At 40.3% G+C, this 72,089-nt stretch overlaps 1 long non-coding RNA gene across 1 annotated transcript; it reads right to left on the bottom strand.

The window, feature by feature from the left end:
- Window positions 1-28,437: 28,437 nt before the first annotated feature.
- On the bottom strand, window positions 28,438-61,395 carry LOC122460576. Its single transcript, XR_006281974.1, has 3 exons — window positions 58,813-61,395; window positions 32,151-32,349; window positions 28,438-30,347 (listed from the first exon to the last, which is right to left on the bottom strand). It is a non-coding gene; the product is annotated as an uncharacterized LOC122460576 (long non-coding RNA).
- Between the last annotated feature and the right edge of the window lie 10,694 nt (window positions 61,396-72,089).

Raw genomic sequence — 72,089 nt, 5'->3', positions numbered from 1 at the left:
AGGTTTTCCTCCTCCCCCCCCCCCCCCCCGCTGCTGGTGATGGCTCATCTTAAGTGATCACTCTCCTTACAGTGTGTATGATAAAACCCATTTTTTCATGTTCTCTGTATGTGTATATAAATCTCCCCTCTGTATTTTCCACCAAATGCATCCGATGAAGTGAGCTGTAGCTCACGAAAGCTTATGCTCTAATAAATTTGTTAGTCTCTAAGGTGCCACAAGTACTCCTTTTCTTTTTGCAAATACAGACTAACATGGCTGCTACTCTGAAACCTATCTTGTCTCTGAAAGTGGCCAATACCAGATATTCCAGAGGAAGGTGAAAGAAATCCCGTAATAGACAACCGTAGCCATAGTGGAAGTTTCTTCCTAACCCCTATCAACAGCTGTTTGGCTTGTGCCCTGAGTATTGATCGCTTCTAAAAATAACCCCCAAAACAAAAACAAATTATTTCCTTGTTTAAAGTTGCTGTGGATGTTCTCATTATCCAGATATATGCCCAATCATTTAGATGATTAGCTCCTGGAGGCAGGAGCTGTCTTGTTGTTGTTTTGCATAGCATCTAGCACAATCGCATCATGAGCTATCTTTGGGGCTTCTAGGCACTGTCACAATACAAATAGTTAATAATAAATAATAATAATAATAATAATAATAATGCCCACATCCCATATGGAGCTGTACAGTGACTGGGATGCTATCAGAGAAGATAACAGCAGATAGCTTGGAAAGCTGATTGATGAGTAAATTACCTATTCCTCCCTTCCTTTCAGATTCCCACTGTAATGAGTGACTCCATTCACTTGAGAAGAACTTTTGCTGGTATTAAGGATGGAAAGGAGTCAAACAGCATAACCCATCCATGGCAGGTTAGAAAAGCGGTCATGGAGTAAAATACTCCAGCCTACACTCAGAGCTCTTCCTAACTGATTTAGCCTGCCTCGGTCCTATGCATAACAATGTACTTTGTCCTTTATTCACCCAATTTCAAGGTTATACTCAAACACGTACTGAAAGATAAAAGCTTTAAATAATGTACGTTCTCTTGTTGTCCTTTTCATCAGGAGCACAGGTGCATGACCTCGTCCCGCAGCACAAAAAAGCTGTTGTCATGGAAACTGCTCAGGATGCCAACTTAACAACAAGTGACATTCAAACCAATAGGGACACCATTTCTTTCCCCCTCCCCCACCAATTTGACCGGGGCCAAACCTGCTATATTCCTTCCTCCCTGGAAATTGAGTGCACGATATTATGGGGGAATATGGATGCACTGGGGAGGGTTGGTCCTTTTAGGATTCCCTCTGGAAAATTACAGTTGACAATAGATTCTAAATAAATGGTGCTGAGATGAGCATGATTGTTTTTTAATTTTAGAAAAAATGGGGTGAGGGAATAGTCAACCTCTCCTAATGAGTAGAGCAGAGGATAACATGTCAGGTTCCCTGGCTTTTATTCCAGATTACCTCTGAAGCACTGCTTTACTATAGAGAAATCACTTCACCTCTCTGTGTTTCAGTTTCCCCACCTCTAAAATGGGGATAAGCTCATGGAGATCCTCAAATGAAGATCACAAAGACCCTAGTATTGTTAATCATTTCTTTCATGAGTTTCTTGCCAATTGTACCAATACACTGTGGTAATTACCTGAACATCTTTTCCTTCTAATTCTATGTGTCGTACACTACAAAGTCAAGGGAGCAGCAAATACACATATGTTCATATATGTAGGAGCAGCGAATACACATTTTCTATAGAGGAGTAAACTCCAGTATAAAGCTCCCTTATTAATTTTAATGTTATATCTAAGGGACATAGCTGTGAGAAAAATATACGGTTAAAGCACATACATTGGCTAATCCTCCCCACTAGAGGTTTGGAGAACCAGTGAAATGCTGATGATACACAGCTCTACAGGTTAAGAAAAAGTATCATGGGGGGAAATATACACAATGGCATTTGCTTTTCTGTGGACTAGTGTGTATTTTCATGTCTGAATGCTGTCTTGTGATCTCTACATAACCTTTGAAACACAAGTGCATATTTCACCCTTCCAGACTAGCCCTACCATGTTTTTGTCATTCCAATTTCATTTCCAGTGCTATGTGGACTGCGGGCTCAGCAGTCACTGGAGTCTGAAGTGACTCTTGGGACCTCCTCACTGTTCTATATGCAAATGTCCCTGCACCTGGGCAGCAGAGCGGGCTTGCCGACAGTTTAGTTATGCAAATCTGATTGATCGAGAGCATATTGCAGAAGAACACACGCAGGCCTGAGACACTGGCAGCTATATTTCACTGGCTAAATTCCCGAAGAAAAAAAAATTAAATGCCAAGCATTTTGATGCATATTCCTTTCAACCCCTGAAGTGCAATAGTGTTTATTTCAGTATGTTTTCAACACTTTGGTTAAATGTTGTTAATGTAATTTCTTGTGCTATTGCTGAATTAACAGAAGGGCTTGTTTTCTCCGGGGGGGGGGGAAAGAGTTGCTATGATGTCACAGCACAATAGGTCTGTCAGGTTTATTTGAAATAATTCTCCAGGCAAATGGAGTAAATGCAGTGTTAAAATATAATTAGGTCCTACAGTACAGAGGAGTGCAAAGAAACTGATGTACTAGCACAAGTTGCTCAGACTTTATTCTGTCTGTAACAAAAGGTAAAACAAACAGTGGGGATGTAGATTACATACTGTCACCCCACATCTAAAGCACTTCTTTCTATTTACCAAACAAGCTGTATAAAAAGGCAGAGAAGCTAAAAATAAGGGGAAGATAAAGGAATCATCTGGGATCAGCTTAAAATAATAAAAATAAGTGTTATTTTAAAAAAGAGTCACCTACATGTATGCATGTGGAACCCTCTAATGCTGAACAAGCTTCAGGCATCAGGTTACTCTTGGTTTATTTCATGCAACTGATTTATCCTCACTTATAAATGAGTGGTCTGCCCGGTTTCTAGTATTTGCATTCTTGTAGCTGTGCTTATGTATTTTAATGCTTCAGAGAGCCATTTATGGGGTTGAAATAACATGCGATTTTTCAATTCCTGGATAGAGAGGACACAAAGTACTTCAGTGCTTGGATAGAGGAAATATCACTCTGAAAAGACCAGGAGTCACATTTTCAAAAGCACCTAAGGGTATGTCCACACAGCAAAGAAAAATCCCTGGCTGGCCCTGCCAGCTGACCCGGACTTGTGGGGCTGTTTCACTGCTGTGTAGATTTCCAGACTTGGGCTGGAGCCCAGGATCTAGTACCCTGTGAGGTGGGAGGGGTCCAGCCCAAGCCTGAAAATTTACACAGCAGTAAAAGAGCCCCACAGCCTGAGCCCTGGGAGCCAGTCAACCGGCATGGACCAGCCATGGTTTTTTCTTTGCTGTGTAGACATAGGTTCCTAAGGTCACACAGGGTAAGTCCCATTGTCATAAGCAACTTGGGGGTTGATTTTCAAAGGCAGAAACAGCAAGTGGGCACCTTGCTCCTACTGCAAATCTGTCCAAGTTAGGCCCCTAGCTGCCATTTGTGTGTGAAAATATATCCCACACAGACACTTAGGAGCCTGAAACTCATTGAAAGTCAATAGGCTTTAGGATCCTAAGTACATAAGTTGCTTTTGGAAATGAGATTTAGGCACTTTTGAAAATTTTAAGAGAGATCTTAAGTTATTTGAGCTCATAAATGGCTCCCCAAAGCACCGAGACAGATTCTTTCTCTTACTGTGTTTATGTCGAATGCCTAACACAGTGGGATCCTGATCTTGGTTGGAGGTTCTAGGTGCTACCGTACTACAGATAAATAATAAAACCCCAAAAGGCTATGAGAAACAAACTCAAAGACCTATATAGTCTGGTGCCTGCAAATCCTGAATTCACAACCATGCTTTAAATAAACTACACCTCCGATGTAGATCAATACCCCGAAGCATGTATATGGAGACATTTTTAAATAAATAGCAATTAAATATAAAATGATCAGGGTTAACTTGGTAGAGGGAAGCCCACACAGTGTTAGATTGTCATTCTCTAGAGCTCTGTATGTCAAACACAATTTCTTAATAATGTGAAAAATTCCAAAACCATTCAAAAGCAATTAGAAATACAATTAGAATTTGTACAAATAAGCACTCATTATCAGATACTCTTAAAAACAAAAAGCAACCTCCTGGAGTGTTGTTAGAGCATAACGTACTAAACAGGAAACTATTTCCTATTCCTTCAGTTGTGTCACCTAGGCACAGATTCATACTCTGAAAATGTTGTCCAAAAACACATACAATATACACCAGAAAAGTACAAAAGGAAACTGCTTTAGATGGACACTTTACAGCTGACAGGGAGTTGATTCTGAGCATTATCTGCTGTTTTGGGATGGGGGGGAGACGAGAGAGAGAAAAGGCATCTTTGTCTGTCCCTCCAACCTCTGCTTCTCCCTCTTTTAAAAAGAAATGACCATCTGATAAGCAAAGCCTAGCCAGAGGGTCAAAAATGAAGATCCTGGGAAAGGTCAAGTTTAATCTCTACCCACGATGCCCTAGTGCATCCCTCACAACAGCTGACTAACAAAAGGGGCTCAGCACTGTGACTGACAGAATTCTTAATTGTATCCACTCATTCATGACAATTTGATTAAAATATTACGCCAAAGTCTCACCCCCTGTTTGCTTCGATCCTCCAAATCTAATTTTGAATTTTCAGAAAGGAGATTACCTCCACAAGCATGACTGGGATGCTATTAACTTCTACTTAATCTTTATTACTGATGTGAATTTAACATATGTATGGCTTCGTCTCGCTCCTGTTGTTTTCTCTCTAAAGTAACGTCTAGGCAATATACAAGTGGCGGACATTAATTTTCACTTTGATATCCTGTCATACCAAAGCTCATACTTTCATATGAAAACTTAAAAACATACTGTCTTAATACCATAGCCCAATTAGGCTGCATAAAAAAAAATATGTTGAAAAGCCTTCAGGCTTCAAGGTTTTATAACCTTCTGGAGTTATATCTATCTAGATCCTCTTCATTACCGTCTGTTTCAAGGACTGACTAAAACTGGCAAATTCCAGTGAGTGTCAATAGTGCAATCACAAAGAAGTGAAGCAGGCATCTGAAGATTCCAGTCAATTTACATTATTTCCAAATTCATGAAACTGGTATTTGGATATGGTCATTGTTACCCTTGATTTTATTTTAAAAGCTTTGATTTGATTTTCAAAGTAACTTAATTTTCCCCCTTTACAAATAATGCAAAGCAAATCAACATTGCAACTGCATGCACATGTGGGCATATACATATGCATCTTACATGAGACATCACTAATAGGTAGATCTAGTTGGAAAGCTCCATCAATTTTTTTTTCCCAATGAAAAACATTTTTCTACTACATTTTCACAAAGCATTTCCCCCAGTTTCTGACCAGTTCCAGTAGTATGTTATTGTACAATGGGAAGCAATACATTAATCTTTCCAAATTCAGATTCAGTGGCTTTCTTAAAAAGAAAAGGAGTACTTGTGGCACCTTAGAGACTAACAAATTTATTAGAGCATAAGCTTTCGTGAGCTACAGCTCACTTCATCGGATGCATCCAGTCTCTAAGGTGCCACAAGTACTCCTTTTCTTTTTGCGAATACAGACTAACACGGCTGCTACTCTGAAAAGTGGCTTTCTTATTTGCCTGTCCAATTGTTACTACCACCAGGAGGACATTTGAATTTAATCCAAACTTCTATAATAAAAAAAAATATTCACCGACAGGCTCAGCCTCTAACATTAATATCACCTCACATGAAGTTGCCCAACTGATGTGAGCTCTCTGAAATCCCATGTTATTTGGGCACTGGAAAGTGGATTGATTTACAATGCCTTCAGGGGCTCTGGTCATTCTCTTTTTCTCAGGCTCCTCAGCCTTCCTCTCTGTCAGACAATAGGTGAGTTTCATGCTCAACTTTGATCAAAGAAATGTTTTTAAAAGTCTGTATTCTCTGATCAAGGAAACAACCCACACACCTCTTACACCAATCATCCTTGCCCAGCTCCCAGAATAATGTTAGGAATCTAGCTCAGGTACTTCGGTAAATCACTAAATCATTTCACTGCCGTTGCAGGGGCTTCAGGCACCTGTTCACCTTTGTCCCTCCTGGTCTCTAGATGTGGCACACAACAGTTTATTCTTCTGAAAGCTGTAATACTACAGTCTACTCTCTGTTATAGGACTCAGTGCAAGAGTAAATAGGCGGTGGTTAGTGTTCTGTGATAAACAGATCTAGTGGACCTCTCTGGCTTTGAACTCTATGACTCTATTTATGAGGTACCTTTCATCTTAGTATATAGAAATAAATGCACATTTTCTCTAGCCTGTGCTTACTGGTGCCCAGCACTGTGCTGCAGCTGCATTTGTACTAAGAGTAGTTCTAATGCCATTAGAGAAAACTTCTCCATACTGTGATCCCATGTTATGACATTAAAAACAAGTTCCAGGAGCTTCCCTCCCATCTAGCCATAAAAATAAAGTTTCAGGGGGTCATGATCATCCTCCCTGAGCAATGTGAGTCCCAAATTGAGAACCTATGGCATTAGGGCAATTAACTAGAGCTGGCTGCGAAAGCATGGTAAAAATGAAATTGGGACCAAGGATGAAAAAAATTCAAAAATTTTCAGAATGTTTTCACCCCCCCATTCTCTGACTAACTCAGAAATAAACACTGCTATTGTACCAATAGAAGGCACACCCAAATGAGGGTTGGAGGACTACTGCAGAGAATGCTCCTATCAGGAATGTGGCCTAAAGCCCCCACAACCCATCTGGTATCACTGGAGTACTTGGAAACTATCCTTTCCTGGACTGCAGCTAGAGATAGTTGGAAAAACATCTGATTCAGTAATGGCCCAGACGGTCTCTGAAAATACAGTGCGGTCTTATGCACTGCCATTATGATGAATCCGTACTTGATAACAACAGCATATAACTCTCTTTAAACTGTTACAGTTGCTCCCTTGCATGCGCCATAGAAAATTAGAGGGCAAAATTCCTGGGCCAATGCATTTTCTCACCAATTTTGCCTATTTTTAAAGTGGTACAAAGATTAGCATGAAGCACACCACACAGTTGCAAGGATAAGGAACTCTGAGAAGCATGAATCGTGCTTTGCATTGTTATTTTACCTCATCTAATCTGTCTCACTATATTTAATATGGTTGAAAATTGAATCTTACCTAGTTACCTTTAGGCTCAAGCAGAGGCCATCTTTACAATCAGGGACTTGTACATTTATAAAACAAGCCCATTACAATTGTCGTTGGGACATGCACATTAAAAAGGACAACAGTACTGTAAACCTTCTGCCAGGTGGTGTTGGCAGCAATGAGGGCTGGGTTCAATATCTAGGGGTTCTTGGGCGCTTCTATCTGGCAATACTTCACTACTCACAAGCACTGAGTCTGTGTTTAACAGAAGAAAACGTGAATTAAAAGGGAAAGGAACCTAGCATTAATTTGTGAAAATACAACCCCAATTCAAAAACATGCAACCATAACCAGTCACCTCACAGTATGTCAGGCAGTGCTCTTTGCCTCAGTTTCCAGATTGCAGTGTTTCAGAGTAGCAGCCGTGTTAGTCTGTATTCGCAAAAAGAAAAGGAGTACTTGTGTGAAAGTCTGACAAACAAATGTTCTTTTAACATGCCAAAAGAAAAGGAGTACTTGTGGCACCTTAGAGACTAACAAATTTATTTGAGCATAAGCTTTTGTGAGCTACAGCTCACTTCATCGGATGCATCTGATGAAGTGAGCTATAGCTCATGAAAGCTTATGCTCAAATAAATTTGTTAGTCTCTAAGGTGCCATAAGTACTCCTTTTCTTTTTGCGAATACAAACTAACATGGCTACTACTCTGAAACCTGTCAATTTAACATGCCACTTACCTTTTCTTCCACTGCACCCCACTCATAGTCAGCTGACCTTGGTCAGCGAAGACCCAGAATTCAGGGGTGTGTTCATGTGGGTTCACATGAATCTTCGTGATTTCACTGGGTAGTGGGGAATCTCTCTGCTAGCACCGTTTCTGCATTGTCTTTCATTGCAAACAGACCCTACACCAGGTCTAAGGTTTAGCCCCTAAACCTGCTCATCAGTGGTTTCATCTCTAGTAATCACTGAATAGAAACAAGGACTTCCAATTGAGTTCAATCAGCTCTGACTTTAAATACCAGAATGGGGAGGGTCAAATGGTGCCCAGGACTCTTTAAACAGAGTCCACACCATCAAGTGGAAACACCTCTCCCCACCCTCTTCTCTTTCACTTGAATTTGGCATCCCAACCCTTGCTTAGTGAGCGAGTTCAATTTAGGGTAATCCCCTCAGTTAGGGCATGCTAAATACAGTTCTGCTGCCCTTTCTTCATACAGTAAGGTTAAAACATTTCTTTACTCCTGCTTTCAATACTAAAGAGAATTGTAACCCAAAACCAGCCCAAATTGATCACTTTGGCAAAACAATGCTGTCTGCTGAACACTTACGCAGAATAGGTGTGTCTATGCAAATACATTCTGCTCCTGAAGCCTTTCCCCCTTCCTCCTCCCCCCCCCCCCCCACAGTTCATCACTAGATGTCAGGGAAATGCTCATTTAGACCCTGTTTTCAATATGTTAACCACAGGTACAAAGATCAGATCTCAGTCAAAGTTCCGAGCTGGACTTCCTCCAAGTTTGGGTTGGACCTCCCTTGAATCAATCAATATCAGGTACTGTTTACTTAACATCCATTTAATATTTCAAATAAAAACCCAAAGAAAAAGGCTGAGCCTTAGTTATGGTACCAGGTTGAGCTGTACCTTTGATCTCTGTGGGTATCTCTTCCCCATGAGAGGCCCAGGCCTGTTCTTCTCTCCAGGTGGAACCCTGAATTTCATTACACTGTCCCTAGATGGCAGCACCCTGCTCAGCAACTGTGGTTCCTCAGAAGATCCAACTGGGTTTTGGCCTCTGCTGTAGACTTTCATATGGAGGTCTAAGATCAGTGTAAAAATGCAGTGACGCGGAACAATCTCTTCAAAACAAAGATTTATTTATCCATAGGAACATAACAAAGAGAGGAAAAGGCTGAGAACAACAAAAGGCCAATATGTGTATTTTATTATCTAAAACATTAGCCTTTCCTTGCACATTTAGATAGGTCCCATTTGTTCCAGGCACACACCCCTCCCAGCATTGTGGTTGAATGAGACAATCTGCGGCCACTGCATCTGTCACAGGCTGACCCACACTGAATTTTGATGAACTGCTTTGATTATTAAAGTGATATTGCTTGGCTTGTTTGCCTATATAATTACAGGTTTCCTTTCATCTCCCACTAATTTTAACACAATTACTATGAACCACCAGACTCTCTGTTTCTAGCAGAACTCTAGTAAAAAGAAGTTAAGCTGATCTCAACTGTATTTCATCCCCTTCATCCATAGTGAACATAAACACAATTCAGCATAATGGGCAGCCTCCTCAGAGCAGCTTTGGGGACTGATCTATCTGTAGACTGAATTAGCTCCTAGCTTTGGTTAAGGCTGGAGACACCAAGTCAGGGTGATAAGGTGACTGAGAAGATACACAGCAACTCAATTTCCAGCACTGTCATTCTCATACATTTGAAAAAAGTCTATTGGCACAAAAGCAAACGAGTCATCTTCATTTCATCATGTGATATGTGCAGCTGTTGTTGCTCCCTCATCTATTCCCAGACCAAAAAGCCCTTCAATAATAAAGTTAATGCTCCTTTTGGGGCCTGATCCAAAGCTCATTGAAGCCAATAGACTTAAATAGACTTTGGATCAGGTCCATAACTTACAAAACTACATGTATCAAGGAAGTTACTTTAAAAATAAATCCTACATTTTAAATAGTATGGCAAGTCTCCATAGTATGGAGGCACACTGCTCCAAGCCACCCGCCCCCTTGGCTATATGGATGGAGTCGGGAGCCAGAGGCAGGCAGCCTTAGAGAGAGATGCGAGATGCACAGTTTCAGCATGTCTCCTAGAAAGCTCTAGCCAGAGTTTAAAGGAGACATTCAAAGAAGCAAGGTTTGTGCACTTTTTACTTTTTTACACTATAGCAAGATGACCTGATTACCCCCACCCTCATCCCTCCAAAACGAAAAAGAGAATTTTCCTTCCTGTTTTTAATTCTTGTCTTTTCTACCCTGGAAGACTCTATGGAGAACTACAGAACTTGTAGAATTATGACAACAGATACCAAGAAGTAAAACCTGATTAAGGGCTCAATCCTGCAAGGTGTGCTGAAGCCCATACCTGCCATTGTAATAGGTGGCTTGCGCTAACATACCACCACTCAAGCAGACTTTCCACACTAGGGGCCTGCAGTTTATGGAGCAAATATTAAAAAAAGACAGTTATTTCAGTGGGAATTAAGGGGCTTCAGCAGCTTGCAGAATCAAGCCCTAAAAGAGGTGGGAGGAAGGCCAGATCCTCAGCTGTCATAAATCAACACAAATCCATTGACATAAAAGGAGCTACACCGGTATACATCCACTGAGGAGCTGGCCCCTTATTTTTTGTTAACACATATTTGTCTAAAAAAGTTGTGGGAGGAAAGTTCTCTTTGCTAAGCATCCAAAACCTCCTCCTCTTTAAGTGCTGAGAAAGCTCCAAAATCCACATCCTTGAGTCATCTGAAGAGTCCTCCAACAGAAAACAGAAAAGGAGTACTTGTGGCACCTTAGAGACTAACAAATTTATTAGAGCATAAGCTTTCGTGAGCTACAGCTCACTTCATCGGATGCATTTGGTGGAAAAAACAGAGAAGAGATTTATATACACACACACAGAGAACATGAAACAATGGGTTTATCATACACACTGTAAGGAGAGTGATCACTTAAGATAAGCCATCACCAGCAGCAGGGGGGGGAAAGGAGGAAAACCTTTCATGGTGACAAGCAAGGTAGGCTAATTCCAGCAGTTAACAAGAATATCAGAGGAACAGTGGGGGGTGGGGTGGGAGGGAGAAATACCATGGGGAAATAGTTTTACTTTGTGTAATGACTCATCCATTCCCAGTCTCTATTCAAGCCTAAATTAATTGTATCCAGTTTGCAAATTAATTCCAATTCAGCAGTCTCTCGTTGGAGTCTGTTTTTGAAGCTTTTTTGTTGAAGTATAGCCACTCTTAGGTCTGTGATCGAGTGACCAGAGAGATTGAAGTGTTCTCCAACTGGTTTTTGAATGTTATAATTCTTGACGTCTGATTTGTGTCCATTCATTCTTTTACGTAGAGACTGTCCAGTTTGGCCAATGTACATGGCAGAGGGGCATTGCTGGCACATGATGGCATATATCACATTGGTAGATGCGCAGGTGAATGAGCCTCTGATGGTGTGGCTGATGTGATTAGGCCCTATGATGGTATCCCCTGAATAGATATGTGGACAGAGTTGGCAACGGGCTTTGTTGCAAGGATAGGTTCCTGGGTTAGTGGTTCTGTTGTGTGGTGTGTGGTTGCTGGTGAGTATTTGCTTCAGATTGGGGGGCTGTCTGTAAGCAGGGACTGGTCTGTCTCCCAAGATCTGTGAGAGTGATGGGTCGTCCTTCAGGATAGGTTGTAGATCCTTGATGATGCGTTGGAGAGGTTTTAGTTGGGGGCTGAAGGTGATGGCTAGTGGCGTTCTGTTGTTTTCTTTGTTGGGCCTGTCCTGTAGTAGGTGACTTCTGGGTACTCTTCTGGCTCTGTCAATCTGTTTCTTCACTTCAGCAGGTGGGTATTATAGTTGTAGGAATGCATGATAGAGATCTTGTAGGTGTTTGTCTCTGTCTGAGGGGTTGGAGCAAATGCGGTTATATCGTAGCGCTTGGCTGTAGACAATGGATCGAGTAGTATGATCTGGATGAAAGCTAGAGGCATGTAGGTAGGAATAGCGATCAGTAGGTTTCCGATATAGGGTGGTGTTTATGTGACCATCGCTTATTAGCACCGTAGTGTCCAGGAAGTGGATCTCTTGTGTGGACTGGTCCAGGCTGAGGTTGATGGTGGGATGGAAATTGTTGAAATCATGGTGGAATTCCTCAAGAGCTTCTTTTCCATGGGTCCAGATGATGAAGATGTCATCAATGTAGCACAAGTAGAGTAGGGGCATTAGGGGACGAGAGCTGAGGAAGCGTTGTTCTAAGTCAGCCATAAAAATGTTGGCATACTGTGGGGCCATGCGGGTACCCATCGCAGTGCCGCTGATTTGAAGGTATACATTGTCACCAAATGTGAAATAGTTATGGGTGAGGACAAAGTCAACAGAAAACATGAAGATTAGACTCAGTATTCCTGAAATTTCTAAAGTGAAAAATAAAGAGTGTGTGTGTGGGGGGGAGAATTAAGCCCTGCTTCATCTGTCATAAAGAAAGGGAAAAAAAGGCAAAACCCCACTTTTCTTTATTTGCAGGTCACCTTTATTTTATTCTAGCTGGATTTTTTTTTAAAAGATGCCTATACAAGGCTTTAGGCACCCTAACGCATAACTCATAACAAAAACCCCAGAAACATTAAAATCATTCAAACAGGAATTCAGCTAGTCACTTCTAAAAACCCCTTTCCAACTCTTCAGTTTGCAGTTACCACACACTATCAAACAAACCTTTCACAGGCCACGCCGCCTTTGCCTTTCCTATCACAAACACACTCCCTAGTCAGGGGCAAGTGCAACTTTCCTCACATTATACCCACAGGAGTGAATCAAGCCAGTTAACATACATAAAAATATGTAAATAAATGCAAAAAAAATATTACTTAACATGTGACTTTTGTTTTTAAGGAGGCAATTTACTGTTCTGTGAAGCTTATGGGCCATGTTTTTCAACCTTATGGGGAGCATGCAAACAAATGCATTGCATTCATATTTTCATGCATATGTGCATTCAACCTGTGAAAGTGTGCATTCAAATGGGTAGTCAGAATCTTTTGTAGGTGTTCATGTAGGTGAAGAGTGTAGAATAAGACCCTATAAGGAAGTTGTCATTTGCATGTGTAATTCCCCCCATTTTCATGGCTAACTAGCTGAGCCAATGGGTGGTGCACACTGAAACTTACATTTACCTCATAAGTGGACCTTGCCCTGTTGGAAGCATAAACATAAAAATAAAACTGTGGTATGATGTGTTTCAGTGATGTAACAAATTTGAAATCAAATGCAAAAAAAAAAAAAAATTCAAAAGCCCCGGGTCAAATCTGGCAGCCGCTTAAGGATTCAGCCAATGTTTGAATAAAACAACCCTGCTTTCTGCTAGATTTATGCCAAATGGTTTGCTGTTATTTTCAGCAGTGGCAATATTTTATACATTTATTTAATTGTTGCCAGTTCACAACTGCTTTCTATTGTCAACGTCGTGAATAGCCAACAACGATATAAAGTAGTGGGCTCCTATCAGCATTGTTCTCCTGTTCAGAGGCATGGTGAACAAGAATACATCTATGTTTTCCACACAGTGAAGAAAAATGTAATTCTCTGTTTAGTGTCATATCAGGAACTCTTGTTCCAATTCACTGCCATGGGCAATGAATGACAGGCTGAGCTGTCCATTCTGACAATGTGACCATGATGTCTGTGGTCAAGGCCACTATATCATTTTTTCACCCACACACAAAAAATGTCTGAAAAACTCCTATTTTTATGTCTTTGTTTCTTTATCTACATAAAAAACAGAGATAAAATGAAACTGAGTTCATTAAATAATGTCTTGATAGCATAGGAAATGTTACATTCTCTAGCACTGCGGCATGTACACTGAGTAGAATGGGATTTCTTTATAATACTAATAAAAAAATAGCGGTATTCCCCCTTTCCCCACAAAGACAACCTCTTGCCCCCTTCTTCCTTCTCAGGAATCTTGTGCAATTTTTCCCCCCAGTATAAACCAGGGGAATTTCTCCCTCCACAGTTAAGTAGACACATCAGAGCTAACAATATGTATCCAAAGGGTGATTAACTTTGGGTACCAAAGGACTGGAACTAGCAGTAAAGGGGTTGCTTGGAGCCCAGCACAGAAAACAGCATCTATTTAAGGGAACAAAACAAAACTTTGACAATGCTGGAAAATGGTAGGAAGCAATAGGTTGTGGCAGCTACAGTGGAGCAATGATTTACATGCCATTAACGCACACTGGCTGTATGTTGCTTTTTGGCCAGTATTTAAATAAAAGCAACGTTAGCCTTGGCAGCCTGTGTATTATCACACTGAATTTATGTTGCCTCCAAGGTAAAGAGCATCATCTTATTGTAACACACACAGGTAGTATAATGTGTCAAGTGCACTTTTGGCTGCCAGTTCAGGAAAAATGTTCTGCCCGACGCATAGTTTGCTTGGTTTTATTTATTTATTTTCCTCTCCCGTCAGTTTTATGGCTGGCTTAGAATGATTTTCATTTGTTCATAAGAATATTTTTCCTCTTAGATGTTCTTTTTATTGCTTGAAACTTAAAGCATTTCCACCAAAAGGGGTTGGAGGGGAGAAATAAATGAGAGAAATGGTTATTGTACAGGAAAAGAGAGATTTCAGTGCAGTGGACAATGGGTGTATACTTTAACATGTGAGATGCAGCAGCTGTATTTGATGCAGCTGTTGAGCTGCACAAGGTCTTATAACATGATGGTTGGAAATTAACTTCTTGAGGTTTGGGGGTTAGTACGTAGGAGAGCAGCTAGAAGTGTGAGGTCTCTGAGCAGGCCTTCTGACATTTTGCAAGTGTCAGTGCTATGCTAGTGCTGATCTTCCTTGACTTCCTACATGGCCCTCCCAAAGCCATCCAAGCTGCCAAGTAGTGTCGGTCATAGGGGGATCCTAGTAGCTGGCTGTTGTGTGACAAATAGCAACAATAGCATATGTATCAACAATAGCATATGACCTTTACGGATTCTGGCTGTAGCTAGAAATGTGTGAAATATTCACGATAAAATGCAACACCTACTTGAAATTCAAGTTGTTCCTCAGACAATTAATATGGAACCAAAACACCCAACTGCCTTATAATGGTAGGATATTTATATTGCTGCTTCTCTGTCTTGTGCATCACTATACAAAGTAACTGCTAGTCAGAGTTTTTGAAGTACAAGGCCAGTGCTGGATGACTTTCTAAGGTGCAGATGAATGACAGTGAGAAAGAGCAAACCCACTAGAAGCAATATGATCTGGAAGGTACATTGTGGGAGCTGAAGACATGAAACAGTTCAGTCACAGTTAAAATAAGCCATTGCTACTAAAAAATGTCAGGATAAGATTCAACCTTCGGCTCAGAAAATCAATGAAAATTTTTGCTAGAAATATTTAAAACACAGACTGTATCAATAGCCAATGTGAATCACAACATCCTTCCCACCCAGCCAGCTCAAGACGACTAAGGGCTTGTCTCCACTTACTGTGATGCTGCAGTGGTCGATCAACCAGGAGTTGATTTAGTGGGTCTAGTGAAGGCTCATTAAATCAACTGCCAATCGCTCTCCCGTCGACTCTGGTACTCCACTGAAACGAGAAGCATAAGGTAAGTCAACAGGAGAGTTTCTCACATCCACCCAGCACGGTGTAGACACCGCAATAAGTTGACCTAAGGTACGTCGACTCCAGCTACGTTATTCACATAGCTAGAGTTGCGTAACTTAGGTCAACTTAACCCTGTATGTTAGACCTGCCCTACAACTGTTTAGCTGCCAGGCCCACCAACAGAAATTCTGGGCCCCAGATCCAGGGCCGTCCCTAGGGGGGCAGGGCCCAGGGCAGAAATGACGAATATGTCACTTCTGGGACCGCCCATGTTGGCCAATCACGCCGGCACATGGGGCCTGGAGCAGTCTTGTGCACCTAGGAGCCCTACAGCCCGCCTGGGCAATTGGCCCCTTTGCACCCCCCATTTCAGTGGACCAGTTAGCTGCCATTGAATCACCCTTCATCTTTGGAAACCAGAGTAAATGGGTGAACTTGACAGCATGCCCTGAAGATCAACAGACTCACACCAAATGTGAGGAAGCAAACTCCACTGTTGAAGCCAACACTATACTCCACGCCACATTGGGAGACCTTGCCTGCCTACCTACCTCATAGTAAAGTTATAGTGTCTTGTCTGCATTAGGATTTTATGGCAGAACAGCTAATGTGTATTCATTTTCCCAGAAGTCACCTTTTTTGTACTGAAGACATAGCCCAAAGCTCACATCATCCTGAGAATCCCAATCCCAGCTCAACTGTTCAGATGCTCAGGACTTCTCATCAGAGCACTGGAACATCTGTTCCTCCTGCCATTATCTCCAGATCTTCTGTCTCAAACACCGATAGTCTTTCATCCTGCTTCAGGCTCACTCTACCCAGCAGTCGGATGTAGATTTTGAGTGCTCAGATAAGATATAAGGAATTCTGCTAGAAAAATACAAGCGTTATAACTCAGAAAAAAATACATGCTCTAGCAGGGGAATAATTAGCTTTTTGAACAAAACTGATCTTGCTTAATTCCTCTTTCATTATATTTGCTGTCTGTACAGAAGTCTGGGCTTCTTTTGCCACCAATAGGGTGCAATTGGCACCTATACCAGGCCATCATATTCTACCAAAGAGTCTCAGGTTTCAGAGTAGCAGCCATGTTGGTATTCGCAAAAAGAAAAGGAGTACTTGTGGCACCTTAGAGACTAACAAATTTATTTGAGCATAAGCTTTCGTGAGCCACAGCTCACTTCATCGGACGCATTCAGTTTTTCTCATCTGACAGTAAAACGCAGTGGTTCTCAAACTTTTATACTGGTGACCCCTTTCACATACTGCGCATGACTCCCCTTATAAATTAAAAGCATATTTTTGTATATTTAACACCATTATAAATGCTGGAGGCAAAGCAGGGTTTGGGGTGGGGCTGACAGCTCGCAATCCCCCATGTAATAACCTCATGACCCCTCTTGGGGTCCCGACCACCAGTTTGAGAACCCCCAGTATAAAGGTTGCTTAAGTGCCTAGCCCATGTTTAACCTCCAGCATGGGATCCACTCTCTATAAGGAATGTTATCTTTGTGCTGATAAGACCCTTGGAATTAGCTGGGAACCAGTTCCCTCAGCACTTTTGAAAGGACATGCCACAGGAACAGAGCTGCATAATTAACATAGGCAAATAATTATTTCATCATATTTTTTCAGGTCCTTAACAGAGAACTCCATTTAGCTCCATTATTATTATTAAATTAAATAAATAAATAATACTACCTAGCTCTTATATAGCACTTTTCATCCATAGATTTCAAAGCACTATATCCAGTTCAGTATCCAGATTCACAGCCTGGAAAACCTGCCTTACACTGAGCGAATAAAGAAGCTCAATCTTTAGTTTATCCAAGAGAAGGTTAATATGTGATTTATGTCAGTTTATAATTACATACATGGAAATAGGTTTCTGATAGCAGAGAGTTCTTGAATTTAGCAGACAAAGGCATTACACAATCCAGTGGCTGGAAGATGAAGCTAGTCTAGAAATAAAGTAAAAGAAATTAATAATAAGGATAATTAACCACTGGAACAATTTACCCAGGGACGTGAGTATACTCTATCACTTGCAGTCTTCAAATCAAAATTATCCAATCACTCTTTCTAAAAGTTATCCCCTAGCTCAACCAGAAGTTGTAAGCATGATGCAGGAATGACAGGAATGAAATTCTCTGGCCTGTGTTATGCACGAGGTCAGATTAGTTGATTATAATCGTGCTTTCTGGCCTTAAAAATCTTTAAACTACAAATTATCACAATGACCTTTCTTGGCACGAAGTATCAGAAGGGTAGCCATGTTAGTCTGGATCTGTAAAAGTGGGTATTCACCCATGAAAGCTTATGCTCCAATAAGTCTGTTAGTCTATAAGGTGCCACAGGACTCTTTGCCATTTTTCCTTGGCACTGGAGATCTTGATAGCTCATTGCTCAGCAAAAGATGCTGCTCTGGGGAAATATGACATGAAATTGAATAAAGTTATATGAAATTATTACAAACGTATTCATTAGTATGGAATGGGGTTGCATCAAGAAAAGTTTATGCAGATAAGTGATTCCTAGAGTGGAACACTAATGTTAGGGAAAACTAATATCTGATGAGCTAATGCAAAAGAATATGAAATTACTATACAGATACGAAGTCCACATTGATTATAATGCAATCTGATTTAAAATGTTCCTTGGGGGATGGTTTTAATTATAGTTAAAAAGGCTTGACAGCCCCATGTCATAGCATGTCCATGTTATTAAGCCATAAAGCAACTGTCTTGCTCAGAAAACAGTCCAAACTGCAAAACACATGCTGGACAAAGCCAAGGACAATGGCAAAAATCCCCACTGAACCTCAGTCTGCTTAAGTATTGGAACACATCTACTGAGAACTTGCCTAATACTTGACAAGTCAACATCTTCGCACAAATCTGCCCTGTTCTGAGAAACAGCTGAAACATGAAGTAATGAATCCCAGCCATATGTAAGCTAGACTGAGAGTTAACAAGGTCAGGAGTATCACAAGGACAAATTTTCTAAGCCACACTCAGTCCAGACCTACACTACAGAGTTAGGTCGACATAAGGCAGCTTATGTTGAACTAACTCTGTGTCTATACTATGGCGTCGTTCCTGCCGACGTAAGTCCCCCACTACACTGACCTAATAACTCCCATCTCCACAAGAGGCGTAGCGCTTAGGTCAATGTAGTTAGGGTGGTGCAGTGTCTGTGTAGACACTGCGTTACTTACATTGCCCGTCAGCACCGCACTGCCTGGCGCTAATAGCCCGAGCTATCAACTCCATGCACAGCTCCCATCTGGGAGCCCTGCTGCTGGGCACAGAGACCCCAGGCCATCAGCTGGGAACCCCGGACAGGGCTGACAGCTCGGGCTGTCATTCCCCCCTCCCCACTGCCCCACTTAAGTCTGTGGAAGCACTTCTGGTGAGGATGTGCACATCAGCAGAAGGAGGGTAGTATCGACATGAAAAACTGCAGTAATTACTGCAGTGGCTGTAAATTGACCTAACATAGGTCGACTTAATTGCATAGTGTAGACAAGGCCTCAGTGTTGAACGCTGGTACTTCACTATGAGACACACTGTATGAACAATCAGTAGAAACCTTTATCATTATGACAAGCAAATGCTGAAAAATCATTTCATGCCCACATCCTGGTGGTGCGATTATTTCCACAATCATTGTCCATAGTTATCTCTACCCTCATATGGTCTGAACTTTGGGTCCTATGATTTGTCCTCAATCTCCTTTTTTCTCCATATATCATTTATGTTCACTTGTCTTGTTGTTCTTATCCCATTACTGTCAATGTTCTTTTCCATGAGCTTCTTTTTGCTTTTTTTTGTTTATCTTACTGTATTATTAATCCCCTCATTCTTTCAGTGATTTCTATTATTACATGCACTTTTTATCTAATTTTTATACTTGATAACTTTCTTTATGCTTTTGCTGATAGAACTTGAAATCTGCGGTGCATTGGAAATGATTTCTGCTTTTCACAAGTTCTTTTTTCATAAGATCATCATTATCTTTGCTAATTAACTTTGCTCTCTCCAGCTCAGTGTTTACATGGCTGCTATATTTCACCATCCTGTACTGTCTTCCTTTAACGGGCTGAACATAGTAATAACTTGCTAAATTTGGCCTAATCAGTCAGAACAACATCAACCACATTGTTCCTCATGTTATTATCTGTGCAACCTACTGTATTCTTTTCATGCAAGTCATTTCTATGCATAATTCACATTATTAGTACATTCCATCAGCCTGTCTTCTTCTAAACCTATTGTAACATCTCTTCCAACATAACTTGTTGCTGCTTTGGGTCCTGTACTACTGTCTATGTTTGACATCAATATCTCCATGACTTCATGGAGATACATTTTCTTCATCGGCTAAATACTTAGCATTTGCATCACGCATTCTATCTTCAGAGGTATATGTAACTATTAACCCTCAGAATACTTCTGAAAGGCAGTGTCATACCCATTTTCCAGCTAGGGAACAGAAAAGGCAAGTAACCTGCCAAGTATAGAGTCCCACTCCAGAGTTCCTAGCTCTCAATCTTGTACTTAAACCAGGCTTATCTTTTAATTGTTTATTATTATTTGTATTATAGGAGTACCTAAAGGCCCCAACCAAGATCCATGCCTCATTTTGCTAGGTACTCTATGTACACACTGTGACACAGACCGTATTGTGAAGCATTTACAAGATAGGGCTGGGATTTTCAAAGGAGCCTATGAAAGTCAATGGGACTTAGGCACCAAACTCCATAGACAAAGAAAGCTCCATTTTATAGACAAAGACACAAGGACCCAATTTATTAAAGATATTTAGTAGATGCCTAGTGGGTTACCCACAGTGAAATCATTGGGAGTTAGGCTTTAAAGTACTTTTGAAAATCCCACTATGTGCCTATTTACACACTTAAATACCTGTCCAACAAGATCACACAGAGTTTCTGGCTGAGCTGAGAATTGAACCCAAGTCCTTCTGAGCCTCAGACTAACAGCCTAACCATCAGATCATCCCTCCTTTACAGAAGGCTTTGTTAATAGATGTGGATGGGTAACATGACTGTACGCTTTCACAGTAGGGGACAAAAATACCACCAACATCCAATCTGTATAGTACTTACTTCCAGAAGGCATTCAATAACAATGATTAATCAAAAAGAAAAAGGAGTACTTGTGGCACCTTAGAGACTAACAAATTTATTTGAGCATAAGCTTTCGTGAGCTACAGCTCCACTGAATGCATCTGATGAAGTGAACTGTAGCTCACGAAAGCTTAGGCTCAAATAAATTTGTTAGTCTCTAAGGTGCCACAAGTCCTCCTTTTCTTTTTGCGAATACAGACTAACACGGCTGCTACTCTGAAACCAATGATTAATCAGACAGGAGAGAAAGGTAAGACAGGAAAAGTTCTGTCATTTGAGTTCATCTAAACTGTCAGCAAGTGGAACTGACAAAAGCCTTAAAAATAAGGGCCACTTTAGAAATTCACACGAAAGACACAAAGAAGATGTAAGTAAATCATAGACAGCTGGACTGGCATGAAGGCTTTCAAAACTAACCCTGGCAATGTCAAGCTCCCCATGGTGGCTGTTACTTTATCGTCCTGGAAGTCTCATTTATTTTTAATAATGCATTTATTGATGAGAGTACTGCTAACATAGCATGAAGAAAAGGACAGATAAGAATTCAATTTATTTGTCGATAACCTGTCACTATCACCTCACTTTGGAGATGTTACCTAAAATTAACAATTGCCTCATTGTCAGAGGTGTCACCTGAAATTGTGGCTGCTCAACATGTTTGAAAATCAGACCACTTTTGTTTAGGTACTCAGGTTTGGAAAGTGTTGTCAATGTGTGTATTTGTTAAATGCTTTGGGATCCATTGGAATAAAAGGTATATAGAGATGTAACTATCTTTCCAATTTTTATGATTTTATTATGAATCTCATGTTATTGGTATTTTTCTTATAACCCCAACTTCTTTGCATGTTATTAGATGAGTATTTTGGTTTTCATTTAAAAATAAGTAAATTTCAAATCATCATAGTAGCAGAGAAAGGCCTAAAGATATGAACCTCTAAAGACTCAGAAACCAGAAGACAAATAAAAAGACCCAATATTTATTATTTGAATCTCATGATCTTAAACCAATTTCATGATTTTGGGGGGCTTTTTCTTTTTTAAAAGTTGGGGTTGGCAACACTTTGTATGTGATTATTTTTAGTACTCTAGTTTAGTAGAACAACCTCAGACTGAAAAATAATTTTTTTTGCTGATTCTAACAAAATAGAGACTTACATAAATTACCCCAGGACTATCAATTTAGTGAAAAAAACAAGGAGTCCCTGTGGCACCTTCAAGACTAACCAATTTATTTGAGCATAAGCTTTCGTGGAAGTTGCCTTACCAAGTGAGGGGTCAGTGCTAACGAGGCAATTCAATTAGGGTGGATGTGGCCCATTCCCAACAGTTGACAAGAAGGGGTGAATATCAAAAGAGGGAAAATTATTTTTGTAGTGCTATATTCACTCTTTCTTGTCAGTTGTTGGGAGTGGGCCACATCCACCCTAATTGGTAAAGCAACTCCCAACTTTTCATGTGCTATATATTTATACCTGCTTACTGTATTTTCCACTCATGCATCTAATGAAGTAGGTTCTAGCCCACGAAAGCTTATGCCCAAATAAATTTGTTAGTCTCTAAGGTGCCACAGGGACTCCTCGTTGTTTTTTCTGATACAGACTAAAACAGCTACCCCTCTGAAACCTATCAGTTTAGTGGTTTTTAATAACCTGAAATTGTAAAACAATCACAGTGTATTTCCTCACTTCAACAATAGCCCAAAAGTGCCGAAATCACTTGTATTTATTTTCAGTCACTGAAGTAGATAGCAGGACCAGAAGGAATCTTTATCTATTGATAGCTCTGGTGCTTTGCAATTGTCTTAAATATTTCAGTAAAGAGATACCTCAGTGTATTTTCCTGGCTACTGATGAGTTGCCAAAGGTCAACAATTTTAGCTTCAAACATTGAGAAGGATCTATAAAGCTTTCCTTGCAGCTGAGAGATTAAGGCAGACTCTTATAAACATATTTATAAAATAAGAGCAAGGGACTTCAGCTTGGCAGCTTGGAATCTAACACCATTCTGTATCTATATTATTTTCAGGATTAGAAGCCATTAATTCCTAAAATTGTGCTCTGGAGCATAAGTGGCAACAGCTGTAGCTATCTGTTCACTGTCTTTCCACATGGGCTGCTTTCTGTGCAAGATATGCATGAAAAACACAGTAAAATGAGGTGCTACCCATTTAGACAGTGTTTGGCAAAATAAAATAAAAAACTGAAAAGCAGAACCATGTTTGCTATAGAATGATGAACTTAGGTGTTAATAAAAATGGCATCTTAAGGCAAGTGCTTACACACTTCCTGTTCTGTAATCCATTCTTCTTGCATGCACAAACTAATAAACTGCCTCTTCTTATTATGTCACTACTGTACATGAAACATTTCATGCATGAAATATTAATCCCATACACAGGTCTTTGAGGGACTGATTGCACCGGCTAAAGGAAGAGAGCGGGATGGTTTCTGAACAGCTCCGATAATGCATTTCAATCCTGACTCACAGCACCTCAAGTCCTTTTCAAGTCCTTGGCTTTTCCACAGCACAGACAAACCGACACTATGACAGTTTTGTGGTACAGACAAACGTGCATAGGTAACTGGAATAAGACATCCAATGCATTTCACCTGGTAGTTGAAATTTGGTCTACAAAGATGAACGGTTAGTGCATTTGCCTGCTTTGTCATTTACCTCCCACTAAACCTAACTTCTTAAAGAACTTACTTAAAAATACATTTAGGAAGCAAAAAATTCAATTCTCCCTAACTCCTGCCCACCCAAAAAAAAAATTAAAGTTTTTCAAAACTGAGTAATAACAGAATTTTCTCCTGATAAAAATGAAATGATGGCTCTTACTGGTCACTAATATTTCACAAGTTTAGAATTCCATGTTAAAGGTAACCTACTTACTATGAAATGAAATAACCAGTACAGTTACTGTCATTTATAGCTTTTAGCCATGTTTGATCTGAGATTCCCACATGTTCTTCTCATAGACAGTTAAAGCTGGGAAAAAAGAAATCTAATCCATTTTTCCACCATCAAAATTTTCTCTTCTACAGTTTATTCTCCGGGGCTTCATCCATTCTAGTTTTAAATAACTTAAGTTACAGACCCCTACCACTTTTCTTGCAAGACTGTTTCACAGTGTAAGAGGCCTGATCCTGCAAATTCTTACCACATGATCAGGCCTTGTTCAAACAAATAGTCTAATTTTCTCCAATGAGACTACTCACCTGAGCATAGGGTTGTGGGATCAGTTCGTAATAGATTTCAACTTTAAGAAGTCTCTCCCGACAGCTAATTAAAACTTTCTTCCAGGTCACTCCCAATAATACTCTCTTGGAGCAACCTAACCAACCGTTTAGTACTAACGTCCCCAAATTATTGTAGATATTTTGTTCTTTCCTTTTTCAGTAATTCTTCCAGCCCCATCCTTCTCTCTGTCTCTGTTATTCTTCTCTGCACTCCCTTCAGCTTATTGACCTCTATTGTGGCATGGACCTCCTAGACCAGTTTGTAGTATTGTAGTTGAGCTCTCACCTCTGGTCCATGACTTGATTCGTCTGCACATACAGGCCACGAGTTCAACATAATAAACAGAAATCAGACTGCCTTACAGTAAAAGTAGACTCACATTAGGAAGAGCCTAGCTGGGCCTGGATAAAAACAACCATTTCCGCATATGATTTCTTCTGTATTGGGTGGGAACAATGTCCAATTATAGGCTTTTCTTAGGAAATAAATTAGAACTTCAATGGGGGTATCGACTAATTATCTCCTAGGAAAAAAAGCTTTAATTTGATGTTAATAGGGCTAATGGAATATTTAGCTCTGTCATTTGTGTATGAAATGGAGCTATAAGCCCTACCGTATAGAAGTGCTAAAAGTATTTAAATCAGTAGTCTTTGGTGCCACCTAGTAACCTTGCCACTTTTTCCCCTGTGGAATGTTGTACTGGAAATTGCAGCACAGGATTAATTACAGGCTTATCAAGGAATTCTAAAACCGCAATAGTTAGTCAGCTAAACAAGTACTGTTCTCTTAATAGATTTAATCAACTGTTGGGTAAACCCTCAGCTTGTATTAGTAGACTTGACATACAGTAGAGATGATATCAATGAATTTGAACAGGCAAAAGTGCAAGTTCATGTGGATAAGAGAAAAAAATGTACCAACCAGTTAAAAACATGTTATTCAAATAAAAGTTAAATAGTATTTAGAAACTATGGAGCTCGTGTTGACTCAATATGAAAAGAATCAGTCAGTTTTGAACCTATTCTATGGAATCTCATTCCCTTAAAGGTGATCTTCCTTTCCAGAAGGACTCCAACAAGGGAAATGTATGGGTGACTTATCTGAAGGGGTTGCAACTATTAGACTCTACAAATGTCATCCCCTACTGTTGGCACCAGACTGCCATTTAGCTCTCAGCATATAGAACAAGGAGTGCCCTTTCCTAAATTTGTTGTAACGCCCTAGGTTATTGCCTGTATTTCTCACATAGCATATTATTTTATAACATAGACACACTTGAATTCTTATAACCAATTAAAAATAAATTATACCTGAACAAACTCGTTGTCATATTTTCATTTAGCAAGTAGTTGAATGTTTTGCTAATTGCCTCACATAGGGATTATCAGTAGAAATACAGTTGATCAAAAATCAAGGTATTCTGAAGCACAGGCTGATAAATACAACATGGAATTATAGAGCCATAGTAAGGTTATTATTATTACTATTTAAAAGAAAGGGAGATGGAATCTGGCCATTTTCCTTTTAACATGCTAAAACTTTCAACAGGCCGTTTAGAAGCAGTAGTATAGTGTTTGCTTGCCACTTTCAATTAAACATGGTACAACAGTCTGATGTCACCAGTATTTGCTAACAGGAAGAATTTATTTAAGAGCGTTCAAACCCTATAATTTCCTGTTTGGCTGTCTGCATTTTCTGGGTAAACAGGATGGTATTCTCTCAAGATGGGAAAAACACCAGAACCATTTACCTGCCCATACTCTAAGTTGCCCCAAACATGGGGGCCAGATAAATTAGAACCTAGAGCCAAAAATATTTGACTCTTGTGTTTCTGCAAACCTAGTTTTTCCCATCTTGGCTTGAGCACTAGATATCAAAATAGTGCTGAGCAAAGTTGTTTTGAAAATAAAGTCTTACCCTAATCTCATCCCAAGCTATTACTTTAAGTAGGTTCAGATAGTCTTCCCTCCAATCAGTGGTCTTTCTTCCTGGCCTAGCCCATGTTCTCAGAAGGCTCCCCTGAAACAGACATGTACATATGAGATGCTTCTGATATGGGAAGGTCTCAGAGAAACCTAAATTTTAATGCAGCCTCTTTCTAGGTCCATTAGGACCTAGATGGCCAGACCAATAGGAACACCAACAATGATGAGAAAACTGTTGGAAAGAGTGAGTTAGGGATCATGGTAAAGGAGTTGTGGCAAGGGAGATAGACGTGAGAAGTCAGTAGTCCTATTAGGAGAATGGGAGAGTGAGAAAGGCAATGGAAAGAGGAAGATGGAGCTAGGAGACAAAGGAAGGTGTGAGAGAGGGGAAATCTCAAAAGGTTGCTATAAGTTTGGAAAAGCAAACAAAATTTGTTGTGACTTGTCAATTTGTGCTTGATGAGGAATCCATACAAAGACTGTCTCTGATTTTATAAATATCCCTCTAGATCCCATCAACTATCCCTTTAAAACCCATTTGCTGTAATAAATGGACCTGCACACTGTTAACTCTAAGCTGTGTGCGTGTGCATGCACACACAGATCCTAAACCCCAAGCACATGGTGCAACACCACATGCACAAAAATTTGCACAGAAGCACAATTTGCACAGAAGAAATTTTTTGCGCACATGGCCTGTCAAAAATTAGAGGGAACATTGGACCTGCATATGGAAGTTTACTGAGATCATTGTTTTTAAATTGATGGCATAGGTCTGTCCAAAACCACGGCCCTGCATCCATGCCCCTAATTTCACATGAAGTTTAGCTAACTAAACATTATCTGTAAACTGCAAAGTGTTACTAAGGTCATTCACTCGGAAAGGTAGAAACAGAACCCAGGGGTTCCTAGCTACCAATTTTCTGCTCTGTCCACTAAATAAGTGGCCTGTACAGGGCACCATCACTGCCTCCTTCCATGCCTCCCTCATATCAAATATTTACAAGAATTTCAGATTGAAAAGTAATTTTCAGTTTCAAAAATGCAAGGACTGGGGAAATGATATAGGAATACATGATAGAGAAATGATATATTAATAGAAAATGCTGGTACAATAAAGCTTGGTGAACTCTTCAAGTGGCTGATTTCATTGAAAAATATATCTAGTTATACTAAAAACACACTAGATTGTCACAACAAAGACACTCAACACCACATATGCAGTTTGTTTACTTTTTGCACATCAGGCAGAGAATGAAAGAGAGAGGAGTCAATTTCATTTGTATTTATTGCCTGCTTCTACTCAGTTTCTCATACCTTAGCAGGATGCTGCAGTGTTTGGACTACAAACAATGCAGGGAAATGCTGTTCCCTTAAAATTAAGCTTCCCATGGACAATTTTTTAAACATCATGAAAGCTTTTCAATTTCATTATATAAAGTTGATTTACAAAATTCTATATTCTGATCTTAAATTGAATTGACAGTGTCTCACATAAGGAGTAAGATTAAAAAGCAATAAATGAATTCTATTCTTGGCGTGCAGACACAAACCTGACTGGAACCTGGAAGTTGAGTGCCACCATGCACCTTCTTCCATGCCAGTCCTCAGATACCATTACACAGCGCATGATTAACGTGTGGTTCTAGACTGAAAAGTGACTGTGTATGACTAGCAGCCTCTTAAGCAGATCATCTCCCAGTGCGTAATTAGTACCACATCTGCCTACTTTCCTGAGAAAATTAAATTTTTGTTGTTTTTTATTCCTCTTAGTACTGCATAGTCAACACATCTAAGAGTGAGACTCTATTCCTTCTTTTACATTATCAGCGGAGTCGTTTACTAAATTCCAGTCAATGACACTTGTGCGAAACTTACTGACATCATCTGGTTATACAGATATGTGACAGGGTGGCTAGGGCTAGTGGGGGCTCAGCCCCCCAAATCTCTCTCCCCCTCACGGCAGAGCCATGGATGGGGCTGGGTGGGTTGGCACCTAGGCCCACCCAAATCTGAGCCCCAAACGCAGTACTTAAACTGAGGGGGATTATTAGAGGTCACACCCCCAGAAAAAAAATTAAAGAATAAGCCCAGTCACTGGCAGGGGGGCAGTCTTTTAGTAAAGATGCTGTTGCCTCATACCGCCCCCCTCCACTTCCCCTCAACACAGGCTCCGATTCCACCTCATGCCATTCAGTGCCAGATACCACCTCCCTGCTAGCTGATTGTTTGGGAGCTGAGAGCCAGTCAGGTGCTGACCAGGATCCCTCTGACAGTGTGGGGGAAGAAGTAGTGTGCCCACAAGGCTGAATGGGGTCATGAATCACCCAAACTACAATTCCCATGAGACCTGAAGAAGAGCTCTGTGTAAGCTGGAAAGCCCGTCTCTTTTGCCAACAGAAGCTGGTCCAGTAAAAGATATTACCTCTCCTGCCTTGTCTCTCTGTAATGGGGCATTTCAGGCAGACAAATTAATGCTGAACTGACCCAAAATGAAACATTTCAAAATACAATTTTTCTGAACTTTTTATTACACACACACACACACACACACACACACACACACACACACACACACACACAAATAATATTTCTTTTATCCCAATTTGGATGTTGCAGGAAAGAAATTCCGTTTCTTATCAGCTCTAATAAATAGATACCATTTTCTCATATGCTGGCTCTACTCAGCTATAATATGTTCTACAGCCACACATACAAGAGTCAAACAATGAAATTCCGTTCACATATTGAACAGCTTGGGTAGAAATTACCTTTCTTGCCTCCATCAACTGCACTTTAACTGATGTTTGCCACTGTCTTTACTCTGAGCTCTCATTACTTCTTATTTTAGGATATCCCTTAAGCTACTTACTCTCCAAAAGTGGGAATCCTGTGATGATGGTATCTGGTAGCTCAAAGGAGGGAAATTATTTACCCAGAATTCTGCTTCTTTGAAGATATCACTACACAGGAGTCTCACTCTCCCGTTGCCCCTCAGAGTTTTGAGGAATGTAGCTGAGGTGGTGGTTTTTATTCTGGTTTTTAATGTTGCATTCCCAGCAATTATTTTTTGGCATTCATTGTATACATTTCAGTATTCACAATCTGCACAATTTTATTGCAAGCCTTGCAATATTTGATATTTTTATAAAGCTCCAGCCCCTGGAGGCAAGTGATTAGGGTTGAATCTCAACTTTCATTTTTTAAAGAGAGTACATTTTTTGGGATTGGGGCAGTCCTGCATTTTTATTTATTTGATTTCTGATTGGCTGGCTCAGGTAATGCCAAACTGGTTTACTCAGAGCTGTTTCTGCCTGTGACTTTTCACATCTTGCCCCAGGATAAATCCTAACTCTGACAGACCCCGAAGATGCTCCTGTGACATATTTGCACTTCTCTACACTCAGTGGACCACATTCTGGCCCCGGCTCCTGACCCTATATGCAACTGCAGTGGCATATCAGAGCTGTAAGGAGGCAGCAACAGACATGGGAGAGTAAGCCAGTGACTGGGACAATGTAAGCAGCCCAATGTTGCACCTTCGCAGCTCCTAGTATATAGATGCGTTTGTTGTTCTTGGCACTCTGGGAATTCTGAGCTGCAGAGCAGTTCACACAGGGCTCAAGTAAGGTCACTGCAAGATAGAGCAGCCTCGTTTCAGGCCCTGAAGCCAACCAGAATCTGGGCAGCACAAATAAGGTGTAAAACTGCCTCCTCTCCTCCTGGGCTGTGCCGTAGGAGACAACACCAAACCTAGCTCAGAGTCTTTTGCCTACTCATAGGACTTTCTAGGGAAACCAGGTCCTGAAGAGCATTTCTCTTTATTCTGTCTTAGGTTTGGATTCCCAAGATACCTTAAGGGTATCTTAGAAGGACTGTTCTCCCAACAGCCTCAGAACCTTCTAATCCTACATCCCTTTTTTCCTTTTATTAAATGGACAGCACCAGATATGGCATCTTACTGTTTACACCACTCTCACCCCAGGAAAAGCTTATTCAAAGGGGACACCTTGAGCCCCTTTGCACTACCATAGTTAGAGAGCATCCCTTTGTGATTCCTTCCCCACCTCCAAAAAAAAAAAAAAACACTTCAAGATTAGTGTGATCGCCTCTTCCCCCTCCCACCCCATACTGTCACTGAGGGTAAGACATCAGCCCTCCATCAATCTGCCCTGAATATTAAGGAAAAAATCCCCTTTTATGGCACCCTGTCCTATAGATGTTCCCATCAAACATATACACACGCACAAAGCATATAGTCATTTTATTACACTATTTGGCATTCTCTGCCTTGGTAGGAAAGATTGCCTTCTAGCAAAGTATTTGACTGGGAAGATCTAGGTTCAATTCCCAGCATGACCACAGACTCCTTGCGTGCACTTGGACAAGTCACTTGGTCCAAAAGTGAACACTTTGACATCTCTTGGGCTTGATTTTCAGAAGTTCTGAGTACTCGCAAATCCAATTGTACCCAACAGCAGCAGTGGGTGAGCAGCACCTGCAAAAAAGAGAAGCCCAAGGTTTCTCACCTCAAACACTCAAAATCAGTGGCCACGTCTGAAAATTTCATATTTCATCTTTCTGTCACTCTATTGCAATCCATAAAATAGGAACAATGCTCCCCTACCTCAGACAGGTGTCACAAGCATAAATTCATTCGTTTGTGAGGCATTTCAATAATACAGCCATAGGAGCTAAGCAAGGACACAGATTCCCTGATCTTAAGTAACTATTCTTAAAAGAAGGGGCATGACTGAGTTATTGGTGTCCATATTATTCACAACACTAAACTTCTAAAGGATAAAAAAATATTCAAACAACATGTGATATCAGGAACTCCCCTTTCATCTCTTCATAGCAGGAGGGCTCTGTTCCTTTGGCAATGGTATGTATTTGAGTAAGGAGGATTCCCTATTGTTCCCTGCCACCCCCACCCCCCATTTCTTATGGTGCCAGCTTGGTGATTTACTCTGCCCTGATTTTTTATTTTTGTCTTAGAGGTCCCTTTTCATGTGGCAAAGGAGGTTCATTTAATAATGTCCTATTAATCCCAGAGCACTATCAGCAGGCTTTTTGTTCCAATTGTTTGATTGCTTTTTAGAGATTATAGGAAACTTCACTGTCATCCATCGCATAGTGAATAAGTAAATTTAAATGATAGATAGATAGATAGATCACACAGTACATATACATTTATATAGCTTGCAGAGACAAAAAAAATAAGCTACTTCTCCCTGTATGCCATACGAGAAAAATCAAATCAAGGCACGGAGAAACTGAAAAAAACCCTACATGTATCATTCACCTGATTTCAATTGTGACTCCCTTTGAACCTCGGCCAAATCATTTTGTACATTAAAAATTGGTCAGGGATGATAAGATTCCATTTTCATGGTTGGTAATGCAGAACCGGTGAAAGAATACAATTACAGACCCCTGAGTAAACTCTGCGAATGTCAACTTGATGTAAATGATCAAGTGTCGACAAAGGGGCTGGTGGAGAGGGAGGGAGCAAAGAGAGGAGGACAGGGAGAGAGCAGAGAAAAAGAAAAGCTTCAACTTCCTCTGCAATCTCTAAGATAGTGGAGAACATGCACCTCTATGGGCCCTGGGCTTTGGTGCCCAGTCTTCCCCGAGCCCACAACATGTCCAGAGCCTGCTGCTGCTCTGGGATCTCTTCAAAGCACTGGAAACAAGACAAAGAAGATGTGCCCCTGCCTGTAGCAGGACACAGAACAGAGAAGCCAGAACAAAATTTCTAAAAAAAATAGAACTGCACTTCTTGACCCAGATATTAGTCCTGCAAGATCTTGGAGCCCTGAGTTTGCATTGAAGAGAGAACTCCAGAGACAGAAACAGTCTGTAATTTAACCCTTGAAGAGAGGATTAGAGACACTGCAGTTTCAAAAGTTCCAACAGCCTCTTGCCCCCAGCACAGCAAGCCTCCCCCACAAAAGACTCTGGAAATTAGCCAGCCCTTAAGTGACCCTGCTCTGTTCCTCTCTCCCCCTTCCCCGAGTGCCGCCTAGGACAGAATCAATATTTTGTTACCTTGTTACAGAATATATTTGTTTTCATATTCAGATGATATGGGAATATGAGAGAGAATAGCATGATACAGAAGGTGCTGATGCTTTAAGTCTGAAAAGTAAATGATAACACTATATAACAGTTTTCATCCAAAGACTTTAAAGTGCTTTACACACATTCACTTTATGTCACATGACATTCTTGTGACGTGGCTAAATATCCCTATTTTATAGATGTGTAAACTGAGGCACAGAAAGGTAAAATGACTTACCCATAGTCAGTAGCAGAGCTGGGAATGGGACACAAGAGTCTCAGTCTCCTCAAACTCCATTTTAACCACTAGACCACATAGATTCCTGGTGATAAGTTTCTTTATATAGCCAGTTCTGCAGGCTAATTTTCCCCCCAAAGAAAGCCAGCACCAATGTCAGTGGGTTTAATCTCACCAGGACAGGAGCTGAAGTGAAATTCTGGGGAACAATGTAAGAACATACATTCAAGTCCCATCGCCATTCATGAGGTGAGAGCAAGAGTGATTTCCCAATTTATTTTAGAATTATCATCTGAACTGATTAAAGCAGTTATCAACTTTAGTTGCTCTTTATAGGTTGTTTTCATTTCATAATTCCAATGTTTTTTCATGTGCACACTGCATAAATTATTGAAACATTCTTTTAGTTATCCATTCCCCTGTGACAGGAAAAGGTTTCCTGAAAACAAGTCTCTCCCTAATCAGTTTTGTTTGTCTTGGTTTCTCCTCTCAATATTGCTACTGCTTTTAGGTTAGTGAACAAGTAACACTAGTTTGCTTTTGTGGAGAACAAAAAGCACTGTGGGCTGATAACGACAGGGTACTAAATTACAAGGTTACTTCAAAATACATCATCAGTGGCTAAGAAACAATAGGCTTCCAAAACTTTTAGCAAACTGGGTGGGAAAGAAAGATACTATACTGAAGTTACACAGTGTGGGGATATCTAGTTCCCAACGGCTCAGATTCCTATTGAGCTTTAACTTCAATACATAACTCCTCTGGTTTATAACTACCTCCAGAATTGGTCATTGAGACTATAAGGCCGTGAAATAAGCTAGCCCCATGATGCTAGTACATAGGCTCAGGTTTATATCTTATATAAAAATGGCATAATAGGACTGTCTATTTCTAGCCTTGTGCTCAATTCTTTTTATACACTAATACATCAACAAAATCTGATCACAATAGCAGGACACTGTTACAGATACATTTAGAACATCATATTTCCTTCTTGCTATTCAATTATTTGTATTACATTCTAATTATCAGTGTAATAAAATTAATGTTGTTCCTACACACAAGATCTCTGGATGCCGCAAAAAGAACCTAACAATGACTGACTTTGGCATGAGGGTGACACAAGTTTTGTTTAGTTTTGGAAGGTGTCTAAAATCTGGTTAACTACCTATACTTTAAAATCAGCTCCACCCAAAATATCTCAAGCAATATTATTAAAGAGTCAAGTGAAGATCAGAATGTTAGCAGGCCCGTTCTGCTTTTGAAGTTTCAAATAAAATGAATTTTAACTAGTACAAAATGTTGTAATTTCTCACCTGCACATATGGCTTAAGACAAATTTGAATACTGAGTGTTATCTGAATCTTAACCTTTGAACCAGAATATACAAATACGGCTGGGGAAGTGGGAAGCTGCAGTCAAATCCCTTTGCTTTCAGTCTAAAATTATTTAAACACCAGGTTTGTTTTTTTCCCAGTCCCTCTCCTTGATTCCTTTAACTGTGTACCCTACATTTTATTCATGGATCCCCTAAACAGCATAAAATGATTATTTTCATCCATGTCACAAACATATTAACTGTTTGAGCCTGTTAACAGGGGGATTAAGTCAACACATATTATCCTTTTGACAAACTTTACTGCGTGTTGCCAGTCTTTGCAGATCATTACAGAAAATTAAATGAAGTTTGTCTTTATCAAATATAAGGAAAACAGAGCACCTTTTTTCCTTATGGAAACAGAGCTAGTCAGAGTGAAAATCATCACAGGTAACATGCACTACCTTATTTCCTATAAAACCCAGCACAATCTCTTTCATAACATGTAAAAGTGACCATTTTTATCAATACACTGCCAAAGTTCTAAAGAAATTCTAGATTTGAGATGTAAAATCTGCAGTTCTAATATTAGATTTAAATAGTGAAAAATAACTGTCCATGTTAAATAATAAATATTTCTTTGCATATTTGTAGCTTTAAGTTCTGAACTTTTATCTCATATATTTTTCACCTGATCGTTTTGAAATGATCTCATAGGATTGATACTTTTATTAATAATAATTAATATGTATGCAATGCTTGTCATATTGAAATTGTTTTACAAACACACAGTCTAGTTAATAGAGATGAAAATTTTCTATCAAAACGTTTTTTGATGGAAAAATGGCTTTTTTAACTGAATGGGTTTTTTTTGAAAAAAATCTCTTCATAAAAAAGAATTCTTGGTTTTTCAGCAACCCCCAAAAAATTTTGACCGCAAAAAATTTCATTTGCGTCACAAATTATTTCGTCGGGTTTGCTTAACTAACCCTTACCACAGCCCTGAAAAGTGAGTATTTCACTCCTTTTACTGATGTCTAAACTGAGGCAGAAGGTGAAATGCCCACATGGGCAAGATGGTGGGCTCCTCTTGCATGGAAACTTGGATGTCAGAGGTGCTCAGCACCTGGCAGGAGGCACTCCGCATCTCAAGGACTAAGCCCTAAGGAACTTACCCATAGAGAGTCAGGAGAAGAACTTGTGACTATGTCCGATTTGAAGTCTTGCATGCAGATCCCTGGACTATTATGGGCAGATCTCCCACTCCCTAGACAAGAAATGGATTCTTTCCTTTAAAGAAAGATTTATAAGATGTACTTAGGCCATTTTACAGGAAAAAAGCAGCTTGATTTGAAAATATCAGAAATCTCACCATTGCTCACTCTGATAGGTGAGCAAGTCAATCCTCCTAGTCCCTTCAGTGAATTACTGAATGGCCAGAAAATAATTACTGACTGCCCACCCTCCAGAGGAGAAACATGGTCTTGTGGTTAAGAATCAAGCCAAGCATACTGTGGTCAGAGGAGGAAAAAAAGAGTTAGGAGACCTGTGGTCTAATCCTGGCTCTGTCAGTGTCTTTCTGGGCAACCTTGGGCAAGTCATTTCAATGCTATGCCTCAGTTTACGCACACACAAGCTCTTGCCAGCTTTTTTTTCAGCTGCATCTCTAGAGCTTATTTGTTTTGACTCCAGTATGAAAATTTAAAATGTAGTTCTTATATAAGGTAAAACACAGGCACATTGAGGTAAAAGACAAAAAAATGACAAAAGAAGTTACAGTTTTCTCTCAAATGAATGGAGTATGATGTACTTAGCTTCTTTGAAACACACACATTGATTACAGAGCAGAGAAGCTGCTATAGCAATCAAGATTAGAGCTCTTCAAATAGCAGATTTTTTTTTGATTCTCTGGCATTTCCACAACATTGAGAAAAAATTATTTTAGGTCAACCAGAAAATTAAATGTCTCAAGATTTTGGTAAATCAAAAAGTTGAAAAAATAGTTTGGGGTTATGTTTAGTTTGACCCCCCAAAAATGTTTTAGTCTGATTTCAATCCTGGGGCGGGGGTTTAGTGATTTTTCTATTTAAAAAAATAAAATTGAAGGAAATTTATAAACAAAGTCATTCTGGCCCACCCAAAAATTGGAACACTTTGTTTCAAAAGTATCAGTGTTTTCAGAGGTTTTTTTTGGTTTTGATTTTTCATTTTTTGTTTTGTTTTGTTTTTTTTTCCAGCTGAAACAATTAGCTGAAAACTGATAAGAAGTCACAAATTGTCATTGAATCTGCATATTTTGCCAAAAATGTTTTGGACAGAAAATTTTTCCCAGCTGTAGTACAGACAGAGAGGCAGGGAATTAGGTGGGTGAAAGGATTTCCAAATGAGGAAGCACCGAATCAAGTGTTGAAATAACTCCATGTAAAGACTGTTGCAGCAATCTAACCTCAAGGTGACAAAGGAATAGGTGTAAGGGCCTCACCTGAAAGAAATTATTGCAACTTCTTGGTTATCCATAGATGGGGGTGGGGAAAAGCGCCACCCTGTCTGCTGATTTGATCCTAGATGGCATAAGACTAGTGCTTCTCAGGGCATGTCTTCACTGCAGAGTTAACTCAGGTTATCTACACTCGAGTTACTTCTCTTGAGTTAGTCTAGTGCAAATGAGAGCGTGACCATACTACAAAATAACATTCAAGCTGCTGCCTCCACACTGGGACTATTTTCACTCATATTTGGCGCTAAGAATTCACAGGTTACAGCTCATGGTTCTTTGAGCTGGACTAAGCTGAGCCTCTCTACGAATTCTTTCCCAGTGAATCATGGGAAAACCAGTCTGTCTTTTTGGCATACATGAGAGAAATTATGGGAAGGTATTGAAGGACTAGTCTGCATCCACACCACAGAGCAGTAACGTTAGCAGCTAACAAATTGTGCTCACTTGAGCATTAACCTATACTTCTGAGGAGCCAGCCAACTTGAGTTAAATGTACCACCACACCCAAATTAAGGGTGGTCAGGGTTCAAGTTAGGGACAACAACTGAGTTATAACTCAAGTTAACCTTGCAGTGAAGACAAATCTAAAAAGACCCACCCCCCTTTCCCCAATGTGATGCTGGCACTATTGCAGCTTGCAGTCCCCTCAGCTAGATCCCCATTAATATAAAAAAGAAAGGGCTATGGCAGGGGTTCCTCAGTTTGGGCCTTGTACCTTTGAAATTCACTTCCTCCTTTGGTGCATAACAATCTTTAAAGCTTGCTCCAAGGCACATCTTCTCTCTTGCCTGTTGGACAATGGGTGAGGTAGGGACTGTGGTGGTGATTTTGTTAGTGGAGTCTATTAAATTTGGGTTTAGTCTCAGGGCTGCTGAGTTTTCCTGTGGGTAATTGCTGAAGTCTGTTTATTATCTGAGATGTGTTTTTAAGAGTTTGTCCATGGATTGGGATGAGTTCTCCTTTGTTTAGTGTTATATTCATTTGAAAAATAAATAGCAGAACTTTGTAAAATCAGGGAAATAGAGACAACGCAGTGAAATCTGCTAGGGTACCTTGCTATGCACACCTCTGGTACCTGAGCAGCACTTTAGATTCTACCCGTGATGGGCACTATAGAAAACCCTAACATTCATCAGCTTAAATTAATATTAATGTCCTGAACTAAGCATGCTCTTTACCAGGTTATAGTGATGTTTTCGGTCTCAAACTCACATTATTAGCATGCATTTGGTGCTCATTCACCTTACTTTATATGGTTGTTATCTTGTTTCACCAAGCGTCTAGTTTGCATAGTGTGATTGTCATGTCTCTGAAAGCTTCTGCGTATGGCACCCAGTGGCGCAGCATTATTGATGTACACCTCATGCACTTTGGCATCAGCTCTTCAGTGTGGTGGGATTGTATACTGTGTGCAACATGGAACCATTATATATAAATGTGGTGTGCGCCATGCTGCAGAACCCCTTAATATTCGTGCTTCCCCACTGAAGTGCAGCTGTGCTATCTATGCTGGATATGCTCCTCTGTGTATCATTGCTATGTTCAGTATGCTATACTCACTATTACTACATTTTTACCTTATTACTATTGTTACATTTTCTGCTGTGAATATTGGCATAGCTATATTATGGAGTACAACTGTTACGTAGTGATGCTCTGCTGCATACTCTGTAGTTTACTGTCCCGAGCTTTGAGTGGTGTTAGCAATGGGCAGGCTGTGATGGGCTGTATTAGTACCATGCATTCTTTGCTGTGTTGATGTACTTTATTATTTTTGCTGGTGCTGTAGCATGGGTTGTGCTGCATTAGTGTGTCTGGCCTTTTGCAGTGTAATTAGAAGATCTTGTCAGAAATTAGAACTTCTATGCCATGGGAAACACCAACATTTAAAAAAAAATATTCCAAATCAGGGAAAAAACTAAAATTTTGAAATTTTCTGCAAAAAAAACACATTTCAGGTCTATTAAAATGCTTTGTTTCAATAAAATTTAAGTTTTCTTGCAATTTTGACTTTTTAATTTCTTTATAATATAAAATATATGTCTAAACAAAAATATTTTGCTACGTAATATCAAAATGTTCCATCCAATTTTATTCATTTTGGTTTTATTTAAACACACAAAGGTTAATTGAAATTGACACATGGAAGGTTTAGATTTTGATAAAACAGCATTTTCCAGTGGAAAAAGGATCCACTGGAACATTTTTGACCAGTTTTAGTAAATTGTACATATCAACACTGTGTGCTCACATTTGTGTTGCAATCTATTCCTTTTAGTGAACTGTTGTGGCAACATGTTGTGTGATTTTGCTGTAGTACCACTCAGCACACTGCGGTTGTATGATGCTGATTTTGTGTGCTGTGCTCCTTATTCACTCATTACCACCATTGTGTACTGTTGGCCTGCATTGCATAGTAAGGGTGTGCACTCTGTGCGATGGTTTGCATTTTGCTGTGTTAGCTTTATTGTAAGTGTTTGGGCTGTATTAATTTTGTGTGATCATGATAACTTGTATTAACATTGTAGCCTTTGTTCTGTACAGCTATGAAATGTACTGTGAGAGCACTGGGCAGGATACTGTGTTGTATAAACGTATTGTGCACCACTGTACCATAGTGGTTTGGCATATTTTTGTGACTGTGCTGTAGAGTTGTTCATTATTATTGTCATTTGCGCTGTAGTGTAGGGATGTGTTACGTTAATGTTGTCTGGTTTCAGCTGGTATGCTAATGTTATATTGTGCACTCTGTGTTGAGAGGTTGTGCTGGATTTATATTGTGTGCTGTGTATTATAGTAATGTTGTCTAAATTGCGCTTGAGTAGCTATGCTGTTTATTATATTAGTGCAATGTGCTGTCAGTTTCTTGTGTGACGTGTTGCCAGGCTGTGCTGTGAGAGCACAGACGACTCTATGCTTGTATTGCGTTATGATTATATGCTGCATGAATGTACTGAATTAATGCAATGTGATCTGCACTTTTGTGGTTATTTTGCATTAGTGTTGTATGCTCTGTGCTTTTGGTTGTGGTGTATTAGTGTCAAATCTTTTGTGATCTGTTGTTGTATGGTTGTGGTGTAGCTTCTGATACAATGACAGCTTCATCCCTTCATAATGTAGAATTTTAAAAGAACAGCAAAATATATAGGAATCTTTATATTAAAAATACAGCATAATTGTATCATTACAGTATTTGCATCATGCTAAACAGATTGGCTGGGTTATTTCACATTCTTTAAAGTCGGGATGGCATCAGGCCTATGATATTTCTAAACTGTTTTGCATGTCTCCAGCTGTATAATGAAACACCACAAATTCTACCCAGCAATACTTGTGTTTTTCTAAGTACTGCATTGGGGCATAAAATTACCAAATGTACTGATGCACTTACCAACAGTGAACTAAAATCTCTTACCTCTCACCCACAAATTAAGACACTACAGATTGTTTGTTTGTTTTTTTACAATGCTGAGGTAATAAATATATATATTTTATTTTAATAACCATTTTAAGAAATGAGGAAGGAGCCCACATTATAGTTCAGCAGTTAATTTATACGAGTATAGCCTCTTGAGTAAGTGTGTAATAGAAATACACAGCATTTATTTCCCTCATTTGAAATCCCTGTTCCCTGACACACAGACAGACACACAGACACAGACCACTGCAGCCCAAATTGGACTTCAGAAAAGAAGCGTGGACTTCTTTCCTATCATCCCTGATTGCTCTGCGGGTTAAGGAGTGGCCAATTTAAAGCATGCATACAGTCTGGGGATACGTGAATCATGAATCATGTTTGATGTATGGAAAGGCACAGTCATTCTGAAAGGCTGCAAATGCAGTCATCTGCTTTTTAAGTAAAAAAAAAAAAAAAAAAAAAGCAGCAGCAGCCTTCACAACAACAACAACAAAAGGAGAGATGAAATAACCGGGAAATATTTTTTAAAAGATACTGTCTTTTCTTTTTTCTTTTTAATTGGGTTGGAAAGGGTTACTTCATTATGCAGCAAATTAGAAAATTCATAATTTATCATTGCACCCAGTCAAAATGCCACCCAACTGAGTCGCACCCCTGCGAAAACCATCACATAGTAACAAACTGTCAAAGCCTGCTGCAGCCGACGGGCAAAATTAATATGCAAATGTATGCAAGAAATTAAAAAGCAGAATTACCCAGGCAAATGAGGTAGCTATACTTGAATTGTTAGAATTATGAATAATTACTGCGAATTTTCTGCTCCTAATATAACTTGTTTTTTGATAAACAAAGACTTAATTATCGAGATGCGCTGGAGAATTTCCGTGGCGCTCATTAATCTTGCAAAAAAAACAAGTCCCTGGTGCCCAAACCGTAATGAAGAGCGCGTGCCCTGAATCTTCAGAAAGATCAGAGGCACCAGGGTGCCAGGTCTGGAGAAAAAAAATGACAGTACCAATGTCCCCTCCTGTACCCTGGAGTGTCATAACATCTTCCACTAACTATCAAAGGGACTTATTTATGCCAACAGCTGAGCTATAAGTCCAATTTACGATGCCTTAAGCAGTGGTGAAATGATCTGTTGATGTGCTACGGAAATGCCATCTTGCAGTAGCTCGATTTGGTCCCAGAGATACCAATACGATGAGGACCCCTCTGCTCCTGTGCTAATGGATGCAGCATGACAGACCATAATACACAAGAGGGACAATCTTTTAGGACCGGTCTCAATGGTCCTCCATTAATCTTGGTTCTGCAGTGCTGTGGTGTCCATGGGAACAAGGGCATTATCATAAGCACTGGTTTTAAACGTCCCCATTAGGGACTGCACTACAGAGGAGGGCTGTGTGTGGTACGGGTATGGGGGAGATAGCCCACTATGAGTTTATATTTTTTGTTATGACCTGGCTTCCAACTGCAATGGGCAGTTTAGGGAATTTTCTCTTCCTAAATATCATACAGAAAACAACAAAGGGGGAAGCAGCTAAGTGTGCAGTGTGGTGCTGCATGCTCGTCTCCTCTGTTTTTACAGCTAGAAAATCAGCTTGGCCCTGGTGGGCTGAGATAATTTACCATAAGAAAGCAAAGGGAAAATAACCCCAGGTACTCTCTGCGCAAACCAAATCGAACCCGCTGTGAGCTTATTATTACTTAAAAACTGGCATCTAAGTGGAAATGACTGACTCGCTGTCATTATCCCTATTATCACTATGATAAACCCAAGCAGATAAGGCAAAATTACAAAACGTCAGTTCTGGAGCTCGGAGGCTACTTCAGGAGCTCAAGGCAGCCGGCATTTTCAAATGCATCCTTTCTGAATTCAAGTCCCCAAATTTCCTGATGCCTTGACAGAACCATTTCACTGCACAGGTAAATTGTCACCTTTTAAACCAGGGCATCTGTCATTTTTATACAAGGTTTCACCACTTGCTCATTCTCTCCCCTAATTCTCCAATTTCTCTACATACACAGAGAGGCTACACAGCACCATAACATTTGAAATTTTTATTCTTACAGCCTGCGCACACATTAAAAGGGGAAGAGGTGGGGGGAGAAACACCTTTAACTCTGATAAAAATGCTACATCTCCAGATCATTCATCTCTGGGTTTTATTTTTTTATGCAGAACGGGTAGCAGCTTACCTGCTTCTGTATCACCTTCCCTGAGATTAATTCTCACTGTGATAGTAGGTCGAGGTGAGAAGAAATGAGCAAACACAAGAAATAAAATTCAACCCAGAACTTTCATCTTCATATCCAGTGCTGATCCCTACACTTGCACCCTCTACCACCTTAAACAAAGAGGCCACCACTCCCGAGCCAGCCCCTTCTTTCTCCCTTTCCCTCATCCAGGGTCCTCTGAGGGTACATCTACACTACAACCACTAAAGCAGCACACCATTAACATGGCAGCTGGGCTGCTATAGCACTGTTGTAACACTTCCTGCGTTGACAGAAGGGGTATTTCCATTGAAGCAAGTAACCCACCTCTCTGGGAGACAGAATCTAGGTCAATGGAACAATCCTTCCATCTACTTACCCACATCTACACCAGCAGTTAGGCTGACCTAACTACAGTGCTCAGTGTGGGAAATTTTCTATAACTCTAAGCAACTTAGCTAGGTTGACCTAAATTTTAGATGTTGGCCAGGCTTCTGTAATTCAGCACAACTCCCACTTAATGAGAAAAACAACCAGGAAGGTATGCACCATGAGCAGCCAGTGTTCAACAACATCTCTCTCATGTTATCATGGCCAAGAAACAAGATTGTGCTGAAACAGGTATGTCCGAGTATTCCTCCCACCCCATCCCTCTTCCATGACTCAAATAGATTCCACATTCCCCAAACAGAAAATGGCTAGATCTGCAACACAACAGAATAAAAAGTGGCATTTTTTGGTAAGAAATAAAGTGGATCAAACTCTGAAGTCAAATGGAATTTCCCTGGATTAAACAAAGAATAGAATTTGACCCAGTGAGGGAAGTGCTGTCTCGGTCTGAACTTGTTAAATTTGGCAGAGCCTGCTGATAATTCAGCTTTACACCTTTTTGGAGGTATGGGGCATTAGGAGGAGGATATACTGAGAAGAGGTGAGGTGGGAAGGAGAAGTAATGGAGTGTTATCCAAAGTTCTTAAGGAAGTAAATTCTCTCTCTCTCTCTCTCTCCTTTTTTTCATGGCAATAGGGGAGTTTAATTTTCAACTCTTTCTATTGCCAAGGCAAGTTTTGTACGCAGAGCACCATGGTTACCACAGAAACCTGCACATGAGTGTTTCGCAGTCCTCTTAATAACTGTTACCACCTCGGGCTGAGTCATGTAAGTGTTGGGGAAGCTCGCCTGATCCCTGTGCTTTGATAGCATGATGCTGCTGAACCTGCTGCCATCTCCCATCTATTTCAAGGTACAGGATATACGGAATCATGCTACTGTTGACACTAAAGCCTGTTTCTCAGCTAAATGCCCACAGAATCAGTCTAAAAGTTTATGGTGATAAAACTGCAGTCGGAATAATGCTGTGCAAGGGAGGAACTTGTGAATAACCTTGCAAGAAGTCAGATTGCCTTTAAGGTAGGTGTCCCTACCTTACAAGAGTATTTCAGTGCATATTGCACAGTCCTCTCTCCATCAGATGGACGTTATTTCCCCTCCCGCAGTCACAGGCACGTGTCCTGCATGTAATCATTACCACTTTAAACCTCATCTTTTTCATTTATTTTTCTTATCCTAGTGAACAGGAAAATGGGGAGCTATAAGCAGAGCTGAGCAAATCCACTATGAAAATTGTGGAGGATGGTGCTAGACTTGGTGTACTTGTCCTAGAGGTGGGTGAAGAGCTGCAAAAGGAAAGCAATTTGTACAAAATTTCAAAGTAGCAGATTGCTTGCTGTAATTTGAAAAGCCCCTCTATTGAAAAAAATATCAAACTTGAGAGGGAGTTGAGGAGAGACAGGTGGGCTCTCCAAAATGCTACACTAGATGAGGAAAGTGAATAATGTTAGGAGCCAGGAGATCCTAAGCTCTGTCAGGACCTAATGCTGCTTGGTACTTATGCTCATTAATTAGTTTTTAAGTAGGACAATTGCAGCTGCTGAATTTTACAGATGAAGAAACAGAGTGGGGGTGTTAAGTGACTTGCTGAACAGGATATTCTGATCCTTTAAGAGAGGCATTAACCTAGCATGGCTCTGTTCCAGGTTTCAATCCAGAACAGGGGAATTCTGGGAGGTGTAGTTCCCCAGACTGATGGGAGTGGAAGGCATTTCAGCAAGGGATGCCGAGAAAGACTGCCAGGGTATACAAGCAGCTATTCCATCAGAACAGAGGCAGCAAAGCTAAGAAAAAGGATAAGAGCTCTGGGACTCTTCAGGACAAGGACCTCAGAAAATCAGGGAAAGCTTTTAAAGAAGCCAGAGAAAGGGCCTAGAAAGAGGCCTAAAAGACAGTCAGATGGCTGGATAAAGGAGTCCAAAGAGGGGATGTTGCTTTTGCTTGAGAGAGCCAGGTTCCAAGAGGGGAATCAGTGGACTTTGACAGAGCACAGGAAGTAGTCTGAGTGGAGGAGAAACAGGGAAAGTCGTTGATCAGAACGATGCTGGCTTTCTTGTCAAAGAGTACATCTATACTGCATTTTAAAACCTGCAGCAGGGAATGTTAGGGCCCACGGCAGTGTAGATGTTCAGGCTTGAGCTCTAAAGCCCAGGAAGGATGTGGGTTTCAGACCCTGAGCCACAATGTCTACATGGCTGGGTTTTTTTTGCACCATAATGTGAGCCCAATTCTGTATATCCGGGCTCTGAGAATTGCTGCCCTAGGTTTTAAAATGCAGTGTAGACAGACTAAGACTTCCAGGCTGGGGCTCACAGAAGAGGGAAATTGTGAGCTCCCATCTAACTCCAAGAGACCAGCAGGGTGCAGAAACCGACAGATCTTTGAGGGAGGGCTGTGACCAGGGAAGAGACTGGATAAAGGACTTGGACTTTTGTTTACTCCAGAAAGGGTAGAGTTTGTGGTTTACCCAGATGGCTGAGCTACTCAGTCAGCATAAGGAAACTTCAGCACAGCCCCTTTTGTCTAGAGGAAAAGTAGGACACCATGTTGAGAAGAACACAGGTTGCCTCCAAAGACAGTACCTAATGCCTCCGGCCACAGTACTTCCTGGGCAAACTGCTTGAGTAACCCACTGGTGACCATGTGGTTCCCCTCTGTGCTGATCCACAGAGGATATGAGTTATTACAGCTTGCTGAAGCAGCTTGTGCTTTTAGCTCATCGAACGAGGGAGGGGAACAGAAGTGGCTTTATATAGGAATGGACTTAAGCACTTCCTGAATCACAGCCTGAGGCAGCAGCTGCACAGGGAGGTCCTCTCTCGCTTCTTCCAACCACCACAACTAGTGGTTGTATAAGCAATCGTCTTACACAGAGAATGTCACATATCTCTGACTGAGGCGGATAATTTGTGGAGGGGGTGGTTGTTAAAATTCTGGCATCACATCACTTGTCTCCCATTTGCAAACAATTGCAATAGCTCTTGTAGAACAAATGATTTGTTCCAAACGGTGTCCTTTCCCCAGTATTATGGGCTGTGTTCATGAGATCTCAAGTGAAGGTTTCAGTTCTATGTAAATGTGTTACCACTTTGTTTGATATAAATCAGCCTCTCTCACAGAAGCATAAACATGGTTTCAATCCAGGTCAGTGTGCTAGCAAGGAATGCTAGAGGAAAATATACGATGTGCACCTTTCCAACAAAACAGTTGCTCACTCAGTCTGCTACATCAATCCCAAGGGAACCAAACAATTAAGTATATTTTTATAACAAATAGTTTTCGGGTGGAAGAGTTGTGCTCCAAGTATCAAATTGTCAGCTTGAGAGTTTCGACTGTGCTGAAGAGGGGGAAAATGGCTAATAATATTCCCAGTGACCCACATACCATGAAACATCTGCTGGCAACATGGCTGGCTTATTGCCCAAGTTCAACTATGAGCTATCTCCAGCTGATCTGCTTTGCCCTTACCATGATCAGGAGATGCTGCTGCAAGCAAAGGAAATAGTTAGGAATACAAAAGTAAGTAAGTTGGCCATATCAAATTAAAACTACAACAAACTTGTCCATTAAAAAAATCCACTACCGCTATTTAATGTAAATCTTGCTAAATGTTGTCCCCACCCCCATTCCCACCCCCCAAATAAAGATAAGAATACATAACATTTTTATTATGACCCTTCATGCTTGCAAAATGCAGGTTGTTAAGCTGTAGCTTTTGGCGATGTTTGTGCACAGTGTGATTAGACAAAGCTTTAAGGCAAAAAAAGCACTCAGAACAGAAGTACCTTTTGTACTGTCATATTCCACCATTGTATTAAGTACAGTATTATTCCATTTGTAGAGACAGAAAACAATATTTTTAGAAGCACTTGTGTTCCCTCCTTTTTCTTACATCTGAAATGGTGTTACCCTGTCATGCAAGCACATTGATTTAACTTGACTGTCATCCTCCCCCTCCATTATTTAGGGTTATTACTTTTTGTTATTATTTTTATTCAAATCAGCAATTACTCTCCACTTTCACTTTTTTGTGATTTCTTTGTTCTTACATTTATGCATTCAGTCTCCTTTATAAATGCATGTGACTGCTCAGAATATAGCCATAATCATACCTAATATTGTTCAAATTAATAGTCACTCACTTGTGATTACTACTTCTTTTGCACCTTTTATTGCCAATGTAACAAACCTTGCCAACCCAATACAAAAAGGCTTTCAGCATTTAGTCTTCCCAATAGAGAATTCTCTAGTTACTCTGTAGAACTCTTGTTAGTCTCCATAAAGGCCAAAAAGTACCATTGTTACAGTGGGAACAGAGGTCACTCTGAAACTCACTGGATAACATGGCCTAAGGCAAGATTCACACCACTTTGATTCAACACAGAACCCACAGGAATGTTTGCTCTATCAAGCTAGCGTCAGCCTATCCTTCCATATACACATGGCCTCTCAAGTTTTGTTTCAAGCTGTTGTGTTAAAGGGCCTGGTCTTGTGATGGGCTGAATGCCCAGAACTCCTAGTGATTTTAATGCGACTTGTGAGAGCTTAGCATTTCAAAGCATCAGGCTCCAAAGCGGCACAACCGATGATCTCACCAGTCCTTAAGTACAGTATATGTAATGTTAAACTTCAAGAGTCAAAGTAACCAAGCCTCCAGCCCCCGCTTCCTCAAAGCCACAGAAATAGTCAGAAAAACTCAGTGAACCAACCAGGCCTTAATGCCGTTGGACAAATACATCCATTTTCTAGCCTGGCCTGATCACAACTTTGCAGAGCTGCATGAAATTCCAGAGCAGACAAAAAGTGCATGGTTTAGTGTTGGGCACAATGTACACCAACTGTATATTTAAAATACAAAGCTATAAAAACAAAGCAAAAAAATGACAGTGAGCGACAGCAAAGATGATCCCTTAGGTACCATAGCTAGAGGCTTAATGACAGATGATACTGCAAAATGTCTTCAAGATGGAGTATTTACAAACCTACTTTACAAGAATTTTGTGCCGTTCATCACAACTCTAAGTCCTACCTTCTTAGTTCCAATCCAACTAAGTGGCTCTGTAAGTGTTATCAAAGGTTTCTCTTGTTAAACACAGGTTGGGAAATAACAACATGCTATTCCAATTTCCCACCCCTGCCTCCTATCAGAGAGATTTTTGTTCAGCATTGCCTCAACCCTTCTGAATACACCAGACATGTAGGGTTCTTCATTTGATTCATTCCGATAATTTTTTTTAGTCAATATTACTTTTTAGACTATATTGGTATTGCAAATTAAATATTATTTATAGCTTTAATTTGTGTCCTGTTTGGATTATACATGCACAGGGCTAACTTGGCTATCATCATCATATTGTTTTATACTCCTCCTAAAATTAAAACCATTCTTGTCTTTAAATGTTTTATTGTTCTTCTCTTTCTTGTTTTGCATTGTACAGTCCATGACTAATTCTGTTAGCCAAGTGCATATGGCTTGCTTAGCTATCATCCATTATCTTCATCACTGTTGCCTCAGAATGAACATTTTATTATTACCTTTTTTCAATTACCAGATGTGCTCTCACCTTCCCATAATTTTCATACTACACATAGGCCCACATTTAGGGTCAAGAACCCAAGTACTTACTTATTTTAAGTCAATGTGTATTTTCCCTGAGTAAGAACAGAAGAACTGAGAAAAAAGGGCAGGATTTCACCCTTAAAGTGGAATTCTACTTGTTAGAAGCAAACACAAAGAGGATTTGGCCATTCTTACATCACCAAAACAAGATTCTTGAATAAAGCTGGTAGAGTTCCAGACTGGGGTAGAGGAACTGATTTAAATTAAATGAGAATCCCCGTGAACCATTGGACCTTTAATAACAGAACTTGAATCAAATCTTCTCCTGGAGCCTCAAAATTGTCAGAGAAATGAGAAGGTTGTTTGAGGGTTCTCTCTCATCCCCCATTACTTCTAGGACTAGCACCAGAAATGGCCAAATACCACAAAACAGATTGTGTTTACAGAATTTCTACCCAGAACTGAAAATGTCAAAAATTACACAAGAGAAAGTCTGTTCTTGTGAAATGAGTCCACTTTTTCAGGATCAGGGAGTACAGATAGATTGGTTCAGCATCCCAACCCTTAGATATTCGTCTGAACTGAACTAACTCCGCACCTTGCAAAGTTGGCTTAAGTTTAGATGAGTTAAATGTGTTGTTCTGGGGTACACCATGGAATGATGGAAACAATGCCGAATCAATGACATCATTTCTCTATTTCATTCATTTGCATTCAGACAGAACTGACTACCTGTGAGCCCAACACCCGCTGTCGTCTTTTTCTGAGAGCCTTCTGTAAGGGGAAACTATTGATTTTGGCTGTTGGCATTTTTACGGTCCCATTATGAAGCATAAAAAAAAAAAAAAAAAAAGAGCTCACTAGAGAAACATTTCATATAATGCCACAAACTCTTTTTATGAGATGAATATTTCAAAGCGCCCATTAATTCTTGTAATATTCTAATTTAGGTCCTTTGATTAAAAAAATTAAATGAAATAGGGGAATCTCCAAAATCTTTGTACAATAAATCTGTCTAGCCCAGAATCTACTCATCATTCCATGAATCAGTGATTAAACTAGATCTGATCCCATCCTTAGGTTTCTTAAGGACTACTGTATGTGCAAACAAGGGAAGAAGTCAACACACACACGCACGCACACACACGATCAGAGTTGCTGCTGGTTGCCTGGCCAAAATGCAGTGGTGCTGGCATGAGGCGGCCTCTTACTAATCTTTCTGGCTTAAAAAACTTGATGGTGGTAATTGAGATTAAGGAGGAGGAGGAAATAAACGAGATAAAAATATCTCTGAATGGGGTGGGATAATCTAGGCTTGGATTTTCAGAAGTGAATAGCCATTTTTGTTGCCAACACACCCTATGGTGGCCTCATTTTCAGAGGGTAGGTATTCATTACTGTCTCAAAATCTGGTATCTTTAACTTATCTCAAAGTTGGACACTCAAAAACTGAGATATTCAAAATCACTAGGGTATAGCTTTTGAAAAAATGGCTCTATAATCCTGTCAAGGTTAGAGCAGTAGACGAGAATCAGCACTCAGAGGTTCCATTCCCTGCTTTGCCTTTGGACAAGTCACTTTGGATGAGATTTTCAAAAGTGGTTTTAAGTGCCTCAGTATTTTAGTGCCCAGCACTAGATACCTTAATGGGGCCTGCCTTTCAGAAAGTACTGAGGACCCATCCTCTGAAAACCAGACCTCTTTAAATTCTCTAATTGTGAACCCAAAAACTTTAGCCCCTTTTGAAAATATTGGTCTCAATATCTCTGTGCCAGATTCTGATATCCTTATTCATGTTTTATAGTACCTTACTCCGGGTGTAGTCGCACTGATGTCAGTGGGACTTCTGGAGTAAGCTGCTATATTGTGTAAAAGTATCAGAATTGATCCCTCTGTGCCTATACTTTCCAATTAGTAAAATGGACCCAACATCTATTGACCTCTCAGAGGTATTGGGTGTCTAATTAACTAATGCTTATAACATGCTTTAAAATATAGAACAAAATGTTATCCAAATGTTATCCAAACCCTGATTGATTTTTATCAAGAAGAGTTCCAGATTTTTACCCACATCATTAGTTTGGAATGACCACTTCCCTCATTTGTGCTGTTGTGTGGGAGAACTATTTCTACCTGAAATGATTTTGCATTGTTTGGTAACTACAATCTCTGCCTCTTTTAAACCTTGTTGTAATTACTAACAATCACATAATAGCTCACATCTTTTCAAAATTATCCAAAATTACCTTTTTGGTGGCCACAATGTGAGCTCCTCCATTGGAATATAGGGATTTGCAATTGCATAATATCTTCTCTTGCTTTTGCTAAAGAGCAGGATTAGCAATGGTAGATCGTCTTCTGTACTCCTTTGCTCTGAACAGTTTTAGTGACAAGGAGTCTGGATACAAAACTTTGTCATGTTACGTTTTAAAATTTTGTAATGGTGAAAAAAATGGCGTGCATCTAGGAGCATTTATGAAGGAGGAAAGCTAAGTGATAAAGTGCACCTTTAACATAATGATAGTAATTCAGTCTCAGACAATGAATGCTATTATACCCCCTTTAAAGGACTAGAATAAGTCATAATTGAAATGACAGTTATGATAATCCTCATGTAATGAAGATATTTTGAAACAAAAATCTTTTTTTTGGTGTATGTATATTTACTGTACCTCAATACAGTTTGACTCTTCCATTTGGCTGGAGAGTCTAAGCGAATATACAAGTATTTCCTACCCATTTTGCTGCTACAGCTGCTCTCTCCATTCATGTATAGTAGAAGACTATTTCCTCCTTGTCTAAAACAAAAACATTTGACTGTTTAGGTGCTCAGCTCAGTCTTTTGCCGCTGATCAGATACCAGAGAGATAGGTAATCTTATAAAAAGGTTAGTTGGATCGGTTAGTCATAGAATTCCACATAACCCGCAAAGAATTCAATGCATTTACACTGTGTTTCATCATAGCTCTAACAAGGAAGCTACTGCAAGTTTCCAACAGCACTGGCATTTTACAAAGGACAATGAGTTACAGCAGACACTCTTGTAGCTGGGAGCCAAAAAATGGTAGGCAGCCTTTCAAATAGTAAATAGTATGAATTGCATAGAACACAGACTGATCTTCTGAAGGCACTAATAATAATGTTGGCTTGGATTTTCAAAGGTGTCTAAGGGAGTTAGGCACCCAGAGCCCATTGAAATGCAATGAGAGTTAGCCTCTCATTTTCTCAGGCTCCTTTGAAAATTGTAGTTTTTCCTAATCAAGCACACCCCAACCAAGGCACTCAGATTGTATAGCTCAGGCAGAGTGGGTGACAACTCACTCCACACTTATCCATATAAAGGCAATCCGGGAGAAACAGAAGGGAAAGTATTTGGTGGGGGAGGGAGAAAGTAATAAATGAGATCACTATAATAAACCCTGAAATAAAAAATCCCTTGGTGAGCTGAGATGGATGTTAAACATGAGGCCCACTCCCCAATGCTCATTGCAGCAAAAGCACTTCTGAACTAAAATGTAATACAGAGCAGTGTAAAGGTTGCAACACAATCTCTAAATGCTAGAGGCATCCAAGGACCAATACCCAGTAGGAGAAGGAAAAGGTGGTGATGTCAAAATGTAGCCATAGCCTAAAATGTTTAGGAGCTTTAAAAACCAACCAATATACGGTGCCTCTCAGGACTAGTCCCATAGTTTACACATTGCTTTCAGGTCCTTGGGGATTAACAGTACTATAGAAAGGTAATTAAAAAGTGAAAGATATCAGGAAGCCAGTGTGGTCCAGTGGTCAGGGAACAGGCCTTTGAGCCAGGAGACCTGCATGTTAGTCCTGACTCTGCCATTAGCCAGTTTTATAATCTGGGGCAAGTCCTGTACTGCCTGATCCAACTCCCATTGAAGTCAATGGACAGACAGACTCCTGTAGTACTGTAATGGGAGCTGAATCAGGCACTTAATCTCTGTCTCAGTTGCCCTGTCTTGTCACGATGATACTTACCACCCTCCTTTGCAAAATTCTTTGAGGTTTACATGTGAAAATTGCTATGTAAATGTTGTGAAATGTTCTGGTTTAGTTCGGGATTTTGTACTTTCCTTTGCTCAGTTCAAAGTGTAGAATTAATGAAGAGCCTTTGAGAAAATCCCTGGGAGATGTCCTAAGGCCAGGAGCTAGTTTACCTGTAATATTAGGCAATGGAATAGGATGTGTTATGCCTTTGTTGTGGGTTTGTAATTAGAACCAGGGAATATATACATTACTTGCAGAGCTTTATTAATGTGAACTACCAAAAGGGGCTTTCAAATGGTTATTTCTTCTTAGACCTGACCTAGTTCTAATAATTTGCCATTCAAAAGATGCAGAACTTAGATCTTTGCAGGAAGTTGTTACAATTCACTGTGAACAGTGGCCTAAAAGGGTTGCTATATGTAGTCAAATACATTAGCACAGTGGGGAGATGTGATCTTTTCTAAGGCTATTATTCTAATCATTTCATCTAATCCCTTGTCCATATATAATATGCACTGGCACAAAATTAATTTAATGCTCCTTTTTAAAAAAATAAAAAATCCTTGCTACAGTACAAAAACCCTCTGACAAAGCATGGTGTATTGAACATGTGCTTTTAGGAAGTCCTTCATTCCCTGATAACTGCACAATGCCATTGCGTCAGTGTGGGCTAGATGACGAGTTTTTTTCTTTATTTTATGGCAATATGTAATAGCTGGAAGGCAAATGGGGTAGCTAGCACTAACTGTCAATATTTATAATTACTTTCAAACAATTGCACATATATATGTGGTCTATATCTGATTGCATCCCTCTCCATCTCCTTCCCTTTCTTATGTCAGTCACCTTAGGCCCCGATCCTGCAAGCTACTTGGTGCAAACTTCATTGCGGCTGCACATGGATCCATCTCTGAGGAACCACTTTCAGTATATTGAGGTCAAACTGAAAAGCTGTCCAAGATGAGGACTATGCCCTTGTGTTAATACAATACTTAGCACAATGGAGCACAGATCTTGATAATAAAATAATTCACATTTTTAAAGCATCATCTAGACATTATGGCCAAAGAATACTCTTAGTTATGGCTGGGGTAACATAGAATTTCACCACATTTCAGTCTTTTCATTTTATTTTATTGTTAGTGCAGAAAAGGAGCACAAAATATAGTCTTTTGTCACTCTAAAAGGTTGTCATACAATATTTAAGGACAGATTAGTAGACATCCATATGAAAAGACTCTGAACCAATGTGTTACATATTCTGAGCTTACATCACTGAAGAATGCATAGATAGTGAATACTACTATTTAGTGCTTATATAGTGTTTTACACATTCAAGGCTCTGTGCAAGTATTTAACTAATTAATTCTCACAATAACCCTGAGAGGTAGATGTTATTAGCCCCATTTTCCAGATGGGGAAATCGAGGTAAATAGTGAATGAAACTTGATTGGGGCCCAATCCAATGCCCGTAGTTATTGATGCAATGGTTTCCTGGATGGAATACACCCTTACAGATCAGACACAGAATATTTTATCATTACTGAGGTTAAAATTTAGGGTTTTATTCTTTCAGCTTGCTTAGAAAAGAAACACCTGAGCAAAGGACCAAGAGCAGGAACTCCAGTTCTGCTCCTAGTGCTGACACTCTCTACACAATTCACTTCACCTCTCTATTTCAGTTTCTCCATAAGTAAAATGGAAAAACTAAGGCTATGTCTACACTGCACTTTTGTCCGTAAAACTTTTGTTGGTCAGGGGTGTGAAAAACATACCCTGACCGACAAAAATTATACTGACAAAAAGCACAAGTGTAGACAGCACTTCGTTGGCGGGAGACGCTCTCCCACTTTTACTCCAGGATAAAAATTCTGTTTGTGAACAGCTCTAATCAGCACCTAATTGTATGTGCCTATGTTTATCAATTCAGTTAAATATTTCATGTTGGAAAAAAAACCTTCTTGTTTAGTCTTTGAAATTTAGAATCCACTTCTTCAATTAACTCTTCTTCTATATATTACTTCTGTCCGAGATGTGGCTGTGCATATTACTGACTTTAAAACAATAGGGTTCCTAAGAAAATAATTCAAATGCTGATATCTGTGTTGTACGTTAAAGTTCACAGTGATTAAACTTCATCAGAAATATACCCTTTCCTTACCAATCATCACAGGCTGCCCTCAGTATAAGGGCTTTATCTGCAAGCTGTAAACAAGTAAACATTACATTCTGTAGAACTGAGAATTTAACAAGATAATATGCTAGATATCAAAATAATTAGCCTAAACAGTAATGAGGATTTGATGAGATTTTTTGCACAATTGAAGGACAGATGTAAATGCTTTGTTTTTTTTAAACCTACCTTGTGGCTAATGACCTCAGGTGGGAATATGAGAGTATTGCATTTAAAAAGCAAGAAACTCAAGGAATGAATCTAAATGTGGACTTTTATTGCACTGTGTGCTATGTAAAGAAAGACCAATATCAGAACCTTTTAGCCAAACCACAAACTTCAGCATTTTTGATAAAGCAGGGCACAGCAAAACTTGAAAACAAAACAAAACACAACACAGATTTCTAGGCCCATCTCTAACACTATTTTGAGTTGGCACTGTGTGAATGAGTCTGTGTTTTTTAAACAGTGGCCTGCTTGTTTATTTAATACCACAGCATTAAAGATGAAGATTGGAGAGAGTTTTACACTAGCTATTAGCAAAAATTTTTATTCAATTTTTATTTAATCCTGCAATCAGATACATGCTAGTGGACCCAGGCCTGTGCAGAGTCCTAGCTTCACACAAGGGTCCATCTACATGTATCTGATTGCAAGATCAAGGCCAAGTTTGTTAAGGGTAGCTTAGCTAGTTATTCTTCCATTTAACTTTGTCAAGACAAGAAATTGCATTTTCAGATTGATCCAACATCCTGCTAGCTTCTACTGCTTAGGAATAACTCACTGGTTGAAAACCACCACTAAAAGACAAGTAAGATGATGATGTTTTAAAAGTAACAATGAAAGCCACTTACATAATTTTGCATGTTTATACACTTAAGGAATATCATTTTATTCAAAAATTAAACAGCCCTCTTTTAGAGCCAATGTATATTGAACTAATAATAATGATGTATTTTATAGCATATGAACTTTGCCATGTGCACTATAGTCATCAAAAAGTCAATATCAATAAATTGACAAACTTGTCAATGAGTGAAATTAATTTTCTTTTTCTGGTGCTTCCTCACTAAACATAATATTAATATGACACACTGGAATTCACCGTCTGCCCTGAGGGATATGTAGTTGGGAGAAAGCGAGGTTATATCTGAGAGCATGATAGAAAGTATTATATCACAAGCAAAGAAGGAGAATAGAGTATATTTAAATGCTGTAGCAAATCATTTGCCAATTTATCTCCTAGAATCCCAGTCTCTTCAAAGTTAAAAACTAGAATTTCCAAAAGTGTCCACAAATTTTGGTTGCCCAGCTTGACACATTTAACATCCAGTTTTCTGCGATGTTAAGCTCCTAGAACTTCCAGGGATGTCTATGTAATTTTAGCTTGATGGAGAACAGCAGAACTTTTGCCATTATACAACCAAAAATAATTTATTTAGCTGCTAGATGATTTAGAAAACAAATATCACAATAGTTCAGTGTATTAAACAGCATTGGGTAAAGCTTTGAGTCATGAAACTCTGCATAGAAAGAATAGGGTCATAACATTAAGGGGTTCATGGTAAAAAGGCTTTAGCATCCTGAGAACATAAAGTTGGGATGATGGCAGTTCTCCACTGCATAATTTAGCATTATACATCCTTAATCTCAGGTTTGGAGGGAGTGGACAACATGTGCATATGAAATCTTCACTCTTAAATATGTGGAAAGGAACTGGGAAATGCCGCTAAGGCACTCAGGAGGTTTTTTGTTGGTGAATTTTTTGATTTTTCATTCTGTTTTTGGAAGAGGATAAAATTAATTTAAAAGAAGAACAAGTTGTTTTTTTCCCCCTCAATAGCTTGGGTGTGATTTGTTTTCATATTTACATTTTGAACAACAAGGAATAGGATTTTCCAGAGTATATATTTTGTTGTTTGCAGGTGTGTTTCTGCAGCTGAAATCAAACAACTGGATTAGAAAGATCCTCTGGGATAAGTGCTAAGGACCATGTTTTTCACCTTGGTCTTTTGGGCCATGTCCTTAATTGGAGCTTAGTATCCCATTAATGATTGCATCTCCTGGGATTTATGACCATTTCAGCACTGCAGTTACTGCCTAATGGACTGCTGAACAACAAAGAGTCCTTGTAGTCTTGTCCCAGAGGCCCCCTATTAAATATACAGCAGTCCTCAATTAACCTGATGTTTAAAAAACATAGTGGCATGATAGCTTTAAAGGCTATCTCCTTAGGAAGGTCCCTGGTCTAAACTGATACGATTTAATTGTCCCCTAATGCAAATATGTCCATATGCAAAGACCAGCTTGCATGTAATACTAATAGTTGACTTCATGCACTGCTGTGACCAGGCTAACAGATTTCTGTACCCACAAGTATCAGTTTCAAGGCATTAGGATACTGAAATTGACCTTGATTGTATCACGGAGTTCATATTATTGGCAATTTTAAAGAGAAAACACAATGAGTTCTTATGAAGTTTGAGCCATTACAATAGTATCAGAGTGCAGTTCTTCCCATGAGTCTGCAGGGTGACTGCGAGATAAGCGGATGATAAATTCTCTTATCTCAGCTACAGTGTGGAGAGATGGCACTGACACGTTTTCATGTTCAAGAAAGGGATTTCTGAAGCTTGCACAACACATTTGTGTCACCCCATGGGATTTCCAAAAGGGATGGTGGTAACGCCCCAAAGGAGCATTTTTGGCCTGCTACATTCATACAGATTCTCCCCTCAAAACTATTTTAAAACCACATTTAGTCAGCCCTTAAGTCATTCGATCAAAGTATATTTGGCTCTTTTCATCTCTCCTCAGAATTCAAATTTCTCCAGCTTCCCAGTTACTTTTCTTCTTTTCACCAATTTCCCAATATCTTTGGTGCAATGCTGTGCCCAGAACCAAAGAGATGTGTCCACATCAGGCTCATATATATAAGTATTACTAGTTCCCAGCTCTGTGATATAATCCCTCTGTACACAAAGACCAAAATTTGCTGCCCTCTTGCATTGCAGCTTCATGTCTAGTTCACTGTCCATTCTCACCTTGCAGCATGCAAGGAGGTCTCCCACTCAATATTGGGGGACTATGATTAGGGTGAGTTTGTTTTCGAATGAGATCATCCACCTCGCATTGGACTATCCCTATAGACCAATTATTTAACCCCCTCCCCCCCGACACACACACACACACACACGTGTCACAGAGTCAGTTTTTGCCAGATAGGCTCATGTTCCAACTGTACTCAAGAAAGCGAAGAACAAAGAAGTGAGGTCTGCATTTGCTGATTGAAATATGGCCTCTTGTCACAGCAGCACACATACACAGACCTAACTCCACATATGGGACTAGTCTATGGATGGAACATGGACCACACGTGCAGGGGAGCGCAGAAGTAGAAAGCCCTCCCTTGCAGCCAGAATTGCCTATAAAGGAGATGTCATGCAGTGATTTACTGGCTTTGGAGAGCACTGCATATGGATTTTCCCAGCAGGACAGAGTGCTGAAAAATGTTGATTGGGATCAGATTCAAGATCCCATGGGCTAGGAGAAATCTGTTTCCTCGATGCCTTCTAATCCCAGCCCTGCCACTGCAGTGGTGTGTGACATTGGGGTAGCCCCATCACTGCTCTGTGCCTCAACTTCCACATTTGTAAAATGATAATGAGAACTCCCTTCCTCAAGAAATGTTTGAAAAGCCCCATATGAAAGCTAAGTACATGGAGGACCAGCAAATTCAGCGCTATCACTGAGCACATATCACAATGATACTAGAACCAGGGAAGACACATGGCCTCTGCAGCTGTGCCTCCAAGATCATCCTAGCAGGTCCCACTGCACAGGGAAATTGGCATTTCACCCATTGTTAGAACCACTTGAAAAATCCAAATTAATTCCCATTAAACATTTTAGAGAAAATGAACATGTGTTTCGTGTAGAATACTTTAGTCAAAAAATTAAACCAAATTTTTGATTTGGTTAGAGAGAAATTTTTCGGCAAAAAATGTTTGATTCGCTCTACCTGTCCTACATTAAGGAGAGGGGAAGAATGGTCTTCTGGCTGAGGCACTAGCCTAGGACACAAGAGATCTCAGTTCAATTCCACAAGCTTCCTTTGCGATTTTGGGCAAGTCACTCAATCTCTTTTTGCCAGGCCAGTTTAAGGAATTGGCATTATGTGGTACTATTGTGCACAGGGCTCTGCTCCTGGAGACATAGGGTGACTTCAGAATCTATGTGTGGGGATATATCTGTTTTTACATCCCATCATGGTGAAGAAAAAGCTTGAAAACACATCCCAAGCATAACTGATGCAGGGTGCCCTCCCGAGTCTGCAGACAACCTGAAACAATAGTTCTCAGCTGTGATTGTCCCCATTCATCTGAATGGGTTAACTCTGAAATCTACTGCTCTGAGGTGCCAAAATGCCAGTAAAGCATTCAGGGGCTCAACTTCACCACTCCTGTTACTGCTTTGCTGGGGGGTGTCAGCAGGGACCCCGTGCAAAGTGCAGCCTGCCTGAAAACAAGTAGTTCTAGGGCTGGGAGGGGAAGGCACAGCTTCACCAATGAGAAGTGGTAGTGGCTTCTCCACCAACCCAGAAAATGGCTCATGCAGGTGGCTGGAAAATTCCAACTCATGGGTAGGAAGGGCCATGGAGGGGTTTACTAGGGCCCATGGGTGCTTTAATCTAGACCTGCTCTGTGCCTAGGTTCCCTATCTGTGAAATGGGAGTAATGCTCAGTTGTTAGCATAGGTTGAAACACTAACTGAAGAGGGAAAGCTGTGCGGAAGCATTGCTATCCCAATGGGGGAGAGGAACTTTCTTGTTTTAGCAATGAGAGATACCCTATGCACTTACTCCCTCCATTACGTTAACCTTTGATAATACTGCTTTTGTCTGTCTTGTTTATATTGTGAGCTTCTCTTACTAAACTGCTAAATGCTGATCTTGGTTGGGGGCCTCCATCTAAGGTATTTACATGGCCCCCCTTCACTATATTATCTGAGCATCTCAGTCTTTCATGTATTTATCCTGACAAAACTCCCATGAGAGTGGACAGGCAGGCTAAGTGACTTACCCAAGGTCATATGGGAAGTCTGTGACAAAGCAGGGACTTGAACGTAGCTCTTCCAAGCCCTAGGCTAGCATTCAAACCACTGGACTCATCCTTCATCTGGGAGCTACTGTAATACAAACAATAAATAGGAATGCCTGTAGTCAAACAATAAACAGAAAAAGTTGCTCCTCCTGACTCTTGAAACCCCAATGGAGCTGCTAATGAGGCATCAAAGAATAATGGTACAATTCGGCATCAAAGAATCCAATCATGCAGATTTCCTCTCAGAGGGCTTGGGTATTCGACATATGCTGCTTTCCCTCAGAGAAGGGCTTTTATTATTAAACATAATTTTATCATTACAGATTTTAAATAAAATTCAGTAAATACAATAAGAAAACAGCAAAAGGTTTGTACAGTGCAAAGCCACCATTCCCCTCCTCAGAAATTACAGCATGGAGAATCAAGTGTACAAATTATCTGATGTTCATTGTATGACATCTGGACAGTTATGTTAGTACTGTTAAAAGCCATATAGAAGAACTTGTATGCAGTGGTATTGTAGCTTTGTTGGTCCCAGGTTATTAGAGAGACAAGGTGGGTGAAGCAACACCTTTTATTGGTCCAATAAACCAACGACACAGTGTAGATGATACTTCATAATGCTTTAGCCTAACTGTAGTCAGTCTCCTCAAATAGAACATGACTTGCAGAAAGCCATGAGACATTCAGTTCAGTTCAGCCAGTAAAAGCTGTTTGACTGAGAGATGTGTTTGTTTTTTAAATTTATTTATTTTATGCTAGAAAATTTAAATGAGACTTGGGGTAAAAATCATGGCCTTGAAAATTCTTTGCTTCCAAGTGTTACTAAGGCCAGAATGTTAACTTTAATGTAGTGCTTTCTAGGCCAATTAACGATTTTCAATTCTCTGTTTTTGTCAGAATTATCTGGTTATGAAAAGATGGGTTAATGCCCTGGCCTTTCACCTCTGAACTTAGGTTCAGACCTGGCTTTCTATAGATCACTAGTGAAACGACTGGATAATTATTTGTCAGTACCACAAAGCTAGTAAACTACTAGCTAATTTGATATGATTGATAGTCTCTGCTCAAGATGGGTCCAGGACTGGAATATCACATCCAGACTGAAGTACGCAGACAGACTGTATGGGAAAACTTCAATATTATAGCTGATTATTCCTGATACTAGTTCTCCCTATTGAGAAGTAAAAAATGTTTGCTTAGAATATGGTATAGAAAGATCTTTTTAGAAAAAAAATCAAGTGGGGAAAATATAATTTTCTAAGCAAACAAGACATCAGCTCAACAGTACAAATGTTATATTTACATTAATTTCATTATTAAGTTTTATACCATTTAATGGGTTTTAAGAATTACTCCATAAACAGAATATGATTTTCATATAAAAGGGATGGTATATTTTTAAATCGAGCCTGTAAAAACTTGCTCATCAGTGGTTTATGAAACTTGAGTACACTGATGCTGCAAGTACTCAATTAACGTCAGGCAATATGGATTTCAATCTGGCTTGAAATATATTTAAACAAATGAAGTAGATACAAATGTTGCCTCTTTGGCCAGCTAGAGCTAAAAATCCATTTTCTACGCCATTTATAATAAGAAGTAATTTGAATGTAATTTATATAAAGCACAATATGTTTCCTAATTTTTACATGTAACCATTACTTACAGTTTAAGTAATAGTTATATCCATGGATCTTAGTGCACTTAATTGAAAATGCATGGTATTAAAATGCAAAGCTCTATCCTTCAAAAAATAAAAGCATTATGCTGAAGAATAAACACTAGATAGGGGGAAGAATCTTTTAGAAAACCCTCTAAAAAACCCTTTATAAATGCAAACATCTCTCCCCTTTGTGTTACATTAGATTTGTGTTCGAATGAAATTAGTCTCTCTCAGTCCAGTATTTCAGGTCAGATTACAAAATTCTCTCATCTGACTGTCACATTTCACACTGAAGTCCAATTCTTCTGCGGTGGAGTGACATGTCAAGGGTGACAGTGACAAATTGTCAATAAGTAAGGAATAACACATGACAGAGTGTGCGGTCATAATGAAATATATGCATGCCTCGAGCGCGTTTGGAGGCATGAGGCTGAAGGGCGAGTGCTCTCAGCACTCCCAATGTTGCTAGGTCTCATTAAGACTCCACATACTGGAATGGGGTTTTAGACATTTTATTTATTATATATATATAAAATTTATATTTGAATGAATAAAACACAGGAACAAGTTTTATTTTTATTTATTTACAAAAAGTTGGGTTTGAGTTATAAAGGCTGGGGAAAGGGATCATTTATCTATCTCTTAGCATTTTATGTTGCCAGCCACCACCATTTGAGTGCCTTCTACATAGAATCAATAGCAATAGCAAGGTCACGAGAGAACATCATGGAGTCTCTGGCATGTTTCCCTTTTTGCGTAAATTCTGCTTTGGGGATGTTACTTTCTCTCTCTCTGTAGGTATATAAAGATTTTATTGATTTATCCTTTTTGTTGTTAGGGATTAAAGGTAGAAGGGGATATGTCAGTGTTGTGAGTGTTATTCTTATAGTGCAGTGTTTCCCAAACTTGGGATGCCACTTGTTCAGGGAAAGCCCCTGGAGGGCCGGGCCCCTTTGTTTACCTGCCGCATCCCGGCCGAACCTGCAGACATGGCAGGTAAACAAACCGGCCGTGCCCGCCAGAGGCTTTCCCTGAACAAGCAGTGTCCCAGGTTTGGGAAACACTGTTCTAGTGGAAAGGCTTTCAACTTCATCTTTAGGATTTGGTTCTTAATGATTTTAAACTTAGTATCTTTTGACCAATTATAAACAATGAATTATAAATACACTTCTAAAACCTGGGGAGACTGTCGCAAAGTGGGCAGTTTTTGGAAAAAAAGTCAGTCTTGTGGTTAAGGAGACTAGAAGTCAAATATATATTCAACCCAAGCAGAGTCTTTTGAAGTCAGGTAAGGGAGAAGAGGAGAAAATGATGCTATGGAGTCCATTACAGGTCTTATGCTGCAGATCTAATTGATGTGGGTAGATCTCAGATAGTATAGTGATGGGTGTTTTACAAAATCCCAAGTCAGAGAGACAGAGATGGGTTCAAATCCTGTTCTGCCACAGACTTCCTGTCTAAGCTTGGGCAAGTCACTTAACCTTTCTTTGCCTCTATTTCCTCATCTATAAAATAAGGATAATACTTCCTTCTCTTGTATTGGGCAGTGTCATTCATTAATCCTTGTTGATGGAAGGGGCCATCATAAAGACTACAAATATAAAGCACTATTAGCGCTATTAACTTTGGCTCATGAAAAGTTTGTCACCAAAAGCAACAGTTGCCAATTTGCTAACATTTTTGTCAAACAGAAAAACAAAAGGCCTCCACAATTGCTCAGTTTTTTTTGAACATAAGTGAAAGGCAGACTTCCCTCTCCTCCCCCCACCCCAATAAATGCAGTGTGTTCATTTTGCTTAGCAAAGCATTATGATATCATCATTGGAGTGGCCACCCCATGCCTGAAAATTCAGGAAACAACCCTGAAATTCACAGCATATTTTGGCACTTGGGAATTTTTTCAGCAGACTTTGATACCTTAAGAGCCAGTCAAATCATACTGGTTGGCAGGGGAAGAAGGCAGCTCCCAAAAGCAAAGGCTTGAAGTGAAGCTGCTGCCAGTTAAACAAAATTAAGGAAGCAAAGTGATCTACCTATTCTAATAATACTTTACACTTCCATAGCACCTGCCGTCTGAAGCCCTCCCAGCATGTTACCAAACCCAATGAATTTCACTTCACTTACCTGCCATGCGGTAGGTTACTCTTAGTTACTGAGGATACAGAGGCACAGAGAAATTAAGTGACTCACTCAAGTCTGTAGCAGAACAGGAAATGAAAAACCACAAATCTCCCAGAACCAACGCTTTTTCCACCAGGGAGTGCTTCCAGATATGCAGAACTCATTTTGTAAACACTTGTCTCAAGGATGTGTGGAACCAGACATAGCCCCAAAAACCTTTAAATTCTGATTTGGAATAAAAGGAACTTACAGATATCAGAGCCACCTAATTAATTACCAGGACCTGGGGAATTCAGCAGAAATTTACTTGGGAAATATGTAGAGCCCATCAGATTGGCCCAAGGCCCCCCAGTTGTTTACTCAACCTCTTTGCTCTAGCAAACTCCCACTGTGGCATTTTCCTTCCAGCCAGGATACCAGAATGTGATCTTAACTCTCATCCAGCACTTACCCAACCATGCACACCATCCTCTAAATACCAGTGCCAGCCCTGGACCTCAGCTATCCCATTCAAACAGTTAAGTCACAGGCCTGTTGGATTGTAGCACCACCCCTATGGCTAGAGCTGTAAACCTTGGAGTCACTTCTCCCTGCAGTAAATGAGTTATGTAAGTATGTAAATTTCAATTACTGAATGCTTCTGTGGGATATTCCCAGACCATATTATTTGTGTTTTTTTCTCTGGCGATGGAGCTATCCATGAGGTTTTTAAACCAGAATGACACCTGGGTTGTAGCATTTATGGGAATGGCCCATTTCATATTTGGCACTTTAAGTGTCCCACAGAAATACGTTTCACAGATGGGGTGATCATTGAAACAAAGAGGGAAGCGAACACAATGTTGGCAATTGTTATGCTTTGGCAACATGTATTTTAATTTTAGAATTTCTTGATGGCTGTGTTGGCCCTTCACAGCCATGGCCCCTGGATATTGTGGAACAGAGTTTGTTTTTTTTCATAGTACTATTTATACTTATTGTCTCACAACGTTCTACAAAGTTCACTGCTGCTATTTAAGTGAATAAAGAACTTTGAGGTGCCCAGTGGGTCACATGCACTCTTGGATGTTGATTTGATTTACTATATTTATTATTTGTCATACAGTAGCCCCAGCTAGATGCCCCAATTGAAATTAGAGCCCCATTGTATAAAGTGCTAATCAAACAAACAGTGAAAGAATATCCATGCCTCAAAGAGCTCGCAATCTAAAAAAGACAAGACAGACAAGCGAGAAGGGAAAGAAAAATGATTTGCCCAAGGCAGGGATGGGCAAACTTTTTGGACCAAGGGCCACATCTGGGAATAGAAATTGTATGGCGCACCATGAACGCTCACAAAATTGGGGTTAGGGTGCAGGTGGGGTGGGGGCTCCCGCTGGGGGTATGGGCTCTAGGCTGGGGCTGTGGATGAGGAGCTTGGGGTATAGGAAGGTGCTCTAGGCTGGGATTGAGAGGTTTGGAGAGCAACAGGGGATCAGGACTGGGGCAGGGGGTTGGGGTATGGGGAGAGGCTCAGGGATGCAGGCTCTGGGTGGCGCTTACCTCAAGTGGCTCCCGGAAGGAGCAGCATGTCCCTTCTCCAGCTCCTACATGGAGGCGTGGCCAGGTGACTCTGCATGCTGCCCTGTCTGCAGACACCACCCCTGCAGCTCCCATTGGAGCGCCAGAGGGGGCCATTGGAGCAGGGTCATTGGAGCACAGAGGGGGCGTCCCCCAACCCTGTGCCCTGGCTGGAGCGCAAGCCCCAGACCCCACTTCCCAGCAGGAGCTCGAGGGCTGGCTTAAAATGGCTGGTGGGCCGGATGCAGCCCAGGGGCCGTAGTTTGCCCACCCCTGGCCCAAGGTCACGTAGGTCAGTGGCAGAGTCAAAATTTTAGACTTCCAGTCCAATGCCCTACCCACTAGCCCATAGTGCCTCCCATTGTGAGGAGGGAATATTGTCCTCGACATCATGACTAGCCCTTACATTTTCCAAGACATGACACAGTATCTTTAGTAGTCATTTGAACAGTTGACCATCCCAGTTAGCAGGGATGAGCATGAGGAACAAACCCAAAATTCTGTAAGTTTGGGTCTAGGTTTAGGTTCAGCTTGTTACAGAAAGAAGGGAAAAAATCAAAGTTTGGTTTCTCAATATAACTTCCCCAAAGAACAAGTCCATTCTCATTTTATTAGCAAACCACTGATTGCTACTCTGAGTATGGCCTTTCAACCAGTTGTGTGCCCAATTTACAGTAATTTCATCACACATTTTCCTAGTTTGCCTATGCGAATGCCATGTGGGAATGTGTCAAAAGCCTTACTAAAATCAAGGTATATTGCATCTACTGCTTCCCTACCCCCTGGGCCATAACTGTGTCAAAGAAGGAAATCGGGTTGGTTTGACATAATTTGTTCTTGGGAAATCCATATTGGCTATTCTTTATGAACCTATTATCCTTTAGGTACTTCCAACCTGGTTGGTTAATCATTTGATCCCAATATCTTTCCAGGTTTTGTAGTTAGATTGGCTGGTCTATAAATTTCCCAGGTCCTCTTTGTTCCTCCTTTTAAAGATAGGTACTATGTTTGCCCTTCTCCAGTCCTCTGCAATCTCACCCATCCTCCATGAGTTCTCAAAGATAACTGTTCCAAGGGCCTACACTTTACTTTGTCTCTCTCTTGCTCTGAATACATTTATAGACCCTCCTCATAATGTCTTCTATGTTCCTTGCTAGATATAACTCATTCTGTGCCTTAACCTTTCTGATTTTGTCCCTACAGGATTGTACTATTTTTGGAATGCCCGCTTAGCAATTTGTCTATGTTTCCACATTTTATAGGATTCCTTTTTGATTTTCTGGTCATTAAAGATCTCATGAAGCAGCAATATTGGCTTACTGTTCTTCCTATCTTTTCTAGTTTTCAGTTGTACATTTAATATTGTCTCCTTGAGAAACTGCCATCTGTCCTGAACTACTTTATCCCTTAGCATAATGACAGGTTTCAGAGTAGCAGCCGTGTTAGTCTGTATTCACAAAAAGAAAAGGAGTAGTTGTGGCACCTTAGAGACTAACAAATTTATTTGAGCATAAGCTTTCGTGAGCTACAGCTCACTTCATCGGATGCTAAACTGGGAGGAGTGGTAGATACGCTGGAGGGGAGGGATAGGATACAGAAGGACCTAGACAAATTGGAGGATTGGGCCAAAAGAAATCTAATGAGGTTCAATAAGGATAAATGCAGGGTCCTGCACTTAGGATGGAAGAATCCAATGCACCGCTACAGACTAGGGACCGAATGGCTCGGCAGCAGTTCTGCGGAAAAGGACCTAGGGGTGACAGTGGACGAGAAGCTGGATATGAGTCAGCAGTGTGCCCTTGTTGCCAAGAAGGCCAATGGCATTTTGGGTTGTATAAGTAGGGGCATAGCGAGCAGATCGAGGGACGTGATCGTTCCCCTCTATTCGACACTGGTGAGGCCTCATCTGGAGTACTGTGTCCAGTTTTGGGCCCCACACTACAGGAAGGATGTGGATAAATTGGAAAGAGTACAACGAAGGGCAACGAAAATGATTAGGGGTCTAGAGCACATGACTTATGAGGAGAGGCTGAGGGAGCTGGGATTGTTTAGTCTGCAGAAGAGAAGAATGAGGGGGGATTTGATAGCTGCTTTCAACTACCTGAAAGGGGGTTTCAAAGAGGATGGCTCTAGACTGTTCTCAATGGTAGCAGATGACAGAACGAGGAGTAATGGTCTCAAGTTGCAATGGGGGAGGTTTAGATTGGATATTAGGAAAAACTTTTTCACTAAGAGGGTGGTGAAACACTGGAATGCGTTACCTAGGGAGGTGGTAGAATCTCCTTCCTTAGAGGTTTTTAAGGTCAGGCTTGACAAAGCCCTAGCTGGGATGATTTAACTGGGACTTGGTCCTGCTTTGAGCAGGGGGTTGGACTAGATGACCTTCTGGGGTCCCTTCCAACCCTGATATTCTATGATTCTATGATTCTATGATTCTATCCCTTAGGTAAGATCCTATGGAAAGGAAACCTACCACTTCTTGCAATTTGTTAAAGTCTGCTTTTTTGAAGTCATTGTTCTTATTCTCACTCTCTCCTTTCCTTAGAACCATAAAATCAATCATTTCACAATCACTTTCATCCAAAATGCCTTCCATCTTCAGATTTGCGACCAATTCCTCCCCATTGGTCAGAATCAAGTCTAAAATGGCTGTCCCTCTGGCTAATGTCCTCCATTTTCTGAAACAAAAAGTCTCCAAAACATTCCAAGAACTTACTAGGAATTTTGTGTTTTACCATATTACTTTTCTAACAGATGTCTGGGTTGTTAAAGTCTCCCATTATTACCAAGTCTTGTGTTTTGGGTATTTTTGTTATTTGTGCTAGAAATGCCTTATCCAACTCCTCTTCCTGATTCAGTGGTTTATAGTAGACCACTACCTGGACATTGCCCGTATTTTTTCCCTTTTATCTCTACCCAGAGACTTGCATTTGGTCTGCCTCTCACCCCCTTCTGCATCTCAGAACAAGTGTATGTATTCTAGATGTATACTGCATCACCTCCACTCTTTTTCCCCTGCCTATCCTTCCTGTAGAAGCTATATTCCAGTCATGAGATTTTTGCCACCACATCTCTGTGACACCAATTAATCAATAATTAAGTTTATGTACTAATACGTCCAGTTCTTTTTTATTCTCCATGCTCCTTGCAATTGTATCCAGACATCTAATATATCAAGTAGATTCCCACAGTGATTTCATTCTTGTTGCTCCCAAGACCTTATTGTAATTTTCCATGTCTCTCCTTCCCCCCAACATTTAGCTCTCTATTAAGGCTGCTTTTTTTAAAGCTTACTTGTGGGCTTTTGCACTTGCCCCTTGTCACGCTGTCTAGAGTGGCTCAGGATCATGAGTACCAACCTCAGGGCAGACTTTTAAGAAGCAGGGGAAACATTCCAAATTGGCTGTGAGCACCATACTTAGATTTCACCAAACAAGTATCAAGAGTGAACTCCTCCGGCACTAACATCCTCAACATGGAGTCACAGATAGTCCCCTTGGATACTCCAGTTCATCTTGCTACTCAGGCAAGCTTGCCTTTGTAATAGATGGTCCCTTACATCAAAAATCACAATAATATTCAGGTTACTCTGAGTCCCACTGGACTGGTCACTTACCCCTGGTCAACTGCACCTCAATTGCACACCAAAGACAATCCTGAGAGCGAATCCTATAATAAATTAACTAAAGATTTATTAACTAAGAAAGGAATGAGAGTTATTTACAAGGTTGAAGCAGGTAAACATACACACACAGATGTTTTACAGTCTTAGGTTCCAAAAAGTAATAGAGCTTTCTGTAATATGCAAGCTCTGTATGTCCTCTATGGCTAACCCAAGCTAACCAGCTGGGGATCTCTTGCTTATGCTTAGAAATTTTGCCCTCTCAAAGTCCAAGCAGCATAGAGATGCAGTTTCTTCTAGTTGGGGATTTTTTATTCCCTTCCCCCAGAGTTCAAGCTGATGTGACAAGTCCCCTTGCACATCTCTTCCTGGATGTGGGCAGGGGCGCACACAGTATTCTACAATGGTTTGTCTACAGTCTATGGGCCTTCATTTTGGGGATAGGAGAGAACACCTCCTGTAGTAAACTAGTGTTTCACACTTGATACTGCTTCTCTCCTGACTGTGGGGTTTACAGTTTCAGAGCAAACACATTTACGATTACAGAGCAAACAATTACCTTATAACATCAGATAAATACACTATAAATCAGATTAATTCATGCAGCAACTTACAAGCATTTCATAAAGCCTAAACACTAGACATTTTCATAAACCTAATGCCTATTTTAACAATAGTAACACATAGGTAAGCCGGACTGAGTTCCACCTATGCATTTGTCAGTGTTAAGTTGAGGCCTATGGCCTTGGCATGAGCTGGTACCTGCTTGGCAAGCACCACACCCCTTTTGAACCTAATTTAAAGCCCTCCTCACCGGACAAGCAAGTCAGGGCTCAAAGATGCACTTCTCTTTCTTGGAGATATATAAATAATCAATATGTTCATTGCGTCTTTTCTTTGTGGCATATTCCCCCCAAATACCCTATATTTATGGCATTTTTACTCCATCCCAGAAATGTATAGTACTAGTTTGTATAATTGAAATTTTCTGCAGATTTCTCAATCTAAACACTGATGACTGAGGTTAAGGAACTTGACATGAGGTTTTGTGTGGTAGAAGCTTAGAACCATAGGGTTAGAAGTGACCACAAGGGTCATCTAATCTAACCTCCTGTCAAGATGCAGGACTTGGGGGAAGAAGGTACAAATGCAGTGTGCATCTCTTAAGAAAAAGCTTTAACGTCATTTCTTGTCTGTCATCTATCCTGTACCTGTTTGTGGTCTAGATTCCCTCATTCTGCCCTCCTTGGGCCTACCTCACCAGTGTAAATTACAAGGAAAGCTGTCCTAAGGGGGAGGGAAGGAACATGTTGGAGTAGGAGGGACACAGCAGACTATACAAGGCTCCATCTGATCACCAGCTGTACAGCAGTCACGTGGAACTGCTGGATCCAGTGTAATTTAAAGCAGCCCATAGGCTTTTTTCAATTATGCCCTTGGCCAGCCAATGGTCAAGGGAGCAGAAAGGTGCTCTAAGTCACCTTTCACGCCATTCTCCTCAGCTATCCTGAGTTTAAAGAATAACATTTCCCCAGTTAGAAAAGGAGTACTTGTGGCACCTTAGAGATTAACAGATTTATTTGAGCAAAAGCTTTCATGAGCTACAGCTCACTTCATCAGATACATTCAGTGGAAAATACATAAATCTCCCCACTGTATTTTCCACTGAATGCATCTGATGAAGTGAGCTGTAGCCCACAAAAGCTTATGCTCAAATAAATTTGTTAGTCTCTAAGGTGCCACAAGTACTCCTTTTCTTTTTGCGAATACAGACTAACACAGCTGCTACTCTGAAACATTTCCCCAGTTAGTTTCCTAGGGAGAAGTTTAAGCAAAAAGGGAGTAAGGAGGTATACGGAAGGAAAAGAAAATCTAGAAAATTGTCTGAGCAGCATATAGCTCCAACTTTGCCAGAAGAGGATTTTGCAGCCCTTACATTAGTAGCACACACAATTAGAGCTTTTGGCTGTAACTGGATTACTTGTATGAGTGCTATTCAGCTTGAGTTAAGGGTTAAAGACTCAGGGCCAGATCTCTTATGTTCCTTTCTGCTGCGTTATTCACTTGGTGCACGCTTAAGTCTTTTTGCTTCAAGCTTCAGCATACTCCCCCCATGCTATGTGTAAGATGGGAAACATCAGCCAATTTTGCTCTAGCTTTCTATACATAAAGTCTGTTTTCCCGTCCTCTGCCAAAGTTAAAACACAAAACACAACTGCTGAAGGGCTTGTACTAACATTTTCTGAAAAAAAATCCTTTGCTGGGAAAAGGACTGAGGTCAAGTATGGAGCATTTTAATCTAAAAGCCAAATGTCTGGGGACGAAATTTGGTTGTGAAAACAAGGTGTTCAAAAAAGAAACTGTTTCACAATCTGAACTACATCCGACTACCAATCATCCCCTATAATGACTATATTATATTCTCAAGTGATGGTAGCTATGCACAGAAAATAGAAACAAAAGGGGAAATGATAAAAATGAATGGGCTAGTCATAAAAATATGCATTATACATCACAATTCTGGAAATCATCTCCCACAGCTCCAAAAAATTATATTCAAATATTAAATCACAGCAACTAACTTGTTACCATTTTAAACTTCTAAAGCATGTAGAAATCTGTGGCTAAATAAATCCCCACATTTTTAAATCAGCAGAACAGTAGCAAAGATACTGACTATATGCCATTCATTATATAAACTAATTCATTTGACGACTGAGTGGAGACTGACTGTTACCTTTAAACTTGAACTTCGACTTGACCTAATCCCATATCAAATGATAACAGTTTACCATCTGTCCTTGGTCAGCCCAGTGGAAGACTTCAAAGGGTAGATTTAATAGCATATAGCTTGGCCTTGACATACAGACTGTATCTGTTCTTACTTAAAGAACAATGAAACCTCGTATTTAATTTCTTTTTAACAGATGGAAAGCTGGTGTCTTATTCCATTCTGTCACCCCATCTGGATGCCTTAAAAGTGATACTAAGAGAAATGTGGGGTGAGCCCACCGAAAGCTCAGTTCAAGTCAAATTACAAATTATGATTTGTAAGCAAAGTCTAAATGAGCTCTCCCTGACAGCTGGGGGAAAAGGCTTCAGGACCAGATTATATTTACATTCACACCTAATCTACCTAGGTATCCAGCAAACAGAGCTGCATTGCCCAAGTGATAGATTTTGGCTGGGGTTGGGTTACAAATCACTTGAATGTGGCGGCGGCGGCGGCGGGGCACATAATGAAATGTTGTTATTCTTATTGTATGAGTAAAGGGCAGTAGAACTGTACTTAGCCTGTGCTGATTGAAGGCATCAAGAGAGAGGGTGGGGACAGGTGTTTTGCTTGATGGTCTGCCTGAGTCACAAGTACTATTTGACCTACCCGGCTCCACTATTTAAAGACAGAGCTGATTAGGCTCCATAGATAGTCTTTTGTTTTGTTAAGTGACCACTACAGTTGAAAGCAGGTCTAAGTGCTTAGACCTGCTGTGGGACAGAGTTTCTATGGAAGAGACAGCCCAGTCTATACTAGCAGCGAGGTTCCCCCACTGAGAGTTCAGCTGAAAATCACTGAGAACTGGGTGGAACCTCAAGAGACCAACTAGCAGAGGTCACAGTGGCAGGTGGCAGCAGAAAGTAACTGTGCAGGGTCATTGGCAACAGAGCGATGGAGTGAACAGCGGCACAATGAACAACAGTGGCCAGAGCAAACAGTGAGCGGCTGGAGGAACGAGCAAGGTGCCTTCTTGCCCCCCACCTGGGAGGTGAACTCATGTGAAAGCACCTCTGAACTCTGAGTCTCCACTGACCAACAACAACACTGGTGAGTGTTAACGAGGCTTTTAAGAATGCTGGAGACACAACACAGTTCAAGCGAACAAACATGGCTGTGGCATCATACTTTCTATTTAAGCAAGAGATACCACACACTACAAACTGGAGACCAATGTCAAGTGCATTGTCACTTGTTCATCCTGAAGTTGAACACTGGTTCTGAACAAGACTAGCAAAGGCTCACTATCTTTTTGCAAGAAACTCAACTGACTGGCTAGAACAGTGGTCCCCAGCACATTCCTATTCCCAAACTCCCCACCGCCGAAATGCCTCCGAGAAGCAGCAGTGGAAAGAAGCCTCACTGCCGAAATGCCGCTGAGAAACGGCAACGGCACTTGGCGGCGTCATTTCGGCGGCATGGTGTCCTGCGGGTGCCCACAACTGCCCCGGCGGGCACCACGTTGGGGACCCCTGGGCTAGAAGCATATGCTGCAACAGTGAAAGACTCAGTTG

Source organism: Dermochelys coriacea, chromosome 6 (genome assembly GCF_009764565.3).
Source record: "Dermochelys coriacea isolate rDerCor1 chromosome 6, rDerCor1.pri.v4, whole genome shotgun sequence".
Classification (NCBI taxonomy): Eukaryota; Metazoa; Chordata; order Testudines; family Dermochelyidae; genus Dermochelys; species Dermochelys coriacea.
The sequence above is the reverse complement of the archived record's forward strand: the minus strand, read 5'-3'. Positions and strand labels throughout refer to the sequence as shown.